The sequence below is a fragment of the Poecile atricapillus genome, unplaced genomic scaffold, assembly GCF_030490865.1.
Source record: "Poecile atricapillus isolate bPoeAtr1 unplaced genomic scaffold, bPoeAtr1.hap1 scaffold_234, whole genome shotgun sequence".
NCBI lineage: Eukaryota > Metazoa > Chordata > Aves > Passeriformes > Paridae > Poecile > Poecile atricapillus.
In genome coordinates, this window is record NW_026709043.1 from 1 (window position 1) to 55,358 (window position 55,358).

General features: G+C 55.2%; 1 protein-coding gene across 1 annotated transcript; it reads left to right on the forward strand.

Moving 5' to 3' along the window:
• Positions 1 to 26,704: 26,704 nt before the first annotated feature.
• Positions 26,705 to 40,888, forward strand: LOC131574310 (superkiller complex protein 2-like). The gene is made up of 12 exons (XM_058828748.1): positions 26,705 to 26,789; positions 27,333 to 27,479; positions 28,578 to 28,677; positions 28,947 to 29,159; positions 30,193 to 30,303; positions 30,380 to 30,491; positions 34,934 to 35,052; positions 35,300 to 35,410; positions 39,122 to 39,268; positions 40,272 to 40,422; positions 40,723 to 40,830; positions 40,878 to 40,888. The coding sequence occupies exons 1-12, from the start codon at positions 26,785 to 26,787 to the stop codon at positions 40,886 to 40,888; spliced, it is 1,335 nt and encodes a 444-aa protein (XP_058684731.1). The 5' UTR covers positions 26,705 to 26,784.
• The last annotated feature ends 14,470 nt before the right edge of the window (positions 40,889 to 55,358 follow it).

A 55,358-nucleotide genomic window follows, 5' to 3' on the forward strand; every position in this document is an offset into this window, starting at 1 on the left:
TTGGAGACCCCTCCTTAAATTCTTGGAGACCCCTCCCCAAATTCCACAGACCCCTCCCCAAATTCCTGAGACCCCCCCCAAATTCCTGAGACCCCTCCCCAATTTCCTGAGACCCCTCCCCAAATTCCTTGGACCCCTCCCCAAATTCCAGAGACCCCTCCCCAAATTCCTGAGACCCCTCCCCAAATTCCTGGGACCCCTCCCCAAATTCCTGAGACCCCTCCCCAAATTCCAGAGACCCCTCCCCAAATTCCTGAGACCCCCCAAATTCCTGAGACCCCTCCCCAAATTCCTGAGACCCTCCCCAAATTCCTGAGACCCTCCCCAAATTCCTGAGACCCCTCCCCAAATTCCTGAGACCCCTCCCCAAATTCTTGAGACCCTCCCCAAATTCTTGGAGACCCCTCCCCAAATTCCTGAGACCCCTCCCCAAATTCTTGAGACCCTCCCCAAATTCCACAGACCCCTCCCCAAATTCCACAGACCCCTCCCCAAATTCCAGAGACCCATCCCCAAATTCCTGAGACCCTCCCCAAATTCCACAGACCCCTCCCCAAATTCCAGAGACCCCTCCCCAAATTCCTGAGACCCCTCCCAAAATTCCTGAGACCCCTCCCCAAATTCCTGAGACCCCTCCCCAAATTCCTGAGACCCCTCCCCAAATTCCACAGACCCCTCCCCAAATTCCACAGACCCCTCCCCAAATTCTTGAGACCCTCCTCAAATGCCTGGAGACCCCTCCCCAAATTCCTGAGACGCCTCCCCAAATTCCAGAGACCCCTCCCCAAATTCCACAGACCCCTCCCCAAATTCCAGAGACCCCTCCCCAAATTCCACAGACCCTTCCCCAACTTCCACAGACCCCTCCCCAAATTCTTGGAGACCCCTCCTTAAATTCTTGGAGACCCCTCCCCAAATTCCTGAGATCCCTCCCCAACTTCCACAGACCCCTCCCCAAATTCCACAGACCCCTCCCCAAATTCCTGAGACCCCCCCCAAATTCCTGAGACCCCTCCCCAATTTTCTGAGACCCCTCCCCAAATTCCAGAGACCCCTCCCCAAATTCCTTGGACCCCTCCCCAAATTCCAGAGACCCCTCCCCAAATTCCAGAGACCCCTCCCCAAATTCCTGAGACCCCCCCAAATTCCTGAGACCCCTCCCCAAATTCCACAGACCCCTCCCCAAATTCCTGAGACCCCCCAAATTCCTGAGACCCTCCCCGAATTCCTGAGACCCCTCCCCAAATTCCTGGGACCCCTCCCCAAATTCCTGAGACCCCTCCCCAATTTCCTGAGACCCCTCCCCAAATTCCTGGGACCCCTCCCCAAATTCCAGAGACCCCTCCCCCAAATTCCAGAGACCCCTCCCCAAATTCCACAGACCCCTCCCCAAATTCCTGAGACCCCTCCCCAAATTCCAGAGACCCCTCCCCAAATTCCACAGACCCCTCCCCAAATTGCAGAGACCCCTCCCCAAATTCCAGAGACCCCTCCCCAAATTCCAGAGACTTTTCCCAAATTCCTGAGACCCCTCCCCAAATTCCAGAGACCCCTCCCCAAATTCCAGAGACCCCTCCCCAAATTCCTGAGACACTCCCCAAATTCCAGAGACCCCTCCCCAAATTCCGCAGACCCCTCCCCAAATTCCGCAGACCCCTCCCCAAATTCCAGAGACCCCTCCCCAAATTCCAGAGACTTTCCCCAAATTCCTGAGACCCCTCCCCAAATTCCAGAGACCCCTCCCCAAATTCCAGAGACCCCTCCCCAAATTCTTGGAGACCCCTCCCCAAATTCCGGAGACCCCTCCCCAAACTCCACAGACCCCTCCCCAAATTCTTGGAGACCCCTCCCCAAATTCCAGAGACCCTTCCCCAAATTCCTGAGACCACTCCCCAAATTCCAGAGACCCCTCCCCAAATTCCTGAGACCCTCCCCAAATTCCACAGACCCCTCCCCAAATTCCAGAGACCCCTCCCCAAATTCCTGAGACCCCTCCCCAAATTCCTGAGACCCCCCCAAATTCCGGAGACCCCTCCCCAAATTCCTGAGACCCCTCCCCAAATTCCTGAGACCCCCCCAAATTCCAGAGACCCCTCCCCAAATTCCTGAGACCCCCCCCAAATTTCTGAGACCCCCCAAATTCCTGAGACCCCTCCCCAAATTCCTGAGACCCCTCCCCAAATTCCTGAGACCCACCCCAAATTCTTGGGACCCCTCCCCAAATTCCAGAGACCCCTCCCCAAATTCCTGAGACCCCCCCAAATTCCAGAGACCCCTCCACAATTTCCTGAGACCCCTCCCCAAATTCCTGAGACTTTCCCCAAATTCCTGAGACCCTCCCCAAATTCCATAGACCCCTCCCCAAATTCCTGAGACCCCCCCAAATTCCAGAGACCCCTCCCCAATTTCCTGAGACCCCTCCCCAAATTCCTGGGACCCCTCCCCAAATTCCAGAGACCCCTCCCCAAATTCCTGAGACCCCTCCCCAAATTCCAGAGACCCCTCGCCAAATTCCACAGACCCCTCCCCAAATTGCAGAGACCCCTCCCCAAATTCCAGAGACCCCTCCCCAAATTCCAGAGACTTTCCCCAAATTCCTGAGACCCCTCCCCAAATTCCAGAGACCCCTCCCCAAATTCCTGAGACCCCTCCCCAAATTCCAGAGACCCCTCCCCAAATTCCAGAGACCCCTCCCCAAATTCCTGAGACCACTCCCCAAATTCCTGAGACCCCTCCCCAAATTCCTGAGACCCCCCCAAATTCCGGAGACCCCTCCCCAAATTCCTGAGACCCCTCCCCAAATTCCTGAGACCCCCCCAAATTCCAGAGACCCCTCCCCAAATTCCACAGACCCCTCCCCAAATTCCTGAGACCCTCCCCAAATTCCTGAGACCCCTCCTTAAATTCTTGGAGACCCCTCCCCAAATTCCAGAGACCCCTCCCCAAATTCCTGAGACCACTCCCCAAATTCCAGAGACCCCTCCCCAAATTCCAGAGACCCGTCCCCAAATTCCTGAGACCCTCCCCAAATTCCGGAGACCCCTCCTAAAATTCCGGAGACCCCTCCCCAAACTCCACAGACCCCTCCCCAAATTCCTGAGACCCCTCCCCAAATTCCTGAGACCCCCCCAAATTCCTGAGACCCCTCCCCAAATTCCTGAGACCCCCCCAAATTCCACAGACCCCTTCCCAAATTCCTGAGACCCCCACCAAATTTCTGAGGCCCCCCAAATTCCTGAGACCCCTCCCCAAATTCCTGAGACCCCTCCCCAAATTCCAGAGACCCCTCCCCAAATTCCTGACACCCTCCCAAAATTCCAGAGACCCCTCCCCAATTTCCTGAGACCCCTCCCCAAATTCCTGGGACCCCTCCCCAAATTCCTGAGACCCCTCCCCAAATTCCAGAGCCCCCTCCCCAAATTCCACAGACCCCTTCCCAAATTCCAGAGACCCCTCCCCAAATTCCTGACACCCCCCCAAATTCCACAGACCCCTCCCCAAATTCCTGACACCCCCCCAAATTCCGGAGACCCCTCCCCAAATTCCTGAGACCCCCCCAAATTCCACAGACCCCTCCCCAAATTCCTGAGACCCCTCCCCAAATTCCAGAGACCCCTCCCCAAATTCCACAGACCCCTCCCAAAATTGCAGAGACCCCTCCCCAAATTCCAGAGACCCCTCCCCAAATTCCTGAGACCCCTCCCCAAATTCCGGAGACCCCTCCCCAAATTCCTGAGACCCTCCCCAAATTCCACAGACCCCTCCCCAAATTCCTGAGACCCTCCCCAAATTCCACAGACCCCTCCCCAAATTCTTGGAGACCCCTCCCCAAATTCCTGAGACCCCTCCCCAAATTCCACAGACCCCTCCCCAAATTCCTGAGACCCCTCCCCAAATTCCTGAGACCCTCCCCAAATTCCTGAGACCCCTCCCCAAATTCCTGAGACCCTCCCCAAATACCTGGAGACCCCTCCCCAAATTCCAGAGACCCCTCCCCAAATTCCAGAGACCCCTCCCCAAATTCCACAGACCCCTCCCCAAATTCCAGAGACCCCTCCCCAAATTCCAGAGACCCCCCAAATTCCAGAGACCCATCCCCAAATTCCTGAGACCCCTCCCCAAATTCCACAGACCCCTCCCCAAATTCCAGAGACCCCTCCCCAAATTCCTGAGACCCCTCCCCAACTTCCACAGACCCCTCCCCAAATTCCAGAGACCCCCTCCCCAAATTCCTGAGACCCCCTCCCCAAATTCCAGAGACCCCTCCCCAAATTCCTGAGACCCCTCCCCAAATTCCTGGGACCCCTCCCCAAATTCCTGAGACCCCTCCCCAAATTCCAGAGACCCCTCCCCAAATTCCTGAGACCCCCCCAAATTCCAGAGACCCCTCCCCAAATTCCTGACACCCTCCCAAAATTCCAGAGACCCCTCCCCAAATTCCACAGACCCCTCCCCAAATTCCTGGGACCCCTCCCCAAATTCCAGAGACCCCTCCCCAAATTCCACAGACCCCTCCCCAAATTGCAGAGACCCCTCCCCAAATTGCAGAGACCCCTCCCCAAATTCCAGAGTCCCCTCCCCAAATTCCTGAGACCACTCCCCAAATTCCTGAGACCCCTCCCCAAATTCCGGAGACCCCTCCCCAAATTCCTGAGACCCCCCCAAATTCCTGAGACCCCTCCCCAAATTCCACAGACCCCTCCCCAAATTCCTGAGACCCCCCAAATTCCTGAGACCATCCCCAAATTCCAGAGACCCCTCCCCAAATTCCTCAGACCCCTCCCCAAATTCCTGAGACCTCCCCAAATTCCACAGACCCCTCCCCAAATTCCTGAGACCCCTCCCCAAATTCCTGAGACCCCCCCAAATTCCAGAGACCCCTCCCCAAATTCCACAGACCCCTCCCCAAATTCCGGAGACCCCTCCCGAAACTCCACAGACCCCTCCCCAAATTCTTGGAGACCCCTCCCCAAATTCCAGAGACCCTTCCCCAAATTCCTGAGACCCCTCCCCAAATTCCAGAGACCCCTCCCCAAGTTCCTGAGACCCCTCCCCAAATTCCAGAGACCCCTCCCCAAATTCCTGAGACCCTCCCCAACTTCCACAGACCTCTCCCCAAATTCCGGAGACCCCTCCCCAAATTCCTGAGACCCCTCCCCAAATTCCACAGACTCCTCCCCAAATTCCAGAGACCCCTCCCCAAATTCCACAGACCCCTCCCCAAATTCCTGAGACCCCTCCCCAAATTCCACAGACCCCTCCCCAAATTCCAGAGACCCCTCCCCAAATTCCAGAGACCCCTCCCCAAATTCCTGAGACCCCCCCAAATTCCTGAGACCCCTCCCCAATTTCCTAAGACCCCTCCCCAAATTCTTGAGACCCCTCCCCAAATTCCAGAGACCCCTCCCCAAATTCCTGAGACCCCTCCCCAAATTCCTGAGACCCCTCCCCAAATTCCTGAGACCGACCACAAATTCCTGGGACCCCTCCCCAAATTCCAGAGACCCCTCCCCAAATTCCTGAGACCCCTCCCCAAATTCCAGAGACCCCTCCCCAAATTCCTGAGACCCCTCCCCAAATTCCTGAGACCCCTCCCAAATTCCAGAGATTCCCCCAAATTCCTGAGACCCCTCCCCAAATTCCTGAGACCCGCCCCAAATTCCACAGACCCCTCCCCAAATTCCAGAGACCCCTCCCCAAATTCCTGAGACCCATCCCCAAATTCCTGAGACCCCCCCAAATTCCGGAGACCCCTCCCCAAATTCCTGAGACCCACCACAAATTCCTGGGACCCCTCCCCAAATTCCAGAGACCCCTCCCCAAATTCCTGAGACCCCTCCCCAAATTCCAGAGACCCCTCCCCAAATTCCAGAGACCCCCCAAATTCCAGAGACCCTTCCCCAAATTCCACAGACCCCTCCCCAAATTCCAGAGACCCCTCCCCAAATTCCTGAGACCCCTCCCCAAATTCCTGGGACCCCACCCCAAATTCCTGAGACCCCTCCCCAAATTCCGGAGACCCCTCCCCAAATTCCTGAGACCCCTCCCCAAATTCCTGAGACCCCCCCAAATTCCAGAGACCCCTCCCCAATTTCCTGAGACCCCTCCCCAAATTCGTGGGACCCCTCCCCAAATTCCAGAGATTCCCCCAAATTCCTGAGACCCTCCCCAAATTCCTGAGACCCCTCCCCAAATTCCAGAGACCCCTCCCCAAATTCCTGGAGACCCCTCCCAAATTCCTGAGACCCCTCCCCAAATTCCAGAGATTCCCCCAAATTCCGGAGACCCCTCCCCAAATTCCACAGACCCCTCCCCAAATTCCAGAGACCCCTCCCCAAATTCCTGAGACCCCTCCCCAAATTCCTGAGACCCCTCCCCAAATTCCTGAGACCCCCCCAAATTCCGGAGACCCCTCCCCAAATTCCTGAGACCCCTCCCCAAATTCCTGAGACCCCCCCAAATTCCTGAGACCCCTCCCCAACTTCCACAGACCCCTCCCCAAATTCTTGGAGACCCCTCCTTAAATTCTTGGAGACCCCTCCCCAAATTCCTGAGACCCCTCCCCAAATTCCTGAGACCTTCCCCAAATTCCTGAGACCCCTCCCCAATTTCCTGAGACCCCTCCCCAAATTCCTTGGACCCCTCCCCAAATTCCAGAGACCCCTCCCCAAATTCTTGAGACCCTCCCCAAATTCCAGAGACCCCTCCCCAAATTCCTGAGACCCCTCCCCAAATTCCTGAGACCCCTCCCAAATTCCAGAGATTCCCCCAAATTCCTGAGACCCCTCCCCAAATTCCTGAGACCCTCCCCAAATTCCACAGACCCCTCCCCAAATTCCAGAGACCCCTCCCCAAATTCCTGAGACCCATCCCCAAATTCCTGAGACCCCCCCAAATTCCGGAGACCCCTCCCCAAATTCCTGAGACCCCTCCCCAAATTCCTGAGACCCCCCCAAATTCCAGAGACCCCTCCCCAAATTCCTGAGACCCCTCCCTAAATTCTTGAGACCCTTTCCAAATTCCTGGAGACCCCTCCCCAAATTCCTGAGACCCTTCCCCAAATTCCTGAGACCCCTCCCCAAATTCCAGAGACCCCTCCCCAAATTCCTGAGACCCCCCCAAATTCCGGAGACCCCTCCCCAAATTCCTGAGACCCCCCCAAATTCCGGAGACCCCTCCCCAAATTCCTGAGACCCCTCCCCAAATTCCTGAGACCCCTCCCCAAATTCCACAGACCCCTCCCTAAATTCCTGAGACCCCTCCCCAAATTCCTGAGACCCTCCCCAAATTCCTGAGACTTTCCCCAAATTCCAGAGACCCCTCCCCAAATTCCACAGACCCCTCCCCACATTCCACAGACCCCTCCCCAAATTCTTGAGACCCTCCCCAAATGCCTGGAGACCCCTCCCCAAATTCCTGAGACGCCTCCCCAAATTCCAGAGACCCCTCCCCAAATTCCACAGACCCTTCCCCAAATTCCTGAGACCCTCCCCAACTTCCACAGACCCCTCCCCAAATTCCTGAGACCCCTCCCCAAATTGCAGAGACCCTTCCCCAAATTCCAGAGACCCCTCCCCAAATTCCACAGACCCCTCCCCAAATTCCTGAGACCCCTCCCCAAATTGCAGAGACCCCTCCCCAAATTCCAGAGACTTTCCCCAAATTCCTGAGACCCCTCCCCAAATTCCAGAGACCCCTCCCCAAATTCCAGAGACCCCTCCCCAAATTCCTGAGACACTCCCCAAATTCCAGAGACCCCTCCCCAAATTCCACAGACCCCTCCCCAAATTCCAGAGACCCCTCCCCAAATTCCAGAGACTTTCCCCAAATTCCTGAGACCCCTCCCCAAATTCCAGAGACCCCTCCCCAAATGCCAGAGACCCCTCCCCAAATTCCACAGACCCCTCCCCAAATTCCTGAGACCCTCCCCAAATTCCTGAGACCCCTCCTTAAATTCTTGGAGACCCCTCCCCAAATTCCTGAGACCCCTCCCCAAATTCCAGAGACCCCTCCCCAAATTCCTGAGACCCCTCCCCAAATTCCAGAGACCCCTCCCCAAATTCCTGAGACCCCTCCCCAAATTCCAGAGACCCCTCCCCAAATTCCTGAGACCCCTCCCCAAATTCCACAGACCTCTCCCCAAATACCTGGAGACCCCTCCCCAAATTCCTGAGACCCCTCCCCAAATTCCTGAGACCCTCCCCAAACTCCACAGACCCCTCCCCAAATTCCAGAGACCCCTCCCCAAATTCCGGAGACCCCTCCCCAAACTCCACAGACCCCTCCCCAAATTCCTGGAGACCCCTCCCCAAATTCCTGAGACACTCCCCAAATTCCAGAGACCCCTCCCCAAATTCCACAGACCCCTCCCCAAATTGCAGAGACCCCTCCCCAAATTCCAGAGACCCCTCCTCAAATTCCAGAGACTTTCCCCAAATTCCTGAGACCCCTCCCCAAATTCCAGAGACCCCTCCCCAAATTCCAGAGACCCCTCCCCAAATTCCTGGAGACCCCTCCCCAAATTCCTGAGAGCACTCCCCAAATTCCTGAGACCCCTCCCCAAATTCCTGAGACCCCCCCAAATTCCGGAGACCCCTCCCCAAATTCCTGAGACCCCTCCCCAAATTCCTGAGACCCCTCCCCAAATTCCTGAGACCACTCCCCAAATTCCACAGACCCCTCCCCAAATTCCAGAGACCCCTCCCCAAATTCCTGAGACCCCCCCAAATTCCAGAGACCCCTCCCCAAATTCCTGAGACCCCTCCCCAAATTCCTGAGACCCTCCCCAAACTCCACAGACCCCTCCCCAAATTCCAGAGACCCCTCCCCAAATTCCGGAGACCCCTCCCCAAACTTTACAGACCCCTCCCCAAATTCTTGGAGACCCCTCCCCAAATTCCAGAGACCCTTCCCCAAATTCCTGAGACCACTCCCCAAATTCCAGAGACCCCTCCCCAAATTCCTGAGACCCTCCCCAAATTCCACAGACCCCTCCCCAAATTCCAGAGACCCCTCCCCAAATTCCTGAGACCCCTCCCCAAATTCCGGAGACCCCTCCTAAAATTCCGGAGACCCCTCCCCAAACTCCACAGACCCCTCCCCAAATTCCTGAGACCCCTCCCCAAATTCCTGAGACCCCCCCAAATTCCGGAGACCCCTCCCCAAATTCCTGAGACCCCCCCAAATTCCAGAGACCCCTCCCCAAATTCCTGAGACCCCCCCCAAATTTCTGAGGCCCCCCCAAATTTCTGAGACCCCTCCCCAAATTCCTGAGACCCCTCCCCAAATTCCAGAGACCCCTCCCCAAATTCCTGACACCCTCCCAAAATTCCAGAGACCCCTCCCCAATTTCCTGAGACCCCTCCCCAAATTCCTGGGACCCCTCCCCAAATTCCTGAGACCCCTCCCCAAATTCCAGAGCCCCCTCCCCAAATTCCACAGACCCCTCCCCAAATTCCAGAGATTCCCCCAAATTCCAGAGACCCCTCCCCAAATTCCACAGACCCCTTCCCAAATTCCTGTGACCCCTCCCCAAATTCCTGAGACCCTCCCCAAATTCCACAGACCCCTCCCCAAATTCCTGAGACCCACCCCAAATTCCTGGGACCCCTCCCCAAATTCCAGAGACCCCTCCCCAAATTCCTGAGACCCCTCCCCAACTTCCACAGACCCCTCCCCAAATTCCAGAGACCCCTCCCCAAATTCCTGAGACCCCTCCCCAAATTCCTGGGACCCCTCCCCAAATTCCTGAGACCCCTCCCCAAATTCCAGAGACCCCTCCCCAAATTCCACAGACCCCTCCCCAAATTCCTGAGACCCCTCCCCAAATTCCTGGGACCCCTCCCCAAATTCCTGAGACCCCTCCCCAAATTCCAGAGACCCCTCCCCAAATTCCTGAGACCCCCCCAAATTCCAGAGACCCCTCCCCAAATTCCTGACACCCTCCCAAAATTCCAGAGACCCCTCCCCAATTTCCTGAGACCCCTCCCCAAATTCCTGGGACCCCTCCCCAAATTCCTGAGACTCCTCCCCAAATTCCAGAGACCCCTCCCTAAATTCCTGGGACCCCTCCCCAAATTCCTGGAGAACCCTCCCCAAATTCCTGAGACCCCTCCCAAAATTCCTGAGACCCCCCCAAATTCCTGAGACCCTCCCCAAATTCCTGAGACCCCTCCCCAAATTCCAGAGACCCCTCCCCAAATTCCTGAGACCCCTCCCCAAATTCTTGAGACCCTCCCCAAATTCCTGGAGACCCCTCCCCAAATTCTTGACACCCCTCCCCAAATTCTTGAGACCCTCCCCAAATTCCAGAGACCCCTCCCCAAATTCCTGAGACCCCTCCCCAAATTCCATAGATTCCCCCAAATTCCACAGACCCCTCCCCAAATTCCAGAGACCCTCCCCAATTTCCTGAGACCCTCCCCAAATTCCACAGACCCCTCCCCAAATTCCAGAGACCCCTCCCCAAATTCCTGAGACCCTCCCCAAATTCCGGAGACCCCTCCCCAACTTCCACAGACCCCTCCCCAAATTCCTGAGACCCCTCCCCAAATTCCAGAGACCCCCCCAAATTCCGGAGACCCCTCCCCAAATTCCTGAGATCCCTCCCCAAATTCCTGAGACCCTCCCCAAATTCCTGAGACCCACCCCAAATTCTTGGGACCCCTCCCCAAATTCCACAGACCCCTCCCCAAATTCCAGAGACCCCTCCCCAAATTCCTGAGACCCCTCCCCAAATTCCGGAGACCCCTCCTAAAATTCCGGAGACCCCTCCCCAAACTCCACAGACCCCTCCCCAAATTCCTGAGACCCCTCCCCAAATTCCTGAGACCCCCCCAAATTCCGGAGACCCCTCCCCAAATTCCTGAGACCCCTCCCCAAATTCCAGAGACCCCCCCAAATTCCAGAGACCCCTCCCCAAATTCCACAGATCCCTCCCCAAATTCCTGAGACCCCTCCCCAAATTCCTGAGACCCCTCCCCAAATTCCTGGAGACCCCTCCCCAAATTCCTGAGACCACTCCCCAAATTCCACAGACCCCTCCCCAAATTCCGGAGACCCCTCCCCAAATTCCTGAGACCCCTCCCCAAATTCCTGAGACCCCCCCAAATTCCAGAGACCCCTCCCCAAATTCCTGAGACCCCTCCCCAAATTCCTGAGACCCTCCCCAAACTCCACAGACCCCTCCCCAAATTCCAGAGACCCCTCCCCAAATTCCGGAGACCCCTCCCCAAACTTTACAGACCCCTCCCCAAATTCTTGGAGACCCCTCCCCAAATTCCAGAGACCCTTCCCCAAATTCCTGAGACCACTCCCCAAATTCCAGAGACCCCTCCCCAAATTCCTGAGACCCTCCCCAAATTCCACAGACCCCTCCCCAAATTCCAGAGACCCCTCCCCAAATTCCTGAGACCCCTCCCCAAATTCCGGAGACCCCTCCTAAAATTCCGGAGACCCCTCCCCAAACTCCACAGACCCCTCCCCAAATTCCTGAGACCCCCCCAAATTCCGGAGGCCCCTCCCGAAATTCCACAGACCCCTTCCCAAATTCCTGTGACCCCTCCCCAAATTCCTGAGACCCTCCCCAAATTCCACAGACCCCTCCCCAAATTCCTGAGACCCCTCCCCAAATTCCAGAGACCCCTCCCCAAATTCCACAGACCCCTCCCAAAATTGCAGAGACCCCTCCCCAAATTCCTGAGACTTTCCCCAAATTCCGGAGACCCCTCCCCAAATTCCTGACACCCCCCCAAATTCCACAGACCCCTCCCCAAATTCCTGAGACCCCTCCCCAAATTCCAGAGACCCCTCCCCAAATTCCACAGACCCCTCCCAAAATTGCAGAGACCCCTCCCCAAATTCCTGAGACTTTCCCCAAATTCCAGAGACCCCTCCCCAAATTCCAGAGACCCGTCCCCAAATTCCTGAGACCCCCCCAAATTCCTGGGACGCCTCCCCAACTTCCAGAGACCCCTCCCCAAATTCCTGAGACCCCTCCCCAAATTCCAGAGACCCCTCCCCAAATTGCAGAGACCCCTCCCCAAATTCCTGAGACCCACCCCAAATTCCTGGGACCCCTCCCCAAATTCCAGAGACCCCTCCCCAAATTCCTGAGACCCCTCCCCAACTTCCACAGACCCCTCCCCAAATTCCAGAGACCCCTCCCCAAATTCCTGAGACCCCTCCCCAAATTCCAGAGACCCCTCCCCAAATTCCTGAGACCCCTCCCCAAATTCCTGAGACCCCCCCAAATTCCAGAGACCCCTCCCCAAATTCCTGAGACCCCTCCCCAAATTCCTGAGACCCCTCCCCAAACTCCACAGACCCCTCCCCAAATTCCAGAGACCCCTCCCCAAATTCCGGAGACCCCTCCCCAAACTTTACAGACCCCTCCCCAAATTCTTGGAGACCCCTCCCCAAATTCCAGAGACCCTTCCCCAAATTCCTGAGACCACTCCCCAAATTCCAGAGACCCCTCCCCAAATTCTTGAGACCCTCCCCAAATTCCTGGAGACCCCTCCCCAAATTCTTGAGACCCCTCCCCAAATTCTTGAGACCCTCCCCAAATTCCAGAGACCCCTCCCCAAATTCCTGAGACCCCTCCCCAAATTCCATAGATTCCCCCAAATTCCTGAGACCCCTCCCCAAATTCCACAGACCCCTCCCCAAATTCCACAGACCCCTCCCCAAATTCCAGAGACCCTCCCCAATTTCCTGAGACCCTCCCCAAATTCCACAGACCCCTCCCCAAATTCCAGAGACCCCTCCCCAAATTCCTGAGACCCTCCCCAAATTCCGGAGACCCCTCCCCAACTTCCACAGACCCCTCCCCAAATTCCTGAGACCCCTCCCCAAATTCCAGAGACCCCTCCCCAAATTCCGGAGACCCCTCCCCAAATTCCTGAGATCCCTCCCCAAATTCCTGAGACCCCTCCCCAAATTCCTGAGACCCACCCCAAATTCTTGGGACCCCTCCCCAAATTCCAGAGACCCTTCCCCAAATTCCTGAGACCCTCCCCAAATTCCTGAGACCCCTCCCCAAATTCCTGAGACCCCCCCAAATTCCGGAGACCCCTCCCCAAATTCCTGAGACCCCTCCCCAAATTCCAGAGACCCCCCCAAATTCCAGAGACCCCTCCCCAAATTCCACAGATCCCTCCCCAAATTCCTGAGACCCCTCCCCAAATTCCTGAGACCCCTCCCCAAATTCCTGGAGACCCCTCCCCAAATTCCTGAGACCACTCCCCAAATTCCACAGACCCCTCCCCAAATTCCGGAGACCCCTCCCCAAATTCCTGAGACCCCTCCCCAAATTCCTGAGACCCCCCCAAATTCCAGAGACCCCTCCCCAAATTCCTGAGACCCCTCCCCAAATTCCTGAGACCCTCCCCAAACTCCACAGACCCCTCCCCAAATTCCAGAGACCCCTCCCCAAATTCCGGAGACCCCTCCCCAAACTTTACAGACCCCTCCCCAAATTCCTGAGACCCCTCCCCAAATTCCTGGGACCCCTCCCCAAATTCCTGAGACCCCTCCCCAAATTCCAGAGACCCCTCCCCAAATTCCACAGACCCCTCCCCAAATTCCTGAGACCCCTCCCCAAATTCCTGGGACCCCTCCCCAAATTCCTGAGACCCCTCCCCAAATTCCAGAGACCCCTCCCCAAATTCCTGAGACCCCCCCAAATTCCAGAGACCCCTCCCCAAATTCCTGACACCCTCCCAAAATTCCAGAGACCCCTCCCCAATTTCCTGAGACCCCTCCCCAAATTCCTGGGACCCCTCCCCAAATTCCTGAGACTCCTCCCCAAATTCCAGAGACCCCTCCCTAAATTCCTGGGACCCCTCCCCAAATTCCTGGAGAACCCTCCCCAAATTCCTGAGACCCCTCCCAAAATTCCTGAGACCCCCCCAAATTCCTGAGACCCTCCCCAAATTCCTGAGTCCCTCCCCAAATTCCTGAGACCCCTCCCCAAATTCCAGAGACCCCTCCCCAAATTCCTGAGACCCCTCCCCAAATTCTTGAGACCCTCCCCAAATTCCTGGAGACCCCTCCCCAAATTCTTGACACCCCTCCCCAAATTCTTGAGACCCTCCCCAAATTCCAGAGACCCCTCCCCAAATTCCTGAGACCCCTCCCCAAATTCCATAGATTCCCCCAAATTCCACAGACCCCTCCCCAAATTCCAGAGACCCTCCCCAATTTCCTGAGACCCTCCCCAAATTCCACAGACCCCTCCCCAAATTCCAGAGACCCCTCCCCAAATTCCTGAGACCCTCCCCAAATTCCGGAGACCCCTCCCCAACTTCCACAGACCCCTCCCCAAATTCCTGAGACCCCTCCCCAAATTCCAGAGACCCCCCCAAATTCCGGAGACCCCTCCCCAAATTCCTGAGATCCCTCCCCAAATTCCTGAGACCCCTCCCCAAATTCCTGAGACCCACCCCAAATTCTTGGGACCCCTCCCCAAATTCCACAGACCCCTCCCCAAATTCCAGAGACCCCTCCCCAAATTCCTGAGACCCCTCCCCAAATTCCGGAGACCCCTCCTAAAATTCCGGAGACCCCTCCCCAAACTCCACAGACCCCTCCCCAAATTCCTGAGACCCCTCCCCAAATTCCTGAGACCCCCCCAAATTCCGGAGACCCCTCCCCAAATTCCTGAGACCCCTCCCCAAATTCCAGAGACCCCCCCAAATTCCAGAGACCCCTCCCCAAATTCCACAGATCCCTCCCCAAATTCCTGAGACCCCTCCCCAAATTCCTGAGACCCCTCCCCAAATTCCTGGAGACCCCTCCCCAAATTCCTGAGACCACTCCCCAAATTCCACAGACCCCTCCCCAAATTCCGGAGACCCCTCCCCAAATTCCTGAGACCCCTCCCCAAATTCCTGAGACCCCCCCAAATTCCAGAGACCCCTCCCCAAATTCCTGAGACCCCTCCCCAAATTCCTGAGACCCTCCCCAAACTCCACAGACCCCTCCCCAAATTCCAGAGACCCCTCCCCAAATTCCGGAGACCCCTCCCCAAACTTTACAGACCCCTCCCCAAATTCTTGGAGACCCCTCCCCAAATTCCAGAGACCCTTCCCCAAATTCCTGAGACCACTCCCCAAATTCCAGAGACCCCTCCCCAAATTCCTGAGACCCTCCCCAAATTCCACAGACCCCTCCCCAAATTCCAGAGACCCCTCCCCAAATTCCTGAGACCCCTCCCCAAATTCCGGAGACCCCTCCTAAAATTCCGGAGACCCCTCCCCAAACTCCACAGACCCCTCCCCAAATTCCTGAGACCCCTCCCCAAATTCCTGAGACCCCCCCAAATTCCGGAGACCCCTCCCGAAATTCCACAGACCCCTTCCCAAATTCCTGTGACCCCTCCCCAAATTCCTGAGACCCTCCCCAAATTCCACAGACCCCTCCCCAAATTCCTGAGACCCCTCCCCAAATTCCAGAGACCCCTCCCCAAATTCCACAGACCCCTCCCAAAATTGCAGAGACCCCTCCCCAAATTCCTGAGACTTTCCCCAAATTCCGGAGACCCCTCCCCAAATTCCTGACACCCCCCCAAATTCCACAGACCCCTCCCCAAATTCCTGAGACCCCTCCCCAAATTCCAGAGACCCCTCCCCAAATTCCACAGACCCCTCCCAAAATTGCAGAGACCCCTCCCCAAATTCCTGAGACTTTCCCCAAATTCCAGAGACCCCTCCCCAAATTCCAGAGACCCGTCCCCAAATTCCTGAGACCCCCCCAAATTCCTGGGACGCCTCCCCAACTTCCAGAGACCCCTCCCCAAATTCCTGAGACCCCTCCCCAAATTCCAGAGACCCCTCCCCAAATTGCAGAGACCCCTCCCCAAATTCCTGAGACCCACCCCAAATTCCTGGGACCCCTCCCCAAATTCCAGAGACCCCTCCCCAAATTCCTGAGACCCCTCCCCAACTTCCACAGACCCCTCCCCAAATTCCAGAGACCCCTCCCCAAATTCCTGAGACCCCTCCCCAAATTCCTGGGACCCCTCCCCAAATTCCTGAGACCCCTCCCCAAATTCCTGAGACCCCCCCAAATTCCAGAGACCCCTCCCCAAATTCCTGAGACCCCTCCCCAAATTCCTGAGACCCCTCCCCAAACTCCACAGACCCCTCCCCAAATTCCAGAGACCCCTCCCCAAATTCCGGAGACCCCTCCCCAAACTTTACAGACCCCTCCCCAAATTCTTGGAGACCCCTCCCCAAATTCCAGAGACCCTTCCCCAAATTCCTGAGACCACTCCCCAAATTCCAGAGACCCCTCCCCAAATTCTTGAGACCCTCCCCAAATTCCTGGAGACCCCTCCCCAAATTCTTGAGACCCCTCCCCAAATTCTTGAGACCCTCCCCAAATTCCAGAGACCCCTCCCCAAATTCCTGAGACCCCTCCCCAAATTCCATAGATTCCCCCAAATTCCTGAGACCCCTCCCCAAATTCCACAGACCCCTCCCCAAATTCCACAGACCCCTCCCCAAATTCCAGAGACCCTCCCCAATTTCCTGAGACCCTCCCCAAATTCCACAGACCCCTCCCCAAATTCCAGAGACCCCTCCCCAAATTCCTGAGACCCTCCCCAAATTCCGGAGACCCCTCCCCAACTTCCACAGACCCCTCCCCAAATTCCTGAGACCCCTCCCCAAATTCCAGAGACCCCTCCCCAAATTCCGGAGACCCCTCCCCAAATTCCTGAGATCCCTCCCCAAATTCCTGAGACCCCTCCCCAAATTCCTGAGACCCACCCCAAATTCTTGGGACCCCTCCCCAAATTCCAGAGACCCTTCCCCAAATTCCTGAGACCCTCCCCAAATTCCTGAGACCCCTCCCCAAATTCCTGAGACCCCCCCAAATTCCGGAGACCCCTCCCCAAATTCCTGAGACCCCTCCCCAAATTCCAGAGACCCCCCCAAATTCCAGAGACCCCTCCCCAAATTCCACAGATCCCTCCCCAAATTCCTGAGACCCCTCCCCAAATTCCTGAGACCCCTCCCCAAATTCCTGGAGACCCCTCCCCAAATTCCTGAGACCACTCCCCAAATTCCACAGACCCCTCCCCAAATTCCGGAGACCCCTCCCCAAATTCCTGAGACCCCTCCCCAAATTCCTGAGACCCCCCCAAATTCCAGAGACCCCTCCCCAAATTCCTGAGACCCCTCCCCAAATTCCTGAGACCCTCCCCAAACTCCACAGACCCCTCCCCAAATTCCAGAGACCCCTCCCCAAATTCCGGAGACCCCTCCCCAAACTTTACAGACCCCTCCCCAAATTCTTGGAGACCCCTCCCCAAATTCCAGAGACCCTTCCCCAAATTCCTGAGACCACTCCCCAAATTCCAGAGACCCCTCCCCAAATTCCTGAGACCCTCCCCAAATTCCACAGACCCCTCCCCAAATTCCAGAGACCCCTCCCCAAATTCCTGAGACCCCTCCCCAAATTCCGGAGACCCCTCCTAAAATTCCGGAGACCCCTCCCCAAACTCCACAGACCCCTCCCCAAATTCCTGAGACCCCTCCCCAAATTCCTGAGACCCCCCCAAATTCCGGAGACCCCTCCCGAAATTCCACAGACCCCTCCCCAAATTCCTGTGACCCCTCCCCAAATTCCTGAGACCCTCCCCAAATTCCACAGACTCCTCCCCAAATTCCTGACACCCCCCCAAATTCCGGAGACCCCTCCCCAAATTCCTGACACCCCCCCAAATTCCACAGACCCCTCCCCAAATTCCTGAGACCCCTCCCCAAATTCCAGAGACCCCTCCCCAAATTCCACAGACCCCTCCCAAAATTGCAGAGACCCCTCCCCAAATTCCTGAGACTTTCCCCAAATTCCAGAGACCCCTCCCCAAATTCCAGAGACCCGTCCCCAAATTCCTGAGACCCCCCCAAATTCCTGGGACGCCTCCCCAACTTCCAGAGACCCCTCCCCAAATTCCTGAGACCCCTCCCCAAATTCCAGAGACCCCTCCCCAAATTCCTGAGACCCCTCCCCAAATTCCTGAGACCCCCCCAAATTCCAGAGACCCCTCCCCAAATTCCTGAGACCCCTCCCCAAATTCCTGAGACCCCTCCCCAAACTCCACAGACCCCTCCCCAAATTCCAGAGACCCCTCCCCAAATTCCGGAGACCCCTCCCCAAACTTTACAGACCCCTCCCCAAATTCTTGGAGACCCCTCCCCAAATTCCAGAGACCCTTCCCCAAATTCCTGAGACCACTCCCCAAATTCCAGAGACCCCTCCCCAAATTCCTGAGACCCTCCCCAAATTCCACAGACCCCTCCCCAAATTCCAGAGACCCCTCCCCAAATTCCTGAGACCCCTCCCCAAATTCCGGAGACCCCTCCTAAAATTCCGGAGACCCCTCCCCAAACTCCACAGACCCCTCCCCAAATTCCTGAGACCCCTCCCCAAATTCCTGAGACCCCCCCAAATTCCGGAGACCCCTCCCCAAATTCCTGAGACCCCTCCCCAAATTCCTGAGACCCCCCCAAATTCCAGAGACCCCTCCCCAAATTCCTGAGACCCCCCCCAAATTTCTGAGGCCCCCCACATTTCTGAGACCCCTCCCCAAATTCCTGAGACCCCTCCCCAAATTCCAGAGACCCCTCCCCAAATTCCTGACACCCTCCCAAAATTCCAGAGACCCCTCCCCAATTTCCTGAGACCCCTCCCCAAATTCCTGGGACCCCTCCCCAAATTCCTGAGACCCCTCCCCAAATTCCAGAGCCCCCTCCCCAAATTCCACAGACCCCACCCCAAATTCCAGAGATTCCCCCAAATTCCAGAGACCCCTCCCCAAATTCCACAGACCCCTTCCCAAATTCCTGTGACCCCTCCCCAAATTCCTGAGACCCTCCCCAAATTCCACAGACCCCTCCCCAAATTCCTGACACCCCCCCCAAATTCCGGAGACCCCTCCCCAAATTCCTGACACCCCCCCAAATTCCACAGACCCCTCCCCAAATTCCTGAGACCCCTCCCCAAATTCCAGAGACCCCTCCCCAAATTCCACAGACCCCTCCCAAAATTGCAGAGACCCCTCCCCAAATTCCTGAGACTTTCCCCAAATTCCAGAGACCCCTCCCCAAATTCCAGAGACCCGTCCCCAAATTCCTGAGACCCCCCCAAATTCCTGGGACGCCTCCCCAACTTCCAGAGACCCCTCCCCAAATTCCTGAGACCCCTCCCCAAATTCCAGAGACCCCTCCCCAAATTCCTGAGACCCCTCCCCAAATTCCTGAGACCCACCCCAAATTCCTGGGACCCCTCCCCAAATTCCAGAGACCCCTCCCCAAATTCCTGAGACCCCTCCCCAACTTCCACAGACCCCTCCCCAAATTCCAGAGACCCCTCCCCTAATTCCTGAGACCCCTCCCCAAATTCCTGGGACCCCTCCCCAAATTCCTGAGACCCCTCCCCAAATTCCAGAGACCCCTCCCCAAATTCCACAGACCCCTCCCCAAATTCCTGAGACCCCTCCCCAAATTCCTGGGACCCCTCCCCAAATTCCTGAGACCCCTCCCCAAATTCCAGAGACCCCTCCCCAAATTCCTGAGACCCCCCCAAATTCCAGAGACCCCTCCCCAAATTCCTGACACCCTCCCAAAATTCCAGAGACCCCTCCCCAATTTCCTGAGACCCCTCCCCAAATTCCTGGGACCCCTCCCCAAATTCCTGAGACTCCTCCCCAAATTCCAGAGACCCCTCCCTAAATTCCTGAGACCCTCCCCAAATTCCTGGAGAACCCTCCCCAAATTCCTGAGACCCCTCCCAAAATTCCTGAGACCCCCCCAAATTCCTGAGACCCTCCCCAAATTCCTGAGTCCCTCCCCAAATTCCTGAGACCCCTCCCCAAATTCCAGAGACCCCTCCCCAAATTCCTGAGACCCCTCCCCAAATTCTTGAGACCCTCCCCAAATTCCTGGAGACCCCTCCCCAAATTCTTGAGACCCCTCCCCAAATTCTTGAGACCCTCCCCAAATTCCAGAGACCCCTCCCCAAATTCCTGAGACCCCTCCCCAAATTCCATAGATTCCCCCAAATTCCTGAGACCCCTCCCCAAATTCCACAGACCCCTCCCCAAATTCCACAGACCCCTCCCCAAATTCCAGAGACCCTCCCCAATTTCCTGAGACCCTCCCCAAATTCCACAGACCCCTCCCCAAATTCCAGAGACCCCTCCCCAAATTCCTGAGACCCTCCCCAAATTCCGGAGACCCCTCCCCAACTTCCACAGACCCCTCCCCAAATTCCTGAGACCCCTCCCCAAATTCCAGAGACCCCCCCAAATTCCGGAGACCCCTCCCCAAATTCCTGAGATCCCTCCCCAAATTCCTGAGACCCCTCCCCAAATTCCTGAGACCCACCCCAAATTCTTGGGACCCCTCCCCAAATTCCAGAGACCCTTCCCCAAATTCCTGAGACCCTCCCCAAATTCCTGAGACCCACCCCAAATTCTTGGGACCCCTCCCCAAATTCCACAGACCCCTCCCCAAATTCCAGAGACCCCTCCCCAAATTCCTGAGACCCCTCCCCAAATTCCGGAGACCCCTCCTAAAATTCCGGAGACCCCTCCCCAAACTCCACAGACCCCTCCCCAAATTCCTGAGACCCCTCCCCAAATTCCTGAGACCCCCCCAAATTCCGGAGACCCCTCCCCAAATTCCTGAGACCCCTCCCCAAATTTTTGAGACCCCTCCCCAAATTCCAGAGACCCCTCCCCAAATTCCTGACACCCTCCCAAAATTCCAGAGACCCCTCCCCAATTTCCTGAGACTCCTCCCCAAATTCCTTGGACCCCTCCCCAAATTCCACAGACCCCTCCCCAAATTCCAGAGATTCCCCCAAATTCCAGAGACCCCTCCCCAAATTCCACAGACCCCTTCCCAAATTCCAGAGACCCCCCCAAATTCCTGAGACCCCCCCAAATTCCACAGACCCCTCCCCAAATTCCTGACACCCCCCCAAATTCCGGAGACCCCTCCCCAAATTCCTGACACCCCCCCAAATTCCAGAGACCCCTCCCCAAATTCCTGAGACCCCTCCCCAAATTCCAGAGACCCCTCCCCAAATTCCACAGACCCCTCCCAAAATTGCAGAGACCCCTCCCCAAATTCCTGGAGACCCCTCCCCAAATTCCTGAGACCCCTTCCCAAATTCCAGAGACCCCTCCCCAAATTCCAGAGACCCGTCCCCAAATTCCTGAGACCCCCCCAAATTCCTGGAGACCCCTCCCCAAATTCCAGAGACCCCTCCCCAAATTCCTGAGATCCCTCCCCAAATCCCTGAGACCCCCCCAAATTCCTGAGACCCCTCCCCAAATTGCAGAGACCCTTCCCCAAATTCCAGAGACCCCTCCCCAAATTCCACAGACCCCTCCCCAAATTCCAGAGACCCCTCCCCAAATTCCAGAGACCCCTCCCCAAATTCCAGAGACCCCTCCCCAAATTCCTGAGACCCCTCCCCAAATTCCTGAGACCCCTCCCCAAATTCCACAGACCCCTCCCCAAATTCCAGAGACCCCTCCCCAAATTCCAGAGACCCCTCCCCAAATTCCTGAGACCCCTCCCCAAATTCCTGGAGACCCTTCCCCAAATTCCTGAGACCCCTCCCCAAATTCCAGAGACCCCCCCAAATTCCAGAGACCCCTCCCCAAATTCCACAGATCCCTCCCCAAATTCCTGAGACCCCTCCCCAAATTCCACAGACCTCTCCCCAAATTCCTGGAGACCCCTCCCCAAATTCTTGGAGACCCCTCCCCAAATTCCAGAGACCCTTCCCCAAATTCCTGAGACCCCTCCCCAAATTCCTGAGACCCCTCCCCAAATTCCAGAGACCCCCCAAATTCCACAGACCCCTCCCCAAATTCCTGAGACCCCTCCCCAAATTCCAGAGACCCCTCCCCAAATTCCAGAGACCCCTCCCCAAATTCCACAGTCCCCTCCCCAAATTCTTGGAGACCCCTCCCCAAATTCCTGGAGACCCCTCCCCAAATTCCTGAGATCCCTCCCCAACTTCCACAGACCCCTCCCCAAATTCCTGAGACCCCTCCCCAAATTCCACAGACCCCTCCCCAAATTCCTGAGACCCCTCCCCAAATTCCTGAGACCCCTCCCCAAATTCCTGAGACCCCTCCCCAAATTCCAGAGACCCCTCCCCAAATTCCTGAGACCCCTCCCCAAATTCCTGAGACCCTCCCCAAATTCCTGAGACCCCTCCCCCAATTCCTGAGACCCCTCCCCAAATTCCTGGAGACCCCTCCCCAAATTCCACAGACCCCTCCCCAAATTCTTGAGACCCTCCCCAAATTCCTGAGACCCTCCCCAAATTCCACAGACCCCTCCCCAAATTCCTGACACCCCCCCAAATTCCACAGACCCCTCCCCAAATTCCTGAGACCCCTCCCCAAATTCCAGAGACCCCTCCCCAAATTGCAGAGACCCCTCCCCAAATTCCTGAGACCCCTCCCCAAATTCCAGAGACCCCTCCCCAAATTCCTGAGACCCCTCCCCAAATTCCTGAGACCCCTCCCCAAATTCCTGGAGACCCTTCCCCAAATTCCTGAGACCCTCCCCACATTCCTGAGACCCCTCCCCAAATTCCTGAGACCCCTCCCCAAATTCCAGAGACCCCTCCCCAAATTCCAGAGACCCCTCCCCAAATTCCACAGACCCCTCCCCAAATTCCAGAGACACCTCCCCAAATTCCACAGACCCCTCCCCAAATTCTTAAGGACCCCTCCCCAAATTCCTGAGACCCCTCCCCAAATTCCTGAGATCCCTCCCCAAATTCCACAGACCCCTCCCCAAATTCCCAAGATCCCTCCCCAACTTCCACAGACCCCTCCCCAAATTCTTGGAGACCCCTCCCTAAATTCCAGAGACCCCTCCCCAAATTCCACAGACCCCTCCCCAAATTCCAGAGACCCCTCCCCAAATTCCAGAGACCCTTCCCCAAATTCCACAGACCCCTCCCCAAATTCCTGAGACACTCCCCAAATTCCACAGACCCCTCCCCAAATTCCTGGAGACCCCTCCCCAAATTCCAGAGACCCCTCCCCAAATTCCTGAGACCCCTCCCCAAATTCCACAGACCCCTCCCCAAATTCCTGAGACCCCTCCCCAAATTCTTGAGACCCTCCCCAATTTCCTGAGACCCCTCCCAAATTCCTGGGACCCCTCCCCAAATTCCTGAGACCCCTCCCCAAATTCCTGAGACCCCTCCCCAAATTCCAAAGACCCCTCCCCAAATTCCAGAGACCCCTCCCCAAATTCCTGAGACCCCCCAAATTCCTGAGACCCCTCCCCAAATTTTACAGACCCCTCCCCAAATTCCTGAGACCCCTCCCCAAATTCCTGAGACCCCTCCCCAACTTCCACAGACCCCTCCCCAAATTCCAGAGACCCCTCCCCAAATTCCCAAGACCCCTCCCCAAATTCCAGAGACCCCTCCCCAAATTCCTGAGACCCCTCCCCAAATTCCTGAGACCCCTTCCCAAATTCTAGATTCCCCTCCCCAAATTCCACAGACCCCCCCAGATTCCAGAGACCCCTCCCCAAATTCCTGAGATTCCTCCCCAAATTCCAAAGACCCCTCCCCAAACTCCAGAGACCCCTCCCCAAATTCCAGAGTCCTCTCCCCAATTTCCAAAGACCCCTCCCCAAATTCCTGAGACCCCTCCCCAAATTTCTGAGACCCCTCCCCAAATTCCTGAGGCCCCTCCCCAAATTCCACAGACCCCTCCCCAAATTCCACAGACCCCTCCCCAAATTCCTGAGACCCCTCCCCAAATTCCAGAGACCCTCAAATTCCTGAGACCCCTCCTCAAATTCCAGAGACCCCTCCCCAAATTTCAGAGACCCTCAAATTCCAGAGACCCCTCCCCAAATTCCTGAGACCCTCCCCAAATTCCTGAGACCCCTCCCCAAATTCCAGAGTCCTCTCCCCAATTTCCAAAGACCCCTCCCCAAATTCCTGAGACCCCTCCCCAAATTCCAGAGACCCCTCCCCACATTCCTGAGACCCCTCCCCAAATTCCAGAGACCCCTCCCCACATTCCTGAGACCCCTCCCCAAATTCCTGAGACCCCTCCCCAAATTCCAGAGACCCCTCCCCAAATTCCAGAGACCCCTCCCCAAATTCCTGAGACCCCTCCCCAATTTCCTGAGACCCCTCCCCAAATTCCTGAGACCCCTCCCCAAATTCCTGAGACCCCTCCCCAAATTCCTGAGACCCTTCAAATTCCTGAGACCCCTTCCCAAATTCCTGTGACCCCTCCCCAAATTGCAGAGACCCCTCCCCAAATTCCTGAGACCCCTCCCCAAATTCCTGTGACCCCTCCCCAAATTCCAGAGACCCCTCCCCAAATTTCTGAACCTCCCAAATTCCTGAGACCCCTCCCCAAATTCCTGAGACCCCTCCCCAAATTCCTGAGACCCCTCCCCAAATTCTAGAGACCCCTCCCCAAATTCCACCGACCCCTCCCCAAATTCCTGAGACCCCCCCAAATTCTTGAGACCCCTCCCCAAATTCCACCGACCCCTCCCCAAATTCCTGAGACCCCCCAAATTCTTGAGACCCCTCGCCAAATTCCAGAGACCCCTCCCCAAATTCCTGAGACCCCTCCCCAAATTCCAGAGACCCCTCCCCAAATTCCAGAGACTCTCCCCAAATTCCAGAGACCCCTCCCCAAATTCCGGGGAGCCCCTCCCCAAATTCCAGAGACCCTTCCCCAAATTCCTGAGACCCCTCCCCAAATTCCGGGGAGCCCCTCCCCCAACCTGGGGAGCCCCTCCCCCTCATTTTTGGGGTTCTGGGGGGGGGTCTCACCCGCTCCCCTCCCCCCCCCAGAGCTGCTGACGACCCCCCCCGGGATGAAACGGGGGGTGCAGTTCCAGCCCCGAGGTAGGGGAGGGGTCTGGGGGGATTTGGGGAGGGGGCTTTGGGCTCTGGGGGGGCTTTGAGGGGCTTTTGGGGTCTGGGGGAGTTTTGGGGGGTTTTGGTTGGGGTTTGGGGGATTTTTGGGGGGGCTTTTTGGGAGGGGGCTTTGGGGTTTGGGGGTTTTTTTGGGGGGGTTTTGGGGTCTGGGGGGGCTTTGGGGAGGAGGATTTGGGGTCTGGAGGGGTCTGGGGGGTCTTTGAGGGAGTTTTGGGGGGGCTTTGGGGCCTGAGGGGGTTTTGGGGGGGCTTTGAGGGTGATTTGGGGGGGTTTTTGGGGGGCTTTTGGGATTTGGGGGGGTTTTCAAGTTTGGGGGGTTTTGGGGAGGGGGCTTTGGGGTCTGGGGGGGCTTTGGGGGGATTTTTTTGGGGGCTTCGGGGTCTGGGGGGGTTGGGGGGGAGATTTGGGGTCTGGGGAGTTTTGGGGAGGGGGCTTTGGGGTCTGGGGGGGCTTTGAGGGGGTTTTGGGGGTCTTTTTGAGGGGGCTTTGGGGTCTGGGGGTTTTTTTGGGGGGGTTTTGGGGTCTGGGGGGACTTTGAGGGGGTCTGGGGGGTTTTGGGGAGGGGTCTTGGGGGGCTTTGAGTGGGTTTTGGGGGGGTTTTGGGATCTGGGGGGTTTTGGGGAGGGGTCTTTGGGATCTGGGGGGTTTTGGGGAGGGGTCTTTGGGGTCTTGGGGGTCTTTGGGGGGAGTTTGGGGGGGATTTGGGGTCTGGGGGAGTTTTGGGGGGGTTTGGGGGGGCTTTTAGGGGAGATTTGGGGTCTGGGGGTCTTTTGGGGGTGTCTTTTGGGTCTGGGGGTTTGGGCCGAGCTCATCGACGCCGCCACCCCCGTGGAGGGGTTTGAGGAGCTGCTGCTGGACCCCGCCCACAGGGTGGGATTTGGGGGGAATCTGGGGGGTCCTGGGGGGGATTTGGGGGGTCCTGGGGGGTCTTGGGGGGGATTTCAGGGGTCTTGGGGGGGATTTCGGGGGTTCTTGGGGTTGGTTTGGGGGTTTTTGGGGTGGTTTTTGGGGTTTTTGGGGTGCTCAGAGTGACCCCCAGATCCGTTTCCCCCTCCCCAGTGCCCGTTCAAGCCGGATCCGTTCCAGCAGCGCGCGGCTGTGCCTGGAGCGCCGTCACTGCTGCTGGTGGCCGCTCACACCTCGGCCGGCAAAACCGCGCTGGCCGAGTACGCCATGGGGCTGGCCCGGCGCCACATGACACGGTGAGACCCCAAAATGGGGCTGGGGGTCCCCAAAATGGGGCTGGGGGTCCCAAAATGGGGCTGGGGGACCCCAAAATGGGGCTGGGGGACCCCAAAATGGGGCTGGGGGTCCCAAAATTGGGCTGAGGGTCCCAAAATTGGGCTGGGGGTCCCTATAATTGGGCTGGGGGTCCCTAAAACTGCCCCAGGGACCCCAAAACTGCCCCAGGGACCCCAAAACCGTTGAGGGGACCCCAAAACCCCCGCAGTTTTTTTGGGGTGACCCCCCCGTGTCCCCCCAGGTCCATCTACACCTCCCCCATCAAGGCTTTGTCCAAGCAGAAGTTTGGGGATTTCCGCGACACCTTCGGGGACGTGGGGCTGCTGACGGGGGACGTGCGGCTGCGCCCCGAGGCGGCGTGGCTGGTGATGAGCACCGAGATCCTCAGCTGGGGAGGGGTCCTGGGGGGTCCTGGGGGGGCTTTGGGGGGTCCTGAGGGGTCCTGGGGAGGGGTTCAGGACCCCCAGGACCCCCCCCAGCCCCATTTCCTCCCCCCCAGGTCGATGCTGTCCAACGGCTCCGACGCCATCCGGGACCTGGAGTGGGTGATCTTTGACGAGGTTCACTACGACAACGACGATGAGGTGGGGCTGGGGGCTCTGGGGGGCTCTGGGGGGCTTTGGGGGGCTTTGGGGGGCTTTGGAGGGGTCCTGGGGGGGCTTTGGGGAGCCCTGGGGGGGCTTTGGGGGGTCCTGAGGGGTCCTGGGGGGGCTTTGGGGAATCCCCGGGGGGTTTGGGGGGTCCTCAGGGGGTTTGAGGGGGTCTTGGAGGAGTTTGGGGTGTCCTGAGAGGGCTTTGGGGGGTTCTCGGGGGATTTTGGGGGGTCCTCAGGGGGTTTGGGGGCTTCTCAGGGGGGTTTGGGGATCCTGGGGGGGTTTAGGGGGGGTCCTGAGGATCTTTGGGGGTCTCTGAGAGGGACATGGGGGGGATCTGGGGGCTTTGGGGGATCTTGGAGGGGCTTTAGTGATCTCTGAGGGGTTTATGGGGGTTCTCAGGGGGGTTTGGGGGGTCCTGGGGGGTTTTGGGGGTCCCTGGGGTCTCTGGGGGTCCCTGGGGAGGTTTTGGGGGGTCCCAGGGGTGGTTTGGGGGTCCCTGGGGGTCTCTCAGGGTGTCTCTCACCCCGTCAGTCGCACCAAGCGTCGCTGTGTCCGTGTTCTGAGCACCCCGCGCCGCCCGGTGCCGCTGGAGCATTTCCTGTTCACCGGGAACAGCGCCCGGAACCGGCACCAGCTGTTCCAGCTGCTGGGCCCAGGGGGGTCCTTCAGCACCCAGGGGTGAGACCCCCAAAACCTGACCCAGATCTGAGCTGAAACTGCCTGAATCTGACCCAAAAACCTGATACAAAACCTGACCCAAATCTGACCTGAAACTGCCTGAATCTGACCCAAATCCTGCCTAAATGTGACCCAAAAACTGACACAAACCTGACCTGAAACTGACCCAAAATCTGACCCCAAAACCTGACCCAAATCTGAGCTGAAACTGCCTAAATCTGACCCAAAATCTGACCTGAAACCTGACACAAACCTGACCTGAAACTGCCTAAATCTGACCCAAAATCTGACCTGAAACCTGACACAAACCTGACCTGAAACTGCCTAAATCTGACCCAAAATCTGACCCAAATCCTGCCCAAAACCTGACACAAATCTGCCCCAAATCTGACCCAAAACCTGCCCAATTCTGACCCAAATCTGACCCAAACCTGACCCTAAACTGACCCCAAATCCTGCCCCAAAAACCTGACCCAAATCTGCCCCAAAATCTCTGCCTAAATCTGACCCAAACCTGACACAAACCTGACCCAAATCAGACCCAAAACCTGACCCAAAACCTGCCCAATTCTGACCCAAACCTGACCCAAACCTGACCCAAAACCTGCCCAATTCTGACCCAAATCTGATCCAAACCTGACCCAAAACCTGACCCAAATCTAACTCAAAATCTGACCCAAAACCTGCCCTGAACCTGCCCCAAAACCTGCCCCAAAAACCTGCCCCAAAACCTGCTCCAAACTCTGACCCAAACCTGACCCCAAACCTGACCCCAAACCTGACCCCAAACCTGACCCAAACCTGACCCAAACCTGACCCAAAACCTGACCCAAATCAGACCCAAACCTGACCCAAATCAGACCCAAAACCTGACCCAAACCTGACCCAAACCTGACCCAAAGCTGACCCAAAGCTGACCCAAATCTGACCCAAACCTGACCCAATTCTGCCCCAATTCTGCCCCAATTCTGCCCCAATTCTGCCCCAATTCTGACCTAATTCTGCCCCAATTCTGACCCAATTCTGACCCAATTCTGACCCAATTCTGACCCAATTCTGCCCCAAACCTGTCCCAAACCTGCCCCTCCCCTGTCCCAGGTACTACGCGGCGGTGGAGGCCAAGAAGGAGCAGAGCAGCAAACACGCGCAGAGCTTCGGGGCACGGCAGCCCACCATGGGAGCCCCCAACCCTGGGCAGGTACTGGGGGTCCCAGGGGGTCCCAGTGACCCCAAACCCCCAACCCTGGATGGGTACTGGGGGTCCCATGGGGCTGGGGGCAGTTTGGGGGTCCCAAGGGGCAGTTTGGGGGTCCCACTGACCCTGTTCTCTCTCCCCAGGAGTGTGGGGTGTGGCTGTCCCTCCTGCAGACCCTCCATGGGGCTGGGGGCTGTTTGTGGGTCCCAAGGGGCAGTTTGGGGGTCCCATGGGGCAGTTTGGGGGTCCCCCTGACCCTTCTCTCCCCCCAGGAGCGTGGTGTCTGGCTGTCCCTCCTGCAGACCCTCCGTGAGCGGGAGCTGCTCCCGGCCGTCACCTTCACCTTCTCCCGTGGCCGCTGCGAGGAGCAGGCGGCCGCCCTGGGCTCCCTGGAGCTGCTGAGCGGCGCCGAGCGCGCCCAGGTCCGGCACTTCCTGACGCGCTGCCTGGCCCGGCTGCGCGGCTCCGACCGGCGCCTGCCACAGGTGGGGTCCCCGAGAGGATGAGGAGGGAGATTCTGGGGTGTGGGAAGGTGATTTTGGGGTGTGGGAGGGCAATTTTGGGGTGTGAGGGGAACAAGGAGGGCGATTTTGGGGTGTGGGAGGGTGATTTTGGGGTGTGGGACAGCAATTTTGGGGTGTGGGGAGGGTGATTTTGGGGTGTGGGAACGGCGATTTTGGGGTGTGGGAACGGCGATTTTGGGGTGTGGGAGGGCGATTTTGGGGTGTGGGAACGGTGATTTTGGGGTGTGGGACAGTGATTTTGGGGTGTGAGGGGAACAAGGAGGGCGATTTTGAGGTGTGGGAAGGTGATTTTGGGGTGTGGCAGGGCGATTTTGGGGTGTGAGGGGATGGGGAGGGAGATTTTGGGGCATGGGAGGGCGATTTTGGGGTGTGGGAGGGCGATTTTGAAGTGTGAGAGGGCAATTTTGGGGTGTGAGGGGACGGGGAGGGTGATTTTGGGTTGTGAGGGACGGGGATTTTGGGGCATGAGGGACGGGGATTTTGGGGTGTGAGGGGATGGGGAGAGTGATTTTGGGTGATTTTAGGGTCCCACGGGGACAGGGAGGGCGATTTTGGGGTCCCACAGGGACGGGGAGGGCAATTTTGGGGCGTGAGGGACGGGGATTTTGGGGTGTGAGGGGATGGGGAGGGTGATTTTGGGTGATTTTAGGGTCCCACGGGGACAGGGAGGGCGATTTTGGGGTCCCACAGGGACGGGGAGGGCAATTTTGGGGCGTGAGGGACGGGGATTTTGGGGTGTGAGGGGATGGGGAGGGCAATTTTGGGGTGTGAGGGACGGGGATTTTGGGGTGTGAGGGACGGGGATTTTGGGGTGTGAGGGACGGGGATTTTGGGGCGTGAGGGACGGGGATTTTGGGGTGTGAGGGGATGGGGAGGGCGATTTTGGGTGATTTTGGGGTCCCACAGGGACGGGGAGGGCGATTTTGGGGTGTGAGGTGTAAAGAGGGAAGGGTTTGTACCTCGAGGAGGGGATCCAGCGCGTTCCTCCCCGCAGGTGCTGCAGCTGTCGGAGCTGCTGCAGCGCGGCATCGGCGTCCACCACGGCGGGGTCCTGCCGCTGCTCAAGGAGGTGGTGGAGATGCTCTTCAGCCAGGGGCTGGTGAAGGTGAGCGGGGAAAAACGGCACAGCCGGCTGTGGGGCACGGGGATCCCACCCCATGGCTGCCCCACGCCTGTCCCAGGTGCTGTTTGCCACCGAGACCTTCGCCATGGGGGTGAACATGCCGGCGAGGACCGTCGTCTTCGACTCCATCCGCAAACACGACGGGAATGGCTTCCGGGATCTCCTGCCCGGTGAGGGGCTGGATGTGGGGCTGGGGGGAGAGCGGGTGGGAACGTGAGGGGGAAATGGGGGAAAGCGGAGAGGGAAAATGGGAGAAAGCTGAGGGGAAAATGGGAGAAAGCTGAGGGGAAATGTGAGGGGAAAATGGGAGAAAGCGGAGAGGGAAAATGGGAGAAAGCTGAGGGGAAAATGGGAGAAAGCTGAGGGGAAATGTGAGGGGAAAATGGGAGAAAGCGGAGAGGGAAAATGGGAGAAAGCGGGTTGAGAAAATGTAGAAATAGGGAAGGAAAGAGTGAGGAGAAATGGGAGAAAAGATGGGGAGAAATGGAGGGAGGAGAGGTGCAGTCGTGAGGGGAAACGTGAGGGGAGAAAATGGGCGGGAAAACGTGAGGGGAGAAAAGAGCGGGAAAACGTGAGGGGAGAAAAAGAGCGGGAAAATGTGAGGGGAAAATGGGGGAAAATGTGAGGGGAGAAAAGGGGGAAACGGGGAGAAAATGGGGGGAAAATGTGAGGGGAGAACAGAGCGGGAATCCTGAGGGGAGAAAAGAGCAGAAACGTGAGGGGAAACGGGCAGGAAGCGGAGAGGGAAAATGGGAGAAAGCTGAGGGGAAAATGGGGGAAAGCTGAGGGGAAAATGGGAGAAAGCTGAGAGGGGAAATGGGGGAAAGCTGAGGGGAAAATGGGAGAAAGCTGAGGGGAAAATGGGAGAAAGCTGAGAGGGAAAATGGGAGAAAGCTGAGGGGAAATGGGGGAAAGCTGAGAGGGAAAATGGGAGAAAGCTGAGGGGAAATGGGGGAAAGCTGAGAGGGGAAATGGGAGAAAGCAGAGGGGAAAATGGGGGAAAGCTGAGGGGAAAATGGGAGAAAGCTGAGGGGAAAATGGGAGAAAGCTGAGAGGGAAAATGGGAGAAAGCTGAGGGGAAATGGGAGAAAGCTGAGGGGAAAATGGGAGAAAGCTGAGGGGAAAATGGAAGAAAGCGGAGAGGGAAAATGGGAGAATGCTGAGAGGGGAAATGGGAGAAAGCTGAGGGGAAAATGGGAGAAAGCTGAGAGGGGAAATGGGAGAAAGCGGAGAGGGAAAATGGGAGAAAGCTGAGGGGAAATGGGAGAAAGCTGAGGGGAAAATGGGAGAAAGCTGAGGGGAAAATGGAAGAAAGCGGAGAGGGAAAATGGGAGAATGCTGAGAGGGGAAATGGGAGAAAGCTGAGGGGAAAATGGGAGAAAGCTGAGAGGGGAAATGGGAGAAAGCGGAGAGGGAAAATGGGAGAAAGCGGAGAGGGAAAATGGGAGAAAGCGGAGAGGGAAAATGGGAGAAAGCTGAGGGGAAAATGGGAGAAAGCTGAGGGGAAAATGGGAGAAAGCTGAGGGGAAATGTGAGGGGAAAATGGGAGAAAGCGGAGAGGGAAAATGGGAGAAAGCGGGTTGAGAAAATGTAGAAATAGGGAAGGAAAGAGTGAGGAGAAATGGGAGAAAAGATGGGGAGAAATGGAGGGAGGAGAGGTGCAGTCGTGAGGGGAAACGTGAGGGGAGAAAATGGGCGGGAAAACGTGAGGGGAGAAAAGAGCGGGAAAACGTGAGGGGAGAAAAAGAGCGGGAAAATGTGAGGGGAAAATGGGGGAAAATGTGAGGGGAGAAAAGGGGGAAACGGGGAGAAAATGGGGGGAAAATGTGAGGGGAGAACAGAGCGGGAATCCTGAGGGGAGAAAAGAGCAGAAACGTGAGGGGAAACGGGCAGGAAGCGGAGAGGGAAAATGGGAGAAAGCTGAGGGGAAAATGGGGGAAAGCTGAGAGGGGAAATGGGGGAAAGCTGAGGGGAAAATGGGAGAAAGCTGAGAGGGAAAATGGGGGAAAGCTGAGGGGAAAATGGGAGAAAGCTGAGAGGGAAAATGGGAGAAAGCTGAGAGGGAAAATGGGAGAAAGCTGAGGGGAAATGGGGGAAAGCTGAGAGGGGAAATGGGAGAAAGCAGAGGGGAAAATGGGGGAAAGCTGAGGGGAAAATGGGAGAAAGCTGAGGGGAAAATGGGAGAAAGCTGAGAGGGAAATGGGAGAAAGCTGAGGGGGGAAATGGGGGAAAGCTGAGAGGGAAAATGGGAGAAAGCTGAGGGGAAATGGGAGAAAGCTGAGGGGAAAATGGGAGAAAGCGGAGAGGGAAAATGGGAGAATGCTGAGAGGGGAAATGGGAGAAAGCTGAGAGGGGAAATGGGAGAAAGCTGAGAGGAAAAATGGGAGAAAGCTGAGGGGAAATGTGAGGGGAAAATGGGAGAAAGCGGAGAGGGAAAATGGGAGAAAGCTGAGGGGAAAATGGGAGAAAGCTGAGGGGAAAATGGGAGAAAGCTGAGGGGAAATGTGAGGGGAAAATGGGAGAAAGCGGAGAGGGAAAATGGGAGAAAGCGGGTTGAGAAAATGTAGAAATAGGGAAGGAAAGAGTGAGGAGAAATGGGAGAAAAGATGGGGAGAAATGGAGGGAGGAGAGGTGCAGTCGTGAGGGGAAACGTGAGGGGAGAAAATGGGCGGGAAAACGTGAGGGGAGAAAAGAGCGGGAAAACATGAGGGGAGAAAAAGAGCGGGAAAATGTGCGGGGAAAATGGGGGAAAATGTGAGGGGAGAAAAGGGGGAAACGGGGAGAAAATGGGGGGAAAATGTGAGGGGAGAACAGAGCGGGAATCCTGAGGGGAGAAAAGAGCAGAAACGTGAGGGGAAACGGGCAGGAAGCGGAGAGGGAAAATGGGGGAAAGCTGAGGGGAAAATGGGGGAAAGCTGAGGGGAAAATGGGAGAAAGCTGAGGGGAAAATGGGAGAAAGCCGAGAGGGAAAATGGGAGAAAGCTGAGGGGAAATGGGAGAAAGCTGAGGGGAAAATGGGAGAAAGCTGAGGGGAAAATGGAAGAAAGCGGAGAGGGAAAATGGGAGAATGCTGAGAGGGGAAATGGGAGAAAGCTGAGGGGAAAATGGGAGAAAGCTGAGAGGGGAAATGGGAGAAAGCGGAGAGGGAAAATGGGAGAAAGCGGAGAGGGAAAATGGGAGAAAGCGGAGAGGGAAAATGGGAGAAAGCTGAGGGAAAATGGGAGAAAGCTGAGGGGAAAATGGGGGAAAGCTGAGGGAAAATGGGAGAAAGCTGAGGGGAAAGTGGGAGAAAGCTGAGGGGAAAATGGGAGAAAGCTGAGAGGGAAAATGGGAGAAAGTGGAGAGGGAAAATGGGAGAAAGCTGAGGGGAAAATGGGAGAAAGCTGAGGGGAAAATGGGGGAAAGCTGAGGGGAAAATGGGAGAAAGCTGAGGGGAAAATGGGAGAAAGCGGGGAGGGGAAATGGGAGAAAGCGGAGAGGGAAAATGGGAGAAAGTGGAGAGGGAAAATGGGAGAAAGCTGAGAGGGAAAATGCGGGAAAAGGCAATTGGGAAAATGTAGAAATAGGGGAGGAAAGAGTGAGGAGAAATGGGAGGAAAGAGGAGAAATGGAGGGAGGAGAGTTGCAATCGTGAGGGAAAACGTGAGGGGAGAAAAGAGCGGGAAAACGTGAGGGGAGAAAAGAGTGAGAAACGTGAGAGGAAAAGAGAGGGAAAACGAGAGGGTAAAAAGGCAGAAAATCTGAGGGAGAAAGAGCAGCAAACATGAGGGGAAAGCATCGGGAAAAGCGATGGGAAAGGTGTGGGGAAAAAAGAGCAGAAACGTGAGGGAAAAAGAAACACGAGCAGGAGAGGGCAGGAAATGTGAGGGTGGAAAGAGTGGGAAACGTGAGGGGAAAATGGGGGAAAACGTGAGGGGAGAAAATGGGGAAACGGGGAGAAAATGGGGGAAAATGTGAGGGGAGAAAAGAGCGGGAAAACGTGAGGGGAAAAATGGTGGGAAATGAGAGAGCAAAAAGGCAGAAAATCTGAGGGAGAAAGAGCAGCAAACATGAGGGGAAAGCATCGGGAAAAGCGACGGGAATCGTGAGGGGAAAAAAGAGCGGAAACATGAGGGAAAAAGGGCAGAAATGTGAGAGGAAAAGGGCAGGAAATGTGAGGGTGGAAACAGTGGGAAACATGAGGGGAAAATGGGGGAAAATGTGAGGAGAGAAAATGGGGAAACGGGGAGAAAATGGGGGAAAACGTGAGGGGAGAAAAGAGCGGGAATCCTGAGGGGAGAAAAGAGCGGGAATCCTGAGGGGAGAAAAGAGCGGGAAAACATGAGGGGAGAAAAGAGAGGGAAAACGTGAGGGGAGAAAAGAGCGGGAAAACGTGAGGGGAGAAAAGAGCGGGAATCCTGAGGGGAGAAAAGAGCGGGAAAACGTGAGGGGAAAAATGGTGGGAAATGAGAGAGCAAAAAGGCGGAAAATCTGAGGGAGAAAGAGCAGCAAACACGAGGGGAAAGCAGGGGGAAAAGCGACGGGAAAGGTGAGGGGAGGAAGGGCAGGAGCCGTGAGGGGAAGAGCGGGAGGATCCGTGAGGAGAAGACGCCGGCGGCTCTGCGTCCCCACAGGCGAGTACACGCAGATGTCGGGGCGCGCCGGCCGCCACGGGCTGGACACCACCGGCACCGTCATCATCCTCTGCAAGGGAGCCGTGCCTGAGCTGTCGGATCTGCACCGCATGATGCTGGTCAGTGCCTGACGTGTGTCCCCGCGGTGTCACTGCCATGTTCCCAGTGTGTCCCCACAGTGTCACCGCCATGTTCCCAGTGTGTCCCCACAGTGTCACCGCCATGTTCCCCCCGTGTCCCCACAGTGTCACTGCCATGTTCCCAGTGTGTCCCCACAGTGTCACCGCCATGTTCCCCCCGTGTTCCCGCCGTTTCACCGCTGTGTCCCCGCCGTGTCACCACTGTGTCACTGCTGTGTCCCCACAGTGTCACTGCCATGTTCCCACCGTGTCCCCCGATGGCTTCGGCTCCCAACGGTCGCTCCCCGGCGCTGGGTCCAGAGCGGCCCGAGGAGGGGATGCTCTGTGTGCCGGAACGGTGAGAGGTGCGGGCGGGTCGGGGGGACTTTATCCACCGAGTATATACCTGGAAGTATAATGATGATCAAAATAGATATTAAAAAATATTGAAGATAAACGGGCTGCTTGGTTTTTATTTAGTTAGAGGCAGGGTTTTTAAATAAATAAGAAAAAAATAAATAAAATATTTCAAGAATGAATATGTAAAGGTATAGAGAAATATATATATATATATATATGTAGGCATAAAAATAAGTAAAAATAAGTAATAGAAATATATACATATATATTGATTTATAATCTATAATATGATTTCTGTACGTATAGATGGTAATATGATATATTTTAGGATATGTTATGTGTTATGTATATCAACAAGGTATATAAATATGATAAAAAATATATATTAAAAGATTTTTAAATACCGTTTAAGATAAAGGGACTGTTTGGTTTTTATTAGGTTTGCTTCGGGGCTTTTAAATAAATACTACAAAAATAAAAACATAGAAATGTATATTAAATATATCAAGATATAGAGATGTGTGCAACCAGAAAAGTAAAGAAATAGAAGTAATGCAAATATATACAAACAGGTTTATGTTTAATCTATATATATACATTATATTTATTTAATAGATGTATTATACATATAATAAATATATATATAATTAAAATGTATATAATATATTTAATATATAATAATATATGTATACATGTTAAAATAATATATTTTGATACTTTATATATTATGTGTTATATATAAATGAATATAGTATATAAATTTAAACACATGTTGTGGAAATAGATGTTAATTTTTTCTTTTTTATTATTTTCATTGTTTTGGTAAGTTTCTCAGAGGCAATCCTCCCGTTGCAGCTGCTGCCAGCACTGAAAACCTGTGTGCTTCGTGGTGTCCATCGCCCAGCTGGCAACGATTCCCTGGTGTTTGGTGCATTAAGTCACACCCAGCTGTGTGGGATGGCAGGTGAGCACATTGCCCGAGCCTTTTAGCTTTTCTGGCTCACACACAACTTCCTTTCCTTTTTTATATGGAAATCAGGGAAGAGGGTAGTGTATATTAGTATATTAGCATTTCTAGCAGATTTTTAACTGCCACTGATGCCCGTTCATCTTTGCAGTGTGGGTTTTCATGCTGACAAATCCTCTGCTTTGCCTTCTGCTCAGAGTCAGGTGGGCCCTTTATTGAACAGATTTATCTGCTACAAGGCTACGCAGAAGGATGGAAAGGAGGAACACAGGGGAAAAAAAAATAGATGAAAGGCCATGCATTGATCACCTGATGTACTCCAGAGACAAACATGGCTATTACAGGTAACATGGAGCAGCCCTTCTGGCCTTTTCAGTTGTATTCAGAGAGATGTTTGCCTGCTGTGAATATCTGGGTGCTTGGAGTTCACTCTGATTTTAACAAGCCCATCAATAATAAAACATTGTATTGATAGAGCAAGATCTCGTTCTGTAAAGTTGTTGCTCCACAGAAAAGCAGCATAAAGAAGCTAGCTGGATTATTTGTATGATATGTAGCTTTTTTAGGATGTTTTGTTCTTTATATGGTGTTCATTTCAAATACAAGCGTGTGAACTTTGTGTTCCCTTTTAGGGGCTGGTTCTGGGGTAACAAGGAAACACAAGGCCTAAACACCTCTGGCTTGTCTGTCCAAGGATCTGCCTCAATTGTGGCTCCCATCCTTCTGAAGAACTCTTCAGCACAGTGAGTTACCTTCTATAACTATTTATTGTTGTATTGATGTTGTGAGACCTCATTGCTGGGTGAGAAGACCAGGGGAAATTAAAGGCTGTATGCCGCTGTTACTTCCCTGAATTCTTGTACTCTGTTAAAATCAAAACAAAAGGGATTTACACTGTAAGAAACACTTAAATGTAAGTTAAGGTAAAGGTCACAGTGCTAAAACCTAAGAGCAGATAGCCTTGAGCTCCTTTATATTCCTACTCCTGCCTCCAGGGTATCATCAGCTATCCCCTAGATCTTGCAGTGGAAGAGATGCTGAACCATCAGCTGTTCCATATTCTACACCACGTGTCTTTTTACCATGCTCCTCTGAGAAGCATCTCTCCCTTCTCTGTTTCTTTGCAGACAAGAAGGGAGAAATTGGGATTGCCTTTGTTCTTTTGCCTGTTAATAAAAAGGCCGCTTGTGGCTGTGTGCAGTGGCAACTGCATCACAGAATCTTAGAGGTGATTATTCGCAGGTTAAGGAAATAATTCCCTTTTTTGTCACTGCTGCGCTGAATTTCATAGGCGTGTGTGTGGCTCGATGCCTAAGATATTTAAAGCAGGTTTTATTCTTACAGGGGTTTTGCACACTAAAGTGTGCGCCCAGGTTTTGTTTCCAGAAGTGAGGTGTAGCGCTGGGTGTTTCATTTGGTGTGTTACTTGTTCTGTTGTGTCAATAACTGCAGTGTCCTCCCTGTGCCTGTGTATTGCAGGGGCAGTCGAGTGCTGGTTATAAAGGTGGTGATAATTAGGAATAAGCTGTTCAAGCTTGGATAAATGTTTAGAAATCATTGCTTAGATATTGCTGTGTAAAACACCGCTCGCGGTGGGAGAATTCTCCAGGGTCAAGCTGTTCAGGTATGTGCAGTTTATTATATGGGTAAAGAGAGGGGAGAGCTGTGTCCGCCACCAGCCTCGGCGTCCGCGTGGTCCGGGGGAGGAGGGAGAGAACGGGGAGAGCAGGAGAGGAGAGGATGGAAAAGGGGAAGGAGGGAGTAAGAGCAACAGAGGGAGAGCGGGGGAAACCAGGGAGGGATAAGAGGGGGGAGACAAGAGAGGGGTAAGAGGGGAAAACCCAAGAGGGTAAGAGTAAGAGAGGGAAAGAGTGGAAGAGGTAAGAGAGGGGGAGAGGGGAGCTGAGAGAGGAGTAAAGGGGTACGAGAGAAGAGCCGAGAGGTACGAGAGAGGTTAAGAGGTAAGAGAGAAAAGCTAAGAGAGAGGTTAAGAGAGGTTTAAGATAGAAAAGCTAAGAGAGCGAAGTTCTTGTTACAATCCAATCTATCTTTTTCTATAGTGAATATTCTAATTCCCAGTAACCAATCACCACGAGATACACCCACTAAAGATTTTACATACAGTGTTGCATTTGAGGTTCTACAAGCTTTACAAGTTCTTCCCTTGCTTCTTGACCTTTGGGCTTTCTGTCAGCAGAAGGACATTGTTTTATCAGCAGGATTCTCCTTTAGCTGGCTAGGCTATTGTTCTTTGGTCATATAGTAACCAGTACTCTGTATCTTATGACTCAAAGCAGGCTTTCGTTTCTACTTCGATTCTAGCCTTCTTTTTTCAGAATCTTCTGCCAAACCATCACATTCATAAGGTTTCCCTGTTTCACCCTCCCCAACAGGCAGAAAGTTGTGCTGCGCTCTGATAATTCCATACTCAACCTGTTCCTCATTTCTTAAAGGTTCACTTCAGCCTTGAATCAGCAGGTCCCTAGGTTTGGTTTTTTAGGATGCCATTCCTGTTAGATTTTCCCCTGTGAAGACCTGAGTATGTCCAGTTTGACCTCCAGGATAATGAAGGGAGAGGAGCTCCCGTTGATTCAAGAGTGAAGCAAGGCCTCCATTCTTGGCCTGGGGCTGTTTCAAATGGGGAGGGATCAGTGTCCTGACTTCTCTCTCTCAGAGGCAGGGTTCCTGGACGAGGTGACCCAGGACAGCTTCGTGCTGGGCCCGGGCTACGACCGCCCCTAGCAGCTGGAGCCCACGGTGAGGGAGCCCAAGAGCATCCAGCTGTACCAGCACCTCAGCCTCAAGAGCTGCATCTGGACCTTCGACGCTTATTACGACATGACCGAGTTAATTGATGTCTGTGGGGGCTCTGTCACCGCTGACTTCCACGTGAGAGGCCCATCCAGAGCTCTCCAGGTATCCCAGATCTCTCTCAGTTCTCAGGCACAGCTCTGCGTTGCGTGGAGCTGCTGCTCTGCCCTGCACAGGTGGAGCGTGGCTTTTCCCCCCCTCTAACCTGTAAGAAAACAGCGCTGTGTGCATTTCTTTCATTTATTTTCCATTTCATTCGTTTTCCATTTATTTTATTCTCTAAATCTTCAGAGTGCCAGGAAAATACCGGGTTTTTTTAATGTAGGGCCACACTGGAAATACAAAACGTTCTCAGCTGGGCTCTCTTTTATAATTTTGGCTGTGTTCTCGGCCAATAGAAATGAGCAGAGGACAGAGCAGAGGCAGCTCAGTCCATGCTCCACAACATGGGATATTTTAGCTCATTCCGTAATTAAGAGACCAAAAGCCAAAAATGTTCCTCTAGAAACGAATGGCTTTCCCTGTTTGGGGTATCTCACTGTCCTCTCCTGGCTGCATTATCCATCTGCAGACCACTCAGTCTCCCCCAAGCTCTTCCATTAAATTCCCAGCCCACATTGCTTGGACCAGCATCATCTCTCTTAATTCCTGCCAGCCTGGAACTTGTTCATGAAGTTTCCTTTTATAGCTCCAATTGTTTGCACAAACCCAGAGGAGCCGCTTGGCCGGAGAAACTGCCCAGTGGAGCATGTGGAGCCTGGCCCCAGCCAGGCTGGAACATCTCCCCGAATTCTCCAGGGCGTACAAAGTACAGCTGCACTCTGCAGATAATAAATGGAGAGCTCTGGGAGGCCTGAGCAAGCAGAATTGCTCATTTTTAATTCACAGCCTTGGAAATCAGGGGGGTTTTGAGGTGAAATTGTGCCCAGAGTTCCTTTGTCCGGTGGTCCCGGGGAGCCTTAGCGCTGCCCCTGGATTACAATGCAGGTTTGTCTGAGGTGCCTGCACGTAAAGAACGTCCAGAGTCACCTCTGACTTCACTGGAAGGTGCATAACCCCCTTTTTGGGGTTTTATTGCCAGGTAAGGGACTCTGCCCAGTCCTTCCTGACAGTCCACGTCCCTCTCTCCGTGTCCTACATCTGTGTGACGGCACCGAGGGGCTGGGCTTCCCTGGAGCACCGCACCGAGATGGAGTTCTCCTTCTTCTACGACACCGTTCTCTGGAGGACAGGTGAGCCTGAGGCACTCCAAGGGCTATGGAAGAAGTGCTTCCTTCATGTTTTCCCCTTAGTTCCTGCACTGCCCCCAGAGTCCTGAGGGAGCGGGGAACTCGGAATATTGCCTTCCTCTGTGCTTGCGGGGGGCTTAGGCAGCCGATGGCTGGCAGAGGGAGCGTGCAGCTGGCTCACTGGAGGGTGATCCCAACTGAACCCTGCCTTGTGGAGGTGTCCCAAACGCTTCTGGGGCTGGCAGAGCCCAGCAGAGGAGAGCGAAGGTGCTGTGTGGGCTCCCAGTGGCGCTGTCCTTGCAGGGATCCAGACGGACAGCGTGCTCTCGGCCCGCCTGCAGATAATCCCCATCTACATCCGCGAGGACGGACGGCTGGTCAGCGAGTTCAGGACGCAGGCCAAGTTCAGAGGTGAGGGCAGTGATCCTGGCAGGGACACAGAGCAGGGTCACACAGAGCTCTGCTCTGACGGCACAGGCAGCGGAACGAGTCCCTGTCCCTGCCGGGAGCCCCTCTGGCCCTGCGAGGTGGGGCCTCTCCGCGCTCTGCCTCCCGTCACCTCCTTGTCCTCCCCCAGCGCTGTTTGTCACGGAGCATCACAGCCTGCCAGATGTCAGGTCCTCTTTGAGAACTCCAGAGCACCTGGGAGGCATCGAATTTGACCTGCAGCTGCTGTGGAGTGCTCAGACTTTTGATTCTCCCTACCAGCTCTGGAGAGCAACCAGCTCCTACAACAGGTGAGGGCTGGGGGTGCAGTCCCCTCCAGCAGCTTCCCCCACAGCACCACGTTCTCCCTGGCACCCCTCCAGCAGCCACGCCAGCAATAGCACGGAATGCTCAGGAGCTTGGTTAGAGCTGGAGCACTGCTGTACTGAGAGAAAAATCAGCTCAGCCTCTTGGAAAGGAATTTTTCCAGCGGTGAAGCCTGTGGATAGACTGATCCCAGAGTCACACTTGTCCCTTGGGGACTGCCGGATGACATTGCTGGGGCAAGGGAGAGGTGCTGCCCTGGGTGAAGAGCTTTGAGCTCTGCTTGGTGGCTGCAGGGTCTCCTGTCTGTTCCCAGGAAGGATTACTCTGGAGAATACACCATGTTCCCGATCCCCTGCACGGTGCAGCCCACGCAGCCGTGGGCAGAGCCTGGAGCCAAGCCCCTGCCCTGCACGGCTCACGCTCCCGAGCGGTAAGAGGGCAGGAGGGCAGGCTCGGCCCCTTTGGGGTGCACACCTGTCCAGACCTCATCTCCCCTTTGTTTCCTTCCTTGTCCCAATTGCAGGTTTTTGATCCTGATCACCTTCCAGCAGACAAGCCGCCCAGTTCCAGTTGTTTACTCCCAGAACGCAAGAGTTTCAGATCTGTAACGATGAGAAGGTTTTTCTAATGGACCCCACCAAATCGGAAAGGTCTCTGGCAGAAATGGATTACAAGGGGGGCTTTTTCCAAGGGTAGGATTTACCTCTCCTCTTCTGCTTGTGCCCAGCGTTTCTGCTTTCACAGCTTCCATTCCCTGGAGAGGAAAGGGCAAAACCCACAGGTAGCTTTGCCTCTTCTACAGCAATCATTGACATCTTACAGCCCTGTGAAAGAGCAGCGTGCTCTGGCACCGCGTTTTGTCACTCCCACCCACCGAGCCCTTCCCAAACAACCCAAACCCTTCTGAACACGGACACTTGGCTCTAGCAGCGTTTTCCTGCTTGGGAAATTTCACCTGCCCCTCTTTGTCCCGACCTCCCCAGGGCAGATCCTGTACGGGCACGTGCTCTGGCACCCGGAACAAAACCTCAACGCTGCTTACAAGCTGCAGCTGGAGAAGGTCAACCTGTGCACAGGCAGGGATGGCTACGTGCCCTTCCTCGACCCCACGGGTACCGTCTACAACGAGGGGCCCCGGTACGGCTGCATCCAGCCCAACAAGTACCTGAAACACCGATTCCTCCTCCTGGTGAGTGCTCTGCTCCTGCTTCTTCCCGTTTGGGATTTGCTCTGGCAACCCGCAGGTGGTGGCTGCAAAGGGATAAGGGAGCCCGTGGGGGATGTTTTGTGCTGCTGCTGCTGCTGCTGCTGCTGCTGCTGCTGCAAGCTGTGAACACCAGATCAGTTTTTCCCCACCCTTGGAGTGTGTTCCTGAATCGGTGCCCACGTGTAGGTGTGGAGATGGGGCATTCGGACTAGATCCCTGACACAGGTGTTTGGTGGGGCTCTGGCTTCCAGCCTCCCTTGGGAAAGCAGACAGCATCCCTCACGCCACTTCTCTGACTTTCCAGGACCAAAACCAGCCAGAAGTGAGGGATAAGTGTTTCCACGATGTGCCTTTTGACGCCCACTTTGCTTCCCAGCTGTCCGAGTTCCACTCGGTGAGCAGCATGCCCGGAGTTGATGGATTTACTCTCAAGGTGGATGCTCTCTACAAGGTATGTTGTAGTCTAGGGCATTGCGCTGCGGAAGAATTCGGGATGTAACGAGAAGCTACTGGACCCCCTCTCTGTTAGGATAGTAAAACCTCCTGCAATTAGCCAGTAGCACCCAGGTGTGACGTATGTAGGTGGGAGTAACACAGTGACCCTAGGTTATAAATTGTCAAATTCCCCTGCAATAAACGCCATTGCTTCGCCATCCATCTTATTGATGTCTTGTGGGTAGATTGGCCAGGGTGGCCCTGGAGAGAGGCCACGGGGCTGGCTCCTGGACTAGGGTGTTTGCCTTGCTTGGAAAACCCACAATTGGTGCCCGAAACCCGGGAGGAAAAGTGGGAAAAAATCCAGAAAGCGAGGAATCCCTGAAAAAACAGGAGCAGCGGTCAGGACCGGCTGGACCTTTCCTGGACGAGGGAGACGTCCCTGCATCTTGATCGACGATGGACCCAAGGATAAAGGTCGTATCTGAACTATATAAACAGTGGGGTGTAGACTGTAAATCTAAGGATTTTATGCTTGCTGTTACACAGCTTTTACAAATCGGTATTATAGAACAGCCAGTGGACATTCTTCACCCTGAGGTGTGGGAGAAATGTACCAGAGCTCTGGCTAATGAAACGGTAGATTCTGTTAATCTGAAACATTTTAAGTTGTGGGGGAAGGTCGTTAAGGCCTTGAAAAAAGCTAGACAAAAGCAGGAAGCCTGGACAGCAGCAAAAAGCTGTCTGTTGGTCACCCCAAAACTAGGGGTGAGTGCTACAACACAAACTTTAGAGTCCCCAGATGAGAGTAGCTCAGCTGAGCAGAAGGGGACACAGGAGGACGATATGCCCCCTAAAACCCCAAACCCTGAGCTGCTCTCAGAAGCGCAACAGAAAACAAGAGATTTTTGGGAAAATTTAACAGAAGAAGCCAGAAATGTAGCAAAGAAAGTAAGGGGAGATACATCCCCCCTTGGACTTAAAGATGGCGCTGAGAAAAATGTTACAGAGCGGGAAAAGTATGTCTTTAACAAAGAACAAAAGCTGGCCTTGGAAGATGGGCACAGTTGGGGAGTTGAGAGAGATAAGAAATGTAGAGAAGAAAGCAGAGGATGCGTGCAGAATTCTTGGAATGCAGAGGCAATGGAAAGGAGGGGTGGCAAAGGGCGGGTTAGAGCCTGGAGTGAGGGGCGAAGGGAAAGGTGGGATGGAGGCGGAGTGGAGCCAGGGGGGAGGGAACAGCCCAAGGAAAAGGCACAGCAAGCAGGAAGCAGCTGAGCAGTTGAGTTCCAACTGTAACCGAGACACCAGCGGTTCAACCCCGCCCCCCGGGAAGAAGCGCTGGGATAATAGCGAGTTTGCTACAAAGTCATGATTTCTTGAGGTTTTAAAAGGTGTTTATGTACCCTTTTGGAGTTAATTTTGTGTTTAAAGTAATTATGAGTTTATGCAATTGGAGTTTTCAGAGTTTTTCTCAGATTTAAAAAGTAGCTCGGCGTGGACGAGTTGAGAAAACACACAGAAACCAAAGCAACAAAGCAAAAGAAAAACAACAAAAAGCTGGACATTTTTGAGAGGGATAAAAAAGAGAGAGTTTTAATTAGACAATTTAAAAATTAGAAGCTTTATAAATTGTATTATTTATAAATTAGCAAATTGTTGTAATTAAAATTGAGATTTAAAAATAAGTTTTTATTGAAGTGCCTTTAAAAATAGATTAAAAAGTTTAAATGTTGTATTTTTGTATCCCAAGAAACTTAAAAGATTCTTGCTTTGTTTCAGTAATTTTAAAGTTATGTTAATTATATATTACCCATTTGCTGAGTTTTTGACAATTTTAATAAGGAAATTTTAATGTGAATTTTTTTTGGTAAATAAAACACATATAACAGCATATATATCAATTTGGATTTTAGATTTTAATTTAAAAATTAGACTTGATGTTCCTGAAAAGTGCTACAAAAGCTAAATGACAACTTGCCCAATCCTGTGTTGTGGCTTTTTTTTAGAGAAGCTGCACTTTAGAATTTTAACTAATTTGAACATGTATTAGGCAAATTCTTGTTGTGAATGAGTATTTTTAGTAATATTTGCAGTTATTGTGGGTTATTCTCAAAGCTAGATAACATAGAATTGTGATGTATTTGTTTTATTTTTATAATTTTTATAGTGAATCCATGTTATTGTTATATTGTGTTTAAGGAGTATATATCAGGCTTTTAGTTGCTTTTTGTAGTAACAGAATAAGATTGAGTTGTGTTTTTATTTGGCATAGATTGGGTGTTGGTAGAATTGAGGATAGTCAAGTTTTGTAATGTTTGGGCTTGAATGTTTTTGGGTTGAGTTTTCTAACTTGGATATTCTTTTAAGGTTAAGTTTGTTATTTCCTTTTGTTATAAATAATTATTGTTAAGTTTAAATGTTGTTTAATTTGAATTGTTTTATGTTTTATTAGAAACACTTGTTTAAATTGCAAAGTATAGTTATTTTCCTAGAAATATGAAGACAGCTACAACTGAAGCAACTGTGATAAACCACTGATGAACACCTGCTTGTGGACAGAAATGAATGCAGACTGTGACACCCTAGACTTCATTGGGAGTTCTATTTAGTTGTTGCAATTTTTGCAGTTTTGTTTGCTATAACTTTATTATTTTTCAGTGTTTCCAGAATTTTAAAAAGATATACCATTGCTAAGGATTAGCTGCCATAAAAGAAGCTTCAAATTAAACCAACTGCTGAATGATTTAATTAGTCTGGTACCTGAGACTTCTGATCATTTGCTTTGTACAAATGCATTTTAACAGTTTGCTGTGCTGTAAGCATCTCATAGCTGTTGCTATTGAAAACCTTGTTTTAAAAATGAGTTAAGAGGCATCTTTCCAGTTTAAAGTCTAAGGCCCTGGCCAAGTCTTAACTTTACCTGGACAGAATGTTTGCTAACAGATCCAGATGTTTTCTGTCCTAAATCAGGATTTGAGTCACTTTTTGACTTTGCAATTTGACCCTATTAATATAACAGCTGGATCAATTTTGAAGTGGGCTTGGAGAATCATTTTCCGGAGGTGATGATCCAATCCTTCACTGATTTTTTGTTTCTGTTTGTTAAATATGAGATGCTGGTGCAGTGTTTTAATAATTAACAGTATTTTTATATTGATTGATTTTTAACTGTTATAGGTTTTTACTGATTGTGTATAAGGTTTTGTGTTAATGTTGAACAGAAATACATTTCATTTTTATTTTTTTAAGAAAATGGGGGAAATTGATACCCTAAAAGCAATTTGATTAGTGTAATTCATTAACTTTAAGAGAGAAGTGCCTGTGTTTTGTTGGCAGGTTCAGAAAAGTCACCTGTCCATTTGACCAGACTGTCTGCCTCTGAACACATGAGATGCAGTGAACAGAGAAGTCATCACACAGCCTTGGTACTCCAGACTTGGATCAGAAGTGGAGCTGTCAGGACACAGTTGTGTCTGAACAATACACAGACAGTTGCCAACAGAAATTTTATGTTGTTATTATGATGTGGTGTTTCTATTAATTTTTCAGTTGTCCTTTGTTTTAAGATTTAGAAGGGTTTGAGGAACAACTTGAACATCGAAGCCCTCAGTCACCGATCAGCTGCCAGCTGACATCACAGGAGCAGTGAACATTCCAGGACTGAATCGTGTTGGAGAAATTCTGTAGAAGATTTGGGAAGTGTAGAGACTCCATCTAACTATATATAAAGTAAATTGTAATTGTGTGTTTATCCTTTTAACAAATTGCTTTCACGCTTAGACTACATATATACCAGAACACGTGTGTTAGAAGTAGTTAGATAATAGTTTAAGGTAAAGTGTTTAGTCTGTGTAGTAATTGTTATGTTAGTATAAAATATAAGTATTTTCCTTTAAGAGGTAGTGTAAGCATCTTTAAAGGTTCATTTAACGTTAAAAGTTTTAACTGTGAGTTTGTAAGCATGGTGTCATTTACATGGTAAACTGCTTATAGTAATTGTGCTGTTTATAGTTATAACACCTGAAGCAGTGAGCCCCAGTTTTGTGGTACAAGCTGAAAACCCATGATCTAATAGTCAAGCCCTTGCATTTACACCCAAAGCTTTAACTCCTCTGCTGACTTTTGTGTATTAGCTGTTATCATCCCCAGGGTCCTATACCACTCCAAAGAAGAAGTGGACCAGTACCTTGAGCGAGCAGGCCGCCTTCAGAAAAGAGAGCTGTTGACAGGACTGTCAATAGCAATGCTGCTCGGCTTGGGAGCAACTGGAGCAGCCACGGGTGTCTCCGCTCCGATAACCCAGAGTCAGAGTCTCTCTCAGCTACAGATGACTGTAGATGAAGATCTACAGAGAATTGAGAAATCCGTATCCTTTTTAGAAAAGTCAGTCTCCTCCCTCTCTGAAGCTCTGAAGTTGTTTTGCAGAACAGGCGAGGTCTCGACCTTCTATTCATGCAGCAAGGAGGCCTCTGCATTGCCCTGAACAAAGAATGCTGCTTCTACGCTGACCACACCGGAGTAGTGAGAGACACCATGGCAGAGCTACGAGACAGGCTGTCTCAACGGAGAGCAGAGAGAGAAGCCCAGCAAAACTGGTTCCAGTCCTGGTTCAACCAATCTCTGTGGCTAACCACCCTGGTGTCTACCCTGATTGGACCAGTTGTGATGATTTTATTCGTGCTAATCTTTGGACCCTGTGTTTTAAATAAGCTTGTATCCTTTGTTAAAAGCTGACTAGAAAAAGTTAACATTTTGTTTATAGAAAGGCAACAGATGCTTTAAAAATATACTTAGTCACCGCTTGTGCCTCATATTTACTAATGAAAACTGTAGTATCCATTTTATAAGCTTTTAGCCTTTTAGTTAAGTATTTTATATTTTATTCAATTTTATATTATCCATTTTTAAAACTTTATAATATAGATAAGTTAGACAAAGTGTTTAGAAATACGTATAAAAAATAACATTAGAATTTTTAAGACTAATATACCTTATATTTTAGCAAATTAATTATTCATAGAGAGAGGGGAATATGTTGTAGTCTAGGGCATTGCGCTGCGGAAGAATTCGGGATGTAACGAGAAGCTGCTAGACCCCCCTCTCTGTTAGGATAGCAAAACCTGCAATTAGCCAATAGCACCCAGGTGTGACGTATGTAGATGGGAGTAACACAGTGACCCTAGGTTATAAATTGTCAAATTCCCCTGCAATAAACGCCATTGCTTCGCCATCCATCATATTGATGTCTTGTGGGTAGATTGGCCAGGGTGGCCCGGGAGAGAGGCCACGGGGCTGGCTCCTGGACTAGGGTGTTTGCCTTGCTTGGAAAACCCACAAAGGTATGTAGTACCCAGTGCTTTTGGTAGCCCAAAATGGACTTCTCTGTCCAGGACCTCCCAAACACTTGGTGAATTGTAGACTCTGGGCCTTCAGAATTCACCTCTGATACAAGAAATGAAGATTAGGATGTTAGTCCCGTAATTTCATTTTTTTTTTTCCCTGAGGCACTCATGAGAAAGCTCTTTAAAAACACATTATTCGTGTTCCTGAAGGAATTAATGCCATCGCAAAGGCAGGACACCTCACGGGGTGGTCCGTGCTCCCGAGGAGCTCCCCTTGAACACCCGAGGTGGAGCTGCCCCGAAGGCGGCGGGCGGCCGCTGCTGCACCGTCAGGAACCTTCATCCACCGAGGGACGCGGCGGCCTCTGCCAGGGCCAGGGCAGGAAAGTGAAGCAGGTGCACATGGAAGTCAAAGTCCACGGCAATTTGCACGACGGCACGGAAGTTTCATGGAGCACACGCATTGGGAAAAGCTTTTTATAAACTGTAAAATAAAGATAATCCAAAACTGAAAAGCCACCTGGGTATTTTTTTAGTCTGGTGAGGAGGGGCAGCTGTCAATTGCCCCTGCTCCCGTCTTAGCGGCTGCACGGCTGCCCTCCCTCCGTGCTGCTCCAGCTCTCCCGGGCTTAAGTGGGCAGGGTGGGGAAGCCAGCTCCCACCGCTGGCATGTGGGAGCTCTGAGCCAGCCGAGGAGCAGCCGGGTTCCTCTTCCTGTCCTCCGGAAGAGAGTAAGGCTAAAATCACCCGCTGTGATCGGGGTGTCCCTTCTTGCGCCGCCCCGCCGGTCCCCCTCATTCCCCTGGGGCGCGGCGGGCCGGAGCCCCACGGAGCTGCTGGGCCGGGGCAGGGAAGGACGGAGACGAGGGCGCCCAGCGCGGCTCGGGCCCCGCCGCGGCCTCGGGGCTGACGGAGCGGGGGGACCCGGGCCGGGAGCGCTCCGGGGCTGCGGGACCGGCCCTGCCCAGGCCGGGGCGCCGCGTCCGCACCGGGACCCGCAGCGCTCCCGCAGCCGGAACCGCCCTCCCGCGGCGATCCCGGTACCGATCCCGATCCACCCCACGGGGGAGAGGCGGCACCGCCCGGGACCCCAGGGCGGACACCGGCAGGACCCGAACCCCCCATCCCAGCTCCGGTTGCGGGCTCCGTCACCCGCTTTCGGTCAGCCCCGTCCCGGCATCGCGGCAGGAGGGGGAGTCGAGTCCCGGCGAGGGAGTGCCCCGTCCCCAGCCTTGTCTCAGCCCCAATCCGGCCATGCTCCGCCACCCCCGAGACCCGCCACCCGGGGCCGGCCGGGGGAGAGGCGGCACCGCTCCGCCGGCGGACACCGGCAGGACTCTGCCCCGCTGCAGACCCCGTCCCGAGCCGCGGCCCCGCCGCAGCGCGCAGGGCTCGGAGCGGAGCCCGCCGGGAGCAGCCCCCGGGCCGGGGCTCGACCAGCGCCGAGCGAGAGTCGCGGGCCAGCGGCACGGGGGGCGGGGCCGCATGAGGAGCGGGGCCACGGGGCACAGCCCGACCGCACCTGGGAACTGCCGGGGGTCCCGGGCGGCGCCGCCTCTCCCCCATCGGGCGGATCGAGGCGGCACCGGGCCCGGGATCGGGATCGGGTCCGGGATGGGTCTCGGGTCCGGGATGGGTCTCGGGTCCGGGATCGGTCTCGGGATCGGTTCCGGGCCCGGGATGGCGGCGGCGGTTCCCGTTGCGGACTCGGCCCCCCCCCCGCCCGGCCCCGGGACCGCGGCACGAAGGGGGCGAGGCCAGGGAGAGGGGGGCCCGGCACAGGTGTGAGGGGCGGGGGCACGGAGCGCGTGCGCAGCTCGGGACAGCAGAGCGCGTGCGCGGCGCGGGGCCGCCTCAGGTGTGCGGGACGGGGCCGGCACAGGTGTGAGGGGCTCCAGAGCGGCTGCGCGGGGCGGGACCGAGGGCATTTAAACCCCGGAAGGGCGGCGGCCGCCATTTGCTCCAGTACCGGGTGGAGGCGGCTGCGGCCGCTCCGGTGCGGCGCTTCTCTCTCTTCTCCGCTTTTATCTCTCTTTTCTGCTTTTATCTCTCCTTTCTCTGCTTTTCTCTCCTGTTTCTCTCTCCCGTCTCCTTCTCTCCCCTCTCTGCTCTTGTCCCCCGTCTCCCCCTCACACCGCCCGCTCCCTCTCTCCCCTCACCTCCCCGCCCGCCCCCTCCTCCCCAACCTGAGCCCCGCCTCTGTTTCTCCTCTGTCTCTTCCTCCCGCTCCCTCCTCACCCGGCCCAACCTGGCTCTGCCCTCCGTTCTCCTTCTGTCACCGCTCCCTTCCCCTGCTCCTTCATTCTCCCCTCCGCCGTCCCTCCCCCGGCCGCCCCGGCTTCTCCCTGTGTGCCGTACGCCCCTGTTTGTCCGTGTCCCCCTTCTCCTCTCCTTGGCGGCGCTGTCGCCCCTCTGTCTCTGCCGCCCCTTCCTTCTCTGTCCCTTGTCCCTTTCTGTCTTCCCCCGCAGCCGCGGGGCTCGGGGCGCCGGATAATAAAGCCCAGAGGGCCGGAGCCGGCGCCCCCGGCGGGAATCCCCTCACGGGGCCGGAGCCCGCGGTGCGGGTCCCCCCACGCACAACACCGCCCCACACTGCCGGGTGTCCCCACATCACACTGGGGGCTGAGGGGGGCCGGGGCTGGGAGGGGGGCTTAGGGTGGGCCCCCTCCTCCGGAGGGGTCCTGGGGTGGGTTAGCGAGGGTTGGGGGGCCGGGGGGGGGGTTTGGGATGGGGGGGTTTGGGAAGGGCCCCCTCGTTAGGAGGGGGTCCCGGGTGGGGGGGGTGGGTTAGGGAGGGCCCCCTCCGGAGGAGGGGGTCCCGGGGAGGGGCGGGGGGCGGGGCCCCCTCCGGAGGGGGGGTCCCGGGGTGGGAGGGGCTGGGGGGGTCTGTCCCCCCTAAACCCCTCCCACTCTGGGCCCTCCCCTCCGGGCGGGGCCCGGCCCAGCCCCTCCCCAGGACCCCTCCTCCGGACAGGGGCCCGCGGGGGGGGGTGGTGGGGGGGCAGCAGGTGGGGTCACGTCACTCTGCTCTGTAATCCCACTTTTGTGTCAAACGACAGCACTCCCCCTCCTATTCCCCCCCCCCCCCACTCCCCCCCGCGGGCCCCTGTCCGGAGGAGGGGTCCTGGGGAGGGGCCGGGCCCCGCCCGGAGGGGAGGGCCCAGAGTGGGAGGGGCTTAGGGGGGCAGACCCCCCAAGCCCCTCCCACCCCGGGCCCGCCCCCCGCCCCTCCCCGGGACCCCCTCCTCCGGAGGGGGCCCTCCCTAACCCACCCCCCCACCCGGGACCCCCTCCTAACGAGGGGGCCCTTCCCAAACCCTCCCCCCCAGGACCCCCTCCAGAGGAGGGGGCCCACCCTAAACCCCCCCTAACCCACCCCCCCACCCGGGACCCCCTCCTAACGAGGGGGCCCTTCCCAAACCCCCCCATCCCAAATCCCCCCCCCCCCGGCCCCCCAACCCTCGCTAACCCACCCCAGGACCCCTCCGGAGGAGGGGGCCCACCCTAAGCCCCCCTCCCAGCCCCGGCCCCCCCTCAGCCCCCAGTGTGATGTGGGGACACCCGGCAGTGTGGGGCGGTGTTGTGCGTGGGGGGACCCGCACCGCGGGCTCCGGCCCCGTGAGGGGATTCCCGCCGGGGGGCGCCGGTTTCGGCCCTCTGGGCTTTATTATCCGGCGCCCCGAGCCCCGCGGCTGCGGGGGAAGACAGAAAGGGACAAGGGACAGAGAAGGAGGGGGCGGCAGAGACAGAGGGGCGACAGCGCCGCCAAGGAGAGGAGAAGGGGGACACGGACAAACAGGGGCGTACGGCACACAGGGAGAAGAGAGGCCGGGGCGGCCGGGGCAGGGACGGCGGAGGGGAGAAAGAAGGAGCAGGGGAAGGGAGCGGTGACAGAAGGAGAACGGAGGGCAGAGCCAGGTTGGGCCGGGTGAGGAGGGAGCGGGAGGAAGAGACAGAGGAGGAACAGAGGCGGGGCTCAGGTTGGGGAGGAGGGGGCGGGCGGGGAGGTGAGGGGAGAGAGGGAGCGGGCGGTGTGAGGGGGAGACGGGGGACAAGAGCAGAGAGGGGAGAGAAGGAGACGGGAGAGAGAAACAGGAGAGAAAAGCAGAGAAAGGAGAGATAAAAGCAGAAAGAGAGATAAAAGCGGAGAAGAGAGAGAAGCGCCTCACCGGAGCGGCCGCAGCCGCCTCCACCCGGTACTGGAGCAAATGGCGGCCGCCGCCCTTCCGGGGTTTAAATGCCCTCGGTCCCCGCCCCGCGCAGCCGCTCTGGAGCCCCTCACACCTGTGCCGGCCCCGTCCCGCACACCTGAGGCGGCCCCGCGCCGCGCACGCGCTCTGCTGTCCCGAGCTGCGCACGCGCTCCGTGCCCCCGCCCCTCACACCTGTGCCGGGCCCCCCTCTCCCTGGCCTCGCCCCCTTCGTGCCGCGGTCCCGGGGCCGGGCGGGGGGGGGGCCGAGTCCGCAACGGGAACCGCCGCCGCCATCCCGGGCCCGGAACCGATCCCGAGACCGATCCCGGACCCGAGACCCATCCCGGACCCGATCCCGATCCCGATCCCGATCCCGGGCCCGGTGCCGCCTCGATCCGCCCGATGGGGGAGAGGCGGCGCCGCCCGGGACCCCCGGCAGTTCCCAGGTGCGGTCGGGCTGTTCCCCGTGGCCCCGCTCCTCATGCGGCCCCGCCCCCCGTGCCGCTGGCCCGCGACTCTCGCTCGGCGCTGGTCGAGCCCCGGCCCGGGGGCTGCTCCCGGCAGGCTCCGCTCCGAGCCCTGCGCGCTGCGGCGGGGCCGCGGCTCGGGACGGGTCTGCGGCGGGGCAGAGTCCTGCCGGTGTCCGCCGGCGGAGCGGTGCCGCCTCTCCCCCGGCCGGCCCCGGGTGGCGGATCTCGGGGGTGGCGGAGCATGGCCGGATTGGGGCTGAGACAAGGCTGGGGACGGGGCACTCCCTCGCCGGGACTCGACTCCCCCTCCTGCCGCGATGCCGGGACGGGGCTGACCGAAAGCGGGTGACGGAGCCCGCAACCGGAGCTGGGATGGGGGGTTTCGGGTCCTGCCGGTGTCCGCCCTGGGGTCCCGGGCGGTGCCGCCTCTCCCCCGTGGGGTGGATCGGGATCGGTACCGGGATCGCCGCGGGAGGGCGGTTCCGGCTGCGGGAGCGCTGCGGGTCCCGGTGCGGACGCGGCGCCCCGGCCTGGGCAGGGCCGGTCCCGCAGCCCCGGAGCGCTCCCGGCCCGGGTCCCCCCGCGCCGTCAGCCCCGAGGCCGCGGCGGGGCCCGAGCCGCGCTGGGCGCCCTCGTCTCCGTCCTTCCCTGCCCCGGCCCAGCAGCTCCGTGGGGCTCCGGCCCGCCGCGCCCCAGGGGAATGAGGGGGACCGGCGGGGCGGCGCAAGAAGGGACACCCCGATCACAGCGGGTGATTTTAGCCTTACTCTCTTCCGGAGGACAGGAAGAGGAACCCGGCTGCTCCTCGGCTGGCTCAGAGCTCCCACATGCCAGCGGTGGGAGCTGGCTTCCCCACCCTGCCCACTTAAGCCCGGGAGAGCTGGAGCAGCACGGAGGGAGGGCAGCCGTGCAGCCGCTAAGACGGGAGCAGGGGCAATTGACAGCTGCCCCTCCTCACCAGACTAAAAAATACCCAGGTGGCTTTTCAGTTTTGGATTATCTTTATTTTACAGTTTATAAAAAGCTTTTCCCAATGCGTGTGCTCCATGAAACTTCCGTGCCGTCGTGCAAATTGCCGTGGACTTTGACTTCCATGTGCACCTGCTTCACTTTCCTGCCCTGGCCCTGGCAGAGGCCGCCGCGTCCCTCGGTGGATGAAGGTTCCTGACGGTGCAGCAGCGGCCGCCCGCCGCCTTCGGGGCAGCTCCACCTCGGGTGTTCAAGGGGAGCTCCTCGGGAGCACGGACCACCCCGTGAGGTGTCCTGCCTTTGCGATGGCATTAATTCCTTCAGGAACACGAATAATGTGTTTTTAAAGAGCTTTCTCATGAGTGCCTCAGGGAAAAAAAAAAATGAAATTACGGGACTAACATCCTAATCTTCATTTCTTGTATCAGAGGTGAATTCTGAAGGCCCAGAGTCTACAATTCACCAAGTGTTTGGGAGGTCCTGGACAGAGAAGTCCATTTTGGGCTACCAAAAGCACTGGGTACTACATACCTTTGTGGGTTTTCCAAGCAAGGCAAACACCCTAGTCCAGGAGCCAGCCCCGTGGCCTCTCTCCCGGGCCACCCTGGCCAATCTACCCACAAGACATCAATATGATGGATGGCGAAGCAATGGCGTTTATTGCAGGGGAATTTGACAATTTATAACCTAGGGTCACTGTGTTACTCCCATCTACATACGTCACACCTAAGTGCTATTGGCTAATTGCAGGTTTTGCTATCCTAACAGAGAGGGGGGTCTAGCAGCTTCTCGTTACATCCCGAATTCTTCCGCAGCGCAATGCCCTAGACTACAACATATTCCCCTCTCTCTATGAATAATTAATTTGCTAAAATATAAGGTATATTAGTCTTAAAAATTCTAATGTTATTTTTTATACGTATTTCTAAACACTTTGTCTAACTTATCTATATTATAAAGTTTTAAAAATGGATAATATAAAATTGAATAAAATATAAAATACTTAACTAAAAGGCTAAAAGCTTATAAAATGGATACTACAGTTTTCATTAGTAAATATGAGGCACAAGCGGTGACTAAGTATATTTTTAAAGCATCTGTTGCCTTTCTATAAACAAAATGTTAACTTTTTCTAGTCAGCTTTTAACAAAGGATACAAGCTTATTTAAAACACAGGGTCCAAAGATTAGCACGAATAAAATCATCACAACTGGTCCAATCAGGGTAGACACCAGGGTGGTTAGCCACAGAGATTGGTTGAACCAGGACTGGAACCAGTTTTGCTGGGCTTCTCTCTCTGCTCTCCGTTGAGACAGCCTGTCTCGTAGCTCTGCCATGGTGTCTCTCACTACTCCGGTGTGGTCAGCGTAGAAGCAGCATTCTTTGTTCAGGGCAATGCAGAGGCCTCCTTGCTGCATGAATAGAAGGTCGAGACCTCGCCTGTTCTGCAAAACAACTTCAGAGCTTCAGAGAGGGAGGAGACTGACTTTTCTAAAAAGGATACGGATTTCTCAATTCTCTGTAGATCTTCATCTACAGTCATCTGTAGCTGAGAGAGACTCTGACTCA

Excerpts from the sequence above, each read along its gene's own strand:
- LOC131574310 (XM_058828748.1), top strand. Across the intron at positions 29,160-30,192 it reads CCGACCGGCGCCTGCCACAG|GTGCTGCAGCTGTCGGAGCT; the intron begins GTGGGGTCCCCG and ends TCCTCCCCGCAG. Across the intron at positions 39,269-40,271 it reads CTGTCACCGCTGACTTCCAC|GTAAGGGACTCTGCCCAGTC; the intron begins GTGAGAGGCCCA and ends TTTTATTGCCAG.